Source organism: Onychomys torridus, chromosome 14, assembly GCF_903995425.1.
Source record: "Onychomys torridus chromosome 14, mOncTor1.1, whole genome shotgun sequence".
NCBI classification, from domain to species: Eukaryota; Metazoa; Chordata; class Mammalia; order Rodentia; family Cricetidae; genus Onychomys; species Onychomys torridus.
The window spans coordinates 41,321,871-41,393,959 of NC_050456.1; the positions used below are offsets into that span (position 1 = coordinate 41,321,871).

Genomic DNA, 72,089 nt, shown 5'->3' on the forward strand with positions numbered 1-72,089 from the left:
ACCACATGGTGGCTCACAACCATCTGTAATGAGATCTGGCACCCTCTCTGGCCTGCAGGGATATTGTATACGTAATAAATAAATCTTAAAAAAAAAAAGGACTGAAGGTTGTAGGCACAATGGAAATTCTATACAATAGGCCAAACTTTGCAAGCAAATTTAGACATTTGTCTATTAAAATAGTTCCATAATTACTTTGTAATTTAGTCAGAATGCCCCAGGTAGAAATAATGCTCTGTGAAAACAGATTCCTATTGTTGATATTAAAACTGTTCAGATTTGAAGATGTGGCCGGGCAGTGGTGGCGCACGCCTGTAATCCCAGCACTCAGGAGGCAGAGATCCATCTGGATCTCTGTAAGTTCAAAGCCACCCTGGGCTACATGAGATTGACTCAGTCTAGGAGAGAAACAGAGCCAGGCAGTGATGGCACACACTTTTAATCCCAGCAGTTGGGAAGCACACACGCTTTTAACTCCAGCACTAGGAAGGAAGTGATATGGCTGGGCAGAGAAAGGTACATAAGGCACAAGGAGACAGGAATTAGAGGCTTTTCAGCTAAAGGCTTTTTCAGCTGGAGAGCTTTGGGCTGAGGTCTCAGAGACATTCAGTCAGAGGATTTGTGGAGTTGGGGAGGTGAGACATGGCAGTGGCTTGTTCCTTTGTCCCTCTGATCTTCCAGCATTTACCCTAGTATCTGGCTCTGGGATTTTTACGCAAAGACCAATTTAACATTCATATTACAGGGCAATATGGCTTCCTTCTTTTGTCCTTAAAGTAGATGGTGGCTCATCCCTGAAGGAAGCTAAACTTCACAATCTGATGTGATTGGCTAATGTTGCAAGGGGAAGGGAAACACAAATGCTTGCCAGGTTGGCTGCCTTTGATAAAGAAAACAATATTGCTCACAGTAGAACATTTATATTTCTATAGCTTTGAGGGCTAAGAAGGACTCAGTGAAAGGTCAAATGTGAGTTCCTGTTTTAAGAGCTTAGAGAAGTCATTACAAATGGAAATGTCTTATAGAAGTGAGAAAATCCTGTTTTGTAAGTCAATAGTGTGCGGGGAAATTCTTTAGCAGATCTTCAGGTCCTGATGACTCAGGAAATCTCATAATCACATTTTTTTAGCCCAGTTTTTGTCAGGGAATACAGATGGTGTCGGGATCACTTTTTCCTCTAGCCTTTATTTTCACGGGCCGTATAAATGTTTTCCTCTGATGCAGAATTTGTTTCCACTTGTGGATTGCTAGAGAATCGTAGAAAGAGTGGACAGGAAAGGAGGAAGTGGTGAGGTCAGAGGACAGATGAGGATCGGATTTGAGAAAATTCAGACTCCCCATTGTTCACCGTTAGTTGTGATATAGCTTCTAAAGATTTTAATTAATAGCCTATGTTTATGTCTTTTTTTTTAAATAGTTTCCAAACTCTCACTAGCTTTTATACATTGTAATTGCATCATTTCTGTTAGGTCACAGAAACCCGGGGCCAAATGGCTAGCTCAGGTTCCTATTAACATATCAAAACGGATGCTGCCAGCTCTCCCAGCACCCAGTACCTGCGGCTCTTCCCAGCTCTTCTCATGCGGTCCCTACCCTAAACCGCTCACCCCCAGGCAGCTTCCGCTTCCCTTCCCCCAGCCTGATTCCTGTATAATCCAGCCATTTTGGGGTCGCCACTCTCTTGGGCTTTTGGCCTGGGCCACCTCTCTTGGTCAGCGGCTCCTCTCTCGCCACCATCCTCTTTCCATGGTCCAGTTTAGTCTGCCAGCCATGTTCATCCTGACCTCTTCCCTCTGCCTGCTTTCTCCTTTATGTCTACGATAAAAAAAAATCTCCGTACTTAAGAGTAAGCATGTCCTCCTTTAATTCATTTTTTCATTCAATTTCTATTTTGGGGAGTTTAAAACTTCCAGTTAAACTAGTCTGCCCAATTTGGATCTTTGGTTCTGTTGCCTAGAACTTCTAATATGTTGTTGGGGCGGGGGTGGGGGTGGGGGTGGGGGAGAGGTGGGGGTGGAGGGGGGGCTTGCTTGAGAATATTGGGTTTTCCTCATTTTTTCAGACTTTAGAGGTTGAGTTATTGTAACTTTGCTATGTGAAGTCACCTGAGTACCCAAGGAGAGATTTCTCCAAAGCTTGCTTTCTCTCAGTTTCAGCTTCCCATTTTTAGGAGGGATTTGTTGTTTGTTTGTTTCCTTTTTTCTTTTTCTTGAAAATTTCAACATTCTATGCCAGCTTCAAGGATTTGTGTTTTGGATCAGGTCATGTGCTGTTTGGGGAATAGTTCTCGTGGGTCTTACCCTGAGATCGGTTCTCCTCAACTGCATCTAGGTCTGTCCTGTGCATTTGTGGGTGGCTGAGGGATTGTCCCTTATGTGTATCTTCCTGGATAACCCAATCCAAGGATGATTTACATTGTCTTGAGGCCACTGCCCATCTTAGGTAGACCTCCTGATATCTCTTACTTGTCAGGGTGGAGGGAACAAGTGTCTCTTCTCTTCCGTGTCTTTATGACAGGTACCCAGACTCTAACTTTTATCTCCAATCAACAGGAGAGGACAAGGCCTAGATATCAAAGGGGATGGTGGGACCAAAAGTCAAATGCTATTGATCAAATTCTCTGAAAACAAGCACAAGAATCTTAAACAACCAGCTAGGAATAAACAAATGGGTGATTTCTTTAAAGGAATCCACCCCCATGTCTCACCTTCTTCAGAGCACCTCTTAACCCTTATGCTTAAGTCTATATTAATATATCAAAACTAAGCCCCAACTCTCATTCATAAAAACATGAGTAAACCAATGAACCTTCAATTGAAACCAAAGGGAGGTCCGGGTCCTATAAAGAACTCAACAACATCCCCTTGAGAAGGTTGTGTGGACCGCTTTGCACCAGTCACTACTCCAGGGAACTCCTCCAATGGAGTGGGTCGTCATCAGGGCCCACACTGGCACCACAGTTGACTCACAGTGATTCAGAGGTAGTTTATTCTGAGCCAAATGGCCTAGGAAATGTATCCAGGTTGCCCAGAATAGTACACTCCAATGCAGAAGCAGTTACTTGAAATTTCACAGCCACAGAACAAAAGAAAGCCATAAGTCAAGGGGAGATGGCTTGGTCAGCAGCATGCTTGCTGTACAAGCATGAGGACCTGAGTTCATATTCCCTGTACCTACATAAAAAGATGGGTGTGGGAGCCAGGGATGGTGGCCCACGATTTTAGTCCCAGTACTCAAGAGGCAGGGAAAAAACAAGCAGATCTCTGAGTTCCAGACCAACCTGCTCTCCATATTGAACTCCAGGCTGACTTGATCTACACATTGAGTTTCCAGCCAGCCAGGGATACATAGTGAGACCCTATTTGTTTATAAAGGAACAAAAAAGATATGGTAGCATGTTCCTGTAACTCTAAAACTGGAGAGACACTCAGAAGGATCCCTAGGGTTCATTGCCAGCCAGCCTAGTTGAATCCACGATTCAATGAGAGTTCTTATCTCAGAAAAGGGAGGAAAGCAACCAAAGAAGATACCCAATGTTGACCTCTGACCTCTGCATGCACGTGTACCCCCAGGGATATACACCAACACAAATAAGGGAAGACAAAAAAGAAGGAAGGGAGGGAGGGAGGGAGGGAGGAATAAAAAGAGAGAGAAAAGCATTTACCAAATACATCAGTGAGGACATTAAAAAGGTGGGTTACAGGGCTGGAGAGATGGCTCAGAGGTTAAGAGCCCTTGCTGTTCTTCCAGAGGTCCTGAGTTCAATTCCTGGCACCTACATGGCAGCTCACAACTTTCTTTAACTCTAGTTCCAGGAATCTGAAACCCTCCTCAGACATCCCCAGGCCTGGTTCACAGGCATACACACAGACAAAATACTCACACACATAAAATAATATATAATTTATTATATATATTAAAGCAAGGTGGGTTACAGGAAAGTAGAGAAAATTCTGCTATGGATTTCAGATGTTTTCTGGTAATATTCTTAGCTTCAGGTTAGTAGAAGCAACTGTGCTGTAAAGGTAATTTATTCCAAATGTTCTGCTTCATAGTTGAAAGTGTGTTGTTAGGTCAGACACAGAGGTAGGCAACAAATGGCTGTTGAGGGTGAACGCAGCCCAGAATTTGCCTCTGGATATGTAACATTCCAATTCTCGGCATCAAGAAGTTCTCATCATTCAATCGGCCTTGTAGAGTCTTCAATGTGGGCATCTTCCACCCCCACCCCACGTACACCCCATCAACTCTGATGTCCTAGGGACTTTCAAAACCTTTGACAACTGAATCTCAGTGCTTGTCCTTTCTGGTGCCTAACTGCCTCCTCACCCTTTGCTTCCAAACCACTGAAGGGTGATTCCCAGCCAGGATTCCAGGATTCCAGACATAGCTCCCTCCACTACAAATTCTGTTCTTCTTACACATTGCCCATCCTCCAATGGTGCACCCGCTGTGACGCTTACAAATTAGTTGAGAGAAAGGCCAACACGATAGGACTGACAAAACCAGGACTTTCTTGCCTCAAGTATCTGAATACTCTGTGGCTTTAGGAACACCTCAGAAGCTTCACAGCCTCCTCTCCTCTCACTCACTGCTAACTTTAGAATGCATTTTTTTTTTTTTTTTTTTTTTGTAATGTTGGTCATTTGCGGCACTCTTACCCTGAGAGGGAGAGAGACAGATGTGCACAGGCCTGTGGAAAGGACACGTGAGTAAAGATGGAGCCGGGGATATGGCACCAGCTTATAAAGGCTGGGCTGCGCCTGTGCACCCAGGCCTACGTGGCTATTCCATGCATGCGCATAGATCACATGGTTGTGCTGCACTTCGCGCTTTATGCAACCTGTGGCTTACTCTAACTGGTCCACTTGGGTTAGAAGCCTAGCCCTACGTTAGATTTTTGGACTCACAGCAAGGAATTTGCGGAGAGAAGAAAGGCAGAGTCTCCTGAAGGCCCTGTGGAATACTATCACCAGTGCACCAGGGAAATAGATGGTTATGAAAGTAGGTTGTTCTTCCTTGTTAGAGTTGAAGGGTCAAGCGTGAAGGGACTTGAAGGTGAACTGATCAAACATTTTTAATTCACATTTGTAGAAACTTTAAATTGTTATTTACTCACTTGCTTTACAGAGTGGCCAAGTGGCTTCTAACAAAGACTACTGGGCCTTGATAAGACCTTGATAGCCTTTTCCCCGAGTTCCAGAAGAGATGTTACCAGTGGTGGATTAATTAAGCCGAGGGATACTCGAATAAACTCCATACACGAAACTCTTTAGTCCATTCACTTTATTCTTCGGAGTCAGTTCTCTCTCTACACAGCTTCTGTTCTGCTCTCTTATTTTGCTTCTTTCTTGCCTGATTTCTCCCTATATTTTTCTGCTGTTCCATCTAAGTGCTATCTTAATTCCTTCATCTAGTTCTGCCCCGTCTAGGTTCTCATCCGTCTAGTTCTTTCCATCTCCTTCTCTCTCATCTAGTTCTTCCTCATCTTGTTCTTCCCCCACCTGGCTCTTCCTCATCTTCCATCTCATTCTTCTAGTTCTCTCTTCTAGTCCTCCAGTCAGTCCTCTCTAAATCTCTGAGGTTTACAGTTATATACCCACGCAATAGCAATGCTCTGGCTAAGGCAAGGTCACCAGGCTTGAATTCCCTCAGGGTCAAAAGGAGGGGCAATAAGATCCACGCAAAAGAGCAGTAATTGTCAGCCATCATCTGCAACCCAAAAGGGAAGTGGCTAACGCGGGAATGAATCAACTGAGGGCTAAATTTGGTTAATAGATCTAAGAAAGGGAATGTATCTGCTCAAACTATATTCTTAGAAGTGGTTTGGCAAGGTGTGAGGAGTCTATCAGTGACGAGTGAAAATAAAACTGCCTTATTTTCCTTTGGCCTCTTATCCATCCAAGCTATCTTGGCTGCTGCAGTTTTCTGGCAGGGTAGGGGAGTCCACTCAGTGGCTAGGCAACCTGAGTCACAGCTTGATGTACCTGGTAAGTAAAAACTCTTTAGTTCTGAGTTAATTGATCTAGAGCAGAGATAGCATTTGGAAGAAAGAAGGTTAAGCTTAATTAGCACATCTGCCAGGCCTTCTTAGATAGTTTGGATGCTTAAGTCTGTTCTTAGAAAGTCCGGGAAGAGTCTCAGATAAGATACTTTCCACCGGAGAAGGTCCTGGCCAGATGTTGCTAGTGATGATAAATTACAGAAAAGCCTGAAATTAGGGGTCTTGACTGTGTCTGTTGAAGTATAGTTAAGAGAGGTTGTCCAGGGGTTGGGGATTTAGCTCAGTGGTAGAGCGCTTGCCTAGCAAGCGCAAGGCCCTGGGTTCAATCCTCAGCGCCACAAAAAAAAAAAAAAAAAAAAAAAAAAAAAAAGAGAGAGAGGTTTTCCAAATATTCCAATAGTAATGGGGAAACTGTGCCCAATGAATGATCTAACTCACTGTTTTTAGGAATGGGAAAGCTGCAATAGCACACAAGAAATTCATAGCAGGAAACAGCTAATATTCAAAAGCCTATATCACCAAGACTCCTTAAGCCCTGGCTTTATCCACTGGAAAGTCCCTTGGCTTCTTCCAGGTGTAGCTTTGTCTTAGTCAGCTGAGTTCCTACTTCATATTTCTGCGGCTCCCAGCAGATTTCTGTTTCTCATCTATAAAGCATGGGTAACAGCACCTGATTTGAATGGATATTGACACAATTAAGTGAATGGTGTATAACTAAAGATTCTAAGTTCTAATAAATGGGAAGTAGTCACTAAATGGTAGGTATTATTTACATCTATTGCCATTTTAATAGGGCTTAATACTATATTTTCATTGTGTACACGGTATTTAACCTAATTCTTTCCAGAAGTGAGGGTTCATGACTTACATCATCTAGAACATTTCATTGAGGACCCACTTTATAGTCTTCAAATCTATATTAAATAGACAAAAGGATCTAACATTGCAAGGAACACATCATGGAGACATGGAGAGAGAGAGAGAGAGAGAGAGAGAGAGAGAGAGAGAGAGAGAGGACATGTACATGTGTCTGGAGATCAAAGAACAGCTTAGGGGAATTGGTTTCTCCTTCCATCATATGGATCCCAGGCATCACACTCAGTTCTCCAGACTTGTCAGCAAACACCTTTGCCCTTTGCCCTTTGCCCATGGAGCCACCACACTTACGGCTTTTAAACGCCTTCTTTTGTAACATCTTGACTGCTTGTCTGTGTATTGCTTGTGTCTCAGTTCAGGAGGCTCTGACATGTGATGATGATTTTAGTGACAACACTCTCAACAGTCTGGCTGCCCTCAACCAGTGTTCACGGGTACATAATCCAGATATGACATGCATGACTCACCAGACTGTATAAATCACTGGTGTTCTATATCAAGCCTAGCCTTCTCTTTTGGCATGGCATGTTTCAAGTACTCACATTGTTCCCTCCAGCCTCTCCAAGCTTTGTTGTGATTGACAACACAAAAGAGTTTTGTGTGTTTTGCCTACTTGGACAAAGGTCAGTTCGTGTGCTGCCCTCCCAGGCATTCGTGATACAATGTACTTCATTAAATATTCAAGAATTTGGAATTATCATAAGATAGGATTTGAACAATATATATATATATATATCAGCAATAGCAGTGTAGAGATATGAGTCTGATAAGGAGAAACACTGCAATATGTTATTTACATCTCCTCTCCTATTTAATGGTGTTTGACACATAGTAGGTGTTTTACTGGGGGGTCTTTCTAGTGGCAAGTTCTTGTTAGTGACACTACCTGATGTGTTGGCTGAGCTTAAATCCAGGATTCTATGTAACAGCTATACTGCACTGATTCTATTGTTAAATATTTCTTGGTTGATTTTAATGACTAGTTATATATATATTAAACATAAAATTAATCATAGGCCTTTCCCAAAGACCTAGTCTCGGTTTACTTTTTAAAATGTGGATGAGGGAAGGGTCTTTTGTTTTGCTCCTTGAAACAGACGCTCTCTATCAAACCTCTAACTAACCTCAAACTCAATGTGTAGCCCAGGATGACCTTGAACTTTCAACCCTCTTGTCTCAGCCTCCTGAGTACTGGGGTTACAGGCACAAGCCACTGTGCCTGGCTTTATGTAAATGGATTTTTCTTTGAGCTGCCAGCTCACAAAAAACAAACAAACAAACAAACAAACAAACAAACAAAAAATGACAGAGACTTCTTATTAATTATGAAAGCTTGGCCTACAGTTTAGGCTTGTCCCACTATCTCTTATAACTTAATCTATTTTTTTTAAATCTATGTTTTACCTCTTGGCTTTTTAACCTCTCTTCCATCTTGTACCTCCTGTTTCCTCTAGATTCATCTCCTCTTTTCTCTCTGCCTGAAAGTCCCACCCAACCTCTTCCTGCCTAGCTGTTGGCCGTTCAGCTCTTTATTAAACCAATCAGAAGGTGCCTTGGAAAAGACACATCTTCACAGTGTATGAAAAGATTATCCCACAGCAGCTTTAGGCTTACTTTGAAGATTTGCAACATCAGTCATTAAATCAGATGTGGAAACCCCGGCAGCTTGAAGAAGACAGGGCACAGGAAGCAAAGCTGTTCCTCCCAGCAGTTCCTGAGAAGGAGCTCTCCCAAGTGGCGGCTGAAATACTACCCGTCTCTGGCATTAGTGTGGTCCTCACTTCAGGTTTGTTTTGTTTGGGGCTTTAACCCATTTATTTCACCAACACACACCAAGGCAACTTGCTTCCTATGGGGGAAAGCTTGACTGTCCAAAGGATCTTGTGACTATATCCTAATATACCTAATATACACCTGCCCTGTGTGAGGACATTTTAATTATCACCCTCACTGGAGAGCATGAGTTCGAAATTAATCAGCAAACTATTCTCTCCAGTCTTCAGATTTATACTGAGAGAGAACGAAAAGTTTTGAGCAATGGGATTGTTGGAGAAAATGAAATTGAACTCCTCAAGTGTGCCTCTGCCTTCCCTACACTAAACCTGGCCTTTTCTAGGAGATGCTCATCCTTGCTAAATTCCCTAAGAAAGGTTACTTGATGAGTCATTGGCAGAAGTATCCAAATATAGTTTCCAGAAAATAGAAGCATGAGCCCCAGGAAAACAGAGCTTTCAAAAGGCTACACACTCACCTCCAAAGCACGATCACTTCCGGTTGGAAACAAATTTCACTTTCTCTTTCATGGAAAACAGAAGTGACATGAAAGGATTTTTTTCTGCTTTTACTTTTGTTTTCCTAAAAATCTGTTTCCTATGGAAACAGAAATCAGATCATGCCATCCCTCAAACAAACAAACGAAAACCCTCAAGTGGTCTTTTATGGGAAAGTTCTTCTTATTGTCTCTATGCCCTATCTATACACCACATGCTCCCTCCCTCAGGGTGCCCCAGACATCTCAGAGTGGCATTCATTCCTGGACATGCCAAATTCGTTCTCACTCTAGGGCCTTTGACCTTGTCGGACCGTCCATCCAGACATCACTTGACAGCTTTCTTTGTTCATTCAGGCCAACTCAGCTGCCAGCCTCCACTTCTGACAGACTCACTCTGACAAAGCATGTCAAGTAACCTGTCCTTCGCTTCCTCACTGACCCCACCCACTCATGGCCTACTTTGCTTGTTTATTTACAGTGTGAGTTCCTTTTGCGTTGACCTTGCTTACTTCTCTTGACCTAGGTAAACTTGAAAACCACCTGGCTTTACTGAATGACCTGCAACATCCAGAACTAGGTCTGCCATAGCCTAGGAAGGACCTGTTAGCTGAGTAGAGTGTATAGTGACTCAAGTTCTTTGACATAAAATTAAGAATGCTGCAACCTTGAAATCAGAATGGGGACTGGATCTTTCTTGCAAAGCTTTCTAAAAAATACAGTCTAGAGTTGAGACGCAAAACTAAGTGGTGACCTTTGATACAGATGGTACAGAGGAGAAAATGGGCACAAAATGGGACAGTAGTGTAGGGGAGTAGTCTATAGGACCTTCCATGGACCAGATATTTAAAACTAAAGGACCAGATATTTTAAAAGTCTTGGGGGGTTGGGAATTTAGCTCAGAGGTAGAGAGCACTTGCCTAGCAAGCGCAAGGCCCTGGGTTCAGTCTTCAGCTCTGGCAAAAAAAAAAAAAAAAAAAAGTCTTAGAAAGAATGATTTAATCCTATACCCGGCAACTCCAGTGTAACTTACAATAGAGGGTCACTTCTTTAGAATGCTATTGCTGTTATTAAAAAACATCACATTGACATATGAGCTTCAAATAATTCTATTTCCTTGCTCTTGTATCAGGCGCAATGTGGTAGGTGCATTACATGCAGGATCTTATCTGTGGCCAGGGGATTAATCTTTGTTCCAGATGAGGACATCAAGCCCAAGAGAGGTTAGACAACTTGTCCACACCCTAGACAGAGCAAAGACGGCCTCTGAACTTGAATCCACTGTGATAGACAGGAGATGGCCTTTTTGACTCCAGTTTGTTTAAAAGGTCTTGGAATGATAGTTTTAAATCCCCACCATTCTGTGGTTCATTACACCCAGCCTGATGTAACTAACACTGCTGTTTCCAGTCTGGCCCCTACCTGGGTGCTTGGGTTTACAATTTGGTTTGATTGGTTTTCTGTACTAGGAATGGATCCTGGCCTCAAGCAAGCTAAAGACTCAGCGTGAACATGGAGGAAACATGGGTGTTATGCTGGTTTGTCTTAGTATGTAAGATTTGGAATAAGTGTGTGGATAGAAAGGGGGGTATATTAGCACAAACAGGGAAAAAGTCTCCTGGGTGGAGAAAAAAGAATAGAGACCAGACAGCTGAAGACAAAATTCTAGACGTGACAATTTTACCAGGAACATGGGAGATTTTGCTGTGGAATGTGCACCTCTTCCTCTTCCCCAAGACGTGGTCAGTGAAGATACCATTGTCAAGACTGTCCCTTTTTGTGATCCTATTTGAGGAGTTGTTTTGTTGGGGAATGGGGATGGGGGGGGATGGGGACTCTGTGGTTTTGTTGTTGTTTACAAAATAATGATCTGAAAAGGGTCACAGGAAGAAAGCAAGCCATCCCAAGAAGGCCTAACCAGCTTTGCAATAGCAAATACCAAGACTAGAAAATCATGTTGCCCTGACTGCCTCCTTTGTAATCTGTATCTATACCTATCTATCTATTTATGTATATGTGTATGTATATGTATATGTATATATACACACATATATACCATGTATTACATATATCACATATACACACACAGATACATAAAGTTTTTTCTTGGCAAAGTTATGAGAATTGAATTTGATCACACTCATAAAGGGCCTAGTATGAAGTATCTTGTATTCTAGACCAAGTTCTTTCCTTTTCCTATATTGAAAGGAAATTCTCTTTGTAATGCTCATAAATTAGTTCTGGATCTACTCTGCAAAATGTAGTGATTCTGAGACCTCATCCATTGAAAAGTAGCCTTGGTCCGGGTCCTTCAAGAGAAAGCACACGCTAGTATCTCTGCATTTAGTTGTCCTAAATTTTAAATGACTTTGCAATTACCATTTCACCAGCCAATTAAAAAACAAAACAAACCACTTTTAGGAGAGAAATGAGATAAAGATTAAAAGTGGAGCTAAAGTGAGCAAAAATTCTTCAGCTATTTAGGAGGTAAGATCAGTGGCTACCCGGACTACGTCAGTTTTTCCTAAGGCAAAGGAGCCTGTTGTACAGACTAGTTCCATGAGCTGTTACCACTAGCCACAAATGAGCTGGTGTTCCTGCTGTGTGCTTGGGTTCTCAGAGTTTCGAATAACCAAATACAAAAAATAAGTGGAGTTTTATCAACAAGGATCATTTAACATCCCCTCTCCCCAAGCCAGGCATGGTGGCATACATAATACACCTTTAATCCCAGCACTCAAGAGGCAGAGACAGGCACATCTCTCTGAGTTCAAAGCCAGCCTACCTGATCTACACGGTGTGCCTGGTAAGCCAGGGCTACACAGTGGGACCCTATCTCAAAAAATTAATTAACTAATTAATTCATCCCTACTTGAATAAAAATTCCAGAAGTAGACAGTTGCAGGGGAGGCTGAATGGTTTGGTCATGTGAGTCACACAGACTGGCTATCATTCTCCTTCCCTGTGTTATTGTGGTTCACACATAGACAAAACATGGCCGCAGATGGCGTGTTTTCTTCCTGTGACTCCTTTTGTACAGAGCTTTCCAGATTCAGCTCCTCAAGATTTCTCTGAGCCTAATGGCCAGAAGTTGAGCACATACTGACACCATGTCGGTGCTGACACAACCAGATCTAGAGAATATCTGGCTGAGGTAGCTGGCAGTTAAATTGGGGATGTCTCAGGACTTCAGCATCTTAGCATCACTCCGATGTTCCAAGGGCTTAAGGGATCAATACCTGGTCACACATTTGGTCTACTCAAGACATACCAGTGCATTGTGGGTACGTAGATTGATGTATAGTTTTGTCACATAACAATACTTCAGTGACAGACCACAGATCTGGTGTTGTCTGTAAGTCCCATACATAAGGGGCCTAAAACATTCAAACCATCTAGCAACGCTACAGCTGTGATGAAACCCTTACATCACACTTGACTCCTCTTTGAGGTGAAGCTGGTACAAAGTCCCTTTTCTGTCGGCAGTATAAAAAAAGTAAAGCAATACAATCATGAGCAGTCTGTAGTACTTGAACATGATGACTGACAAACAATTCTGTTACTGGTTTATATACTTTTATTTTTTATTTATTAATTTTTGGGGCGATTTTTTTTTCAAGACAGAGTTTCTCTGTGTCGCCGTGGCTGTCCTGGAACTCACTCTGTAAACCAGGCTGGCCTTGAACTCAGAGATCCACCTGCTTCTGCCTCCCAGGTGCTGGGCCACCACCACCCAGTTTATTATTATTATTATTATTAATTTTTATTTTAATTATTATTTTTTGTTTTGTTTTGTTTTTTGAGACAGGGTTTCTCTGTAGCTTTGGAGCCTGTCCTGGACTAGCTCTGTAGACCAGGCTGGCCTCGAACTCACAGAGATCCACCTGTCTCTGCCTCCGGAGTGCTGGGATTACAGGCGTGCGCCACCTCTGCCCGGCTATTATTATTATTATTATTATTATTATTATTATTATTATTATTATTATTTTAGTGTTCACTTACATAGAAAAAAAAAGTTTCCAATGAAACTGGGATATTCTGGTGGTAACCTCAAATGTGTCCTGTTTCCCACATCTCTAGATTGCATCAAGGCATGGAGCGACTGAACTTCAGCAGTTAGGTTTCCAGAAGTACTCACACAGTGACAAATGCCTTACAGTTCCCAAAGCATCTCCCATCATTAAGAGGTGCGTGATTGTACACTGGTCTGAGACACAAGGGAGGAGAGAGCACACGTCCACATACAAAAAACTCTGGGGAGAGAAAGCGCTACTACCAGGGAGGAAGTTGTTCGTAGAGGGCGCAGCCAACAATGTCAAACATGTGTTCCAAAGTACCTGATCCCTTTCTAGCCTGGGAGGAAGCATTTTGTGGAGGAAGAAACCAACGTTAATTTAAATGATTTATTTGAGTTTGAAGAGTCGGTAATGGGGCCCACATGGTATACAGTGGCTGCAGATCCAGGGATGTGCTGGCCCATGTTTAACACGTGGCCCTCCAACTGTGGTCCCGACAGGCCTGTTGGCTAATCTGTTAGTGATATGAGGGACTTTGTGGTTGAACTGGATGTTTTTGTAAAGCATCATGTAAAAGCTATAGATATGACATGCCTAGTTTAATCTGCAGGAAACATTTTCTCGGTCCCTTTCTGAAGATGAGACTAAAAGGCACCAGTAAACCTTTATCGGCCGTGTTTGCTACTTTCCAAAGTGCTAGTTCTCTCTTTACGGCCAACTTCAAGTCACCAAAATTACGTCTCTGAATTTCCCCTGCTCAGACACAATATGCAGACATTACCTCAGAAACACAGGTCACACGAAAAATACTAAAGCAAAGTGGAGGTGATTCATTTAAATCATGTGCAATCTTTATTTAAATGGACCTAACTACATTAATAGTTAAGTTCTATGTTTATTTATTTATTTATAAATGATTTCTTTAAGAAATAATTTATTTAACTTTATGTGTATTGGTGTGAAGGTGTCAGATCCCCTGGGAACTGGAGTTACAGACAGCTGTGAGCTGCCATGTGGGTGCTGGGAATTGAACCTGGGTCCTCTGGAAGAACAGCCAGTGCTCTTAACTGTTGAGCCATCTTTCTGAGCCCCATCATTCATTCATTCATTCATTCATTCATTCATTCATTTATTTGTTTATTTATTTATTTGTTTATTTATCTACTTACTTACTTATTTATTTTGGTTTTTCAAGACAGGGTTTCTCTGTGCAACAGCCCTGGCTATTCTGGAACTCACTTTGTAGACCAGGCTGGCCTTGAACTCACAGAGATCCACCTGCCTGTGCCTCTCCAGTGCTGGGATCAAAGGTGTGTGCCACCATGCCTGATATTAGTTAATTTTTAATCATGGCTATATTTAGCAACAACTCTCAAAACTTCTAGAAGCTAACTGAGCATGCACCTTAGCTGTCCACAGCACTGCCTGACAGTAAGATAAGTGTGCTTTCATTTTCCCACTCTGCAGCCTGTATTGCTGTCACATAAAGGCTAGTGGTGACCATTATACGGAAAAAGTCCAGGGTACCAGTCCTTGCTTTCTGTGACCCTGAGTAATTGCTGCCTCTCTGGAGCTTGGTTTTCTCTTCTGTAAAGAAGGCTACCATAGTCCTTGGCCTGTCCCTACACAGGGTTTGTTGACAGGATTAAGCCAACAGGTCTCTCTGATTGTACTGATAAAAGGCTTTATTGTGATGGCCATTTATTTCACTGTTTGTTTCCAACCAACCTGTCACTGTTAAAATGTAAAACTGTTGCCATTTTACTTTCAAGGATGTGGTTTAGTTCAGGATCTCCCACAATGTCAGGAATAGTAATGCCAAGGTGAATTGTTTTTGAGGAGTCCCCTTAAAATTTGCTAGTATTTACTAATTAAAAATAGTTCCCCTGGGGCAGGGTCAATGGGTCAGTCTGTAAAGTGCTTGCTAGGAGCTGATGTGTGAGGAGCTGATGTCAGACCCCAGGCACGCATGTGAAAAGCCAGGCGTGGTGGTGTCCATCTCTGTAACCTAGTGTAGGGGAGATGGAGGTAAGAGTCTTGATAGCAAACTCCGGGTTCAGGGAGAGACCTTGTCTCAAAATAAATAAGTAAATAAAGCAGACAGTGGAAGACACTGGATGTCAACCTCTGGCTTCCACACAGGCAGGTGGATGCACACCCTCATACACCATATGTACAGAGTTTTACCTCTGCCTGAAAAATGTTCCCCCAATTCTTTACCAGGCTAACCTCTTATTCTAAACATCTAGGTTCAAGTCACCTCCTCCACTGTCCCATTTACCACCTTCATGGCACCTAATTTTATTTTTTGTTTTATTTTATTGAGATAGGCTATCTCTATGTAGCTTTGGTGCCTGTCTTGGATTTTGCTCTGTAGACCAGGCTGGCCTTGAACTCACAGAGATCCGCCTGGCTCTGCCTCCTAAGTGCTGGGATTAAAGGCGTGCACCGCCACCGCCCTGCCACCGAATTTTATTTATTCACTTCTTTGTGAATGTCCCTCATTCTAAGGCCGGTTCTGGGGGGGCAGGGATCCTTTTCATCCTTGTCATTTACCACCACATCCAGCCCAGTGCCTGGCATACAATGACTACCTGTCAGATAAGAGACGCTTGTCTGCTAAGAGGCAGTGTTAGGCCATAGCCACACGCTGGGGCTTGAGGGAAGAGGCCCTTCACTAGCGCTTGACTAGCAGCGCTTAGAGTTGTCCACATTTTTCTCGGGGACCAAGAGGAGACACAGAAAGGGCTACCCTGCCCCTCCCCCACCTCGGGGGTGATGTCACATAGGGCAGGATTCCCTAACCCTTCTCATTCCTTCACAGTCCTGTCAACAGCCATTTTTTCATTAACATGATATGGTGAGGGGGGGCGAGGGAGGGAGGGGATGGGGTGGGGCACCCCACCCCTGAATGAAATTAGTTTAGTGCTAGCTACTCATTTGTCCAAGTTCAGTAGAAAATGGCTAAGAGAAACTGCATTTTGGATTAAGCTATTCAAATCAAGGAAGAGAAAAATGAGAGCCAGGAAGGGGAATGAGATAAGAAGAGTGCAGAAGAAAGGGAGAAGAGAGACAAGAAGAAGACGTGCAAGAGGACACAAGAAGAGGCTCTGGGAGAGAGACAGGCACACACCAGGTAGTGAAGCATGCGGGTGGGCGGGCGGGCGAGCGGCAGAGGAAGGGAGGGCTGGACCTCTGGCACACTTGGTTTCCTAACTGAGGGGAGTTCTCGGCTTGTGGTGGAAGAACGGCTGGCTGGCTGGAGGGAGGGGGCTCCTCAGGCATCCTTTGGTGGTGGTGGTGGTGGTGGGGTCACTTACATGCCGGAGAAGCACTTTGAGAGGCCCAGGTGAGGCCCTCTCGTGGCTGAGTCTCTGGGTGTATCCACAATAGTTAGGGAATAAGGACTGTGGGCCACCCCGACCCCCTGCCCCTATGCTTTTTCTTTTTTTAAAATCAGGATTGTAGAAGCCGGGCGGTGATGGCGCACGTCTTTAATCCCAGCACTTGGGGAGGCAGAGGCAGGCGGATCTCTGTGAGTTCGAAGCCAGCTTGGGCTACAGAGTGAGTTCCAGGAAAGGCGCAAAGCTACACAGAGAAACCCTGTCTCGAAAAACCAAAAAAATCAGGATTGTAGAGGAAAGGGAGAGAGTACTGAGTGTAACTAGGGTTTAATTGTATGCTAATAGTTCATCTTTAATGGGAGAATATAGAGTGTGCTTGGCTTTAATTGTATATTAGTAGTTCATTTCAATATTAGGCATTAGCTTTGCTACTGTAGTCCAAGTGCTTGCCCCAAGTCTCTCAATTTCTAAGCTACTGGAGCACTCTGAAACCGACCTTTCAACTTCCTTTCTCTTTGTTAACTAAAATATAAAAATAAGATTCCCTGTGTGCAATATGATAGTGGGCTTTTTTTGGTTTTTCGAGACAGGGTTTCTCTGTGTAGCTTTGTGCCTTTCCTGGAGCTCACTTGGTAGCCCAGGCTGGCCTCGAACTCACAGAGATCTGCCTGGCTCTGCCTCCCGAGTGCTGGGATTAAAAGCATATGCCACCACCGCCTGGCGATAGTTTTATATATGTAAAAATGATCAAACTGATATTTCACCAAAACTTATTGTGAAGACTTCGAACATGTTGGAAGATGAAGTAAAGCCATAGAGCTCAAAATTGAAAAACATTTAACCCTCTTATTTCCAAAGTTCCTTTCCTCCTATATATATTTCCCCTTTCTCCTTGGTAGAAGATTTAATAAGAGAGCTGGGAGTGGTGGCACACACCTTTATCCCAGCACTGAGGAGGCTGAGGCGGGTGGATTTCTGTGTGTTCAAGGCCAGCCACTTCTATACAGTGAGTTCCAAGCAGCCAAGACTACATATAGAGAGACCTTGCTTTAAACAGCAAAGAAATTTAATAAGATAAGGGAATATCATAATCAACATTTTAGATGATATTGATATATCTTATTTCAAGTTTTTAAATGTTAGCTTTATAGCTCACAAGTTCCCTCATTCATTTGAAAATATCCGTACAAATTGTGTCTAAAATGAGACTTGGTAAGCACAGCTGACTGACTGTCTGTGACACATTGGGAAGACTCCTGAGAAATCTCCTTATGATTACATTTTGAATTTTTCTACCTCTTCTGTTACCCAGGCTTTCTTACAAAGACAGAACAGTGAGGCTTCAGGAATGTAAACCTTAACGAAGCCTGACAAAAACCTCCCAATTCTCTATAGAGTACACAGATGACTCAGCTTTTCTTTCAACATGAAAATTTATTGCTTAAGAGCGCTCTAGACAGGTGTGGTGGTGCACCCAGGAGTAGGGAGGTGGAAGCCAGAGGATGAATTAAAAGTCATCCTCAGTTTCATAGAGTTCAAGGTCAGCCTGAAATATCTAAGACTGTCCTGAACAACACACACACACACACACACACACACACACACACACACACGGCACTAGATGGTGGCTCTCACATGACTTTTGTATCTCAGAATGTTAACGAACCCACTAGCATGCTCATCATGTCCTAACTTGTTGAAGTATTCAAAGTACCAAGAATTTAGCCAGGTGTGGAGGAACACTCTCGGAATATCAGCAATCCAGAGGCAGAATCGGGAGGGTCACTGTGTGCTTGCGGCTAGCATGATCTACATAGAGAATTCTAGACCAGCTAGAGCTACATAGAGACCCTGTTTGTCTCAAAAACAAAACACAGGCACATATACATAAAAACCCACCCCCACCAAAAACCCTAACCAGGGCTGAGGACAGAGTTCAGTGGCTGAGTTCCTTGACTAACGAGCAAAGGACCCTGTTTTCAACCCCCAGCATCACCACTTAACAAGAAAACCTAAACAAATATATTACTTTAATATATATTATATATGATAATATATTCATTCCAACAAGGCAGCATTTCATTAAAAGACTTCTCAACTAATTTCGTTTATCTTCAGCACTTGGGTAGAGAATTAAACGCATCGCGAATTTTATTTTTACTTTAAATACCTGGAAATGTTACATTTTTTTCACCTTACTCCCCAAGATATCGAGCGATTTGGAGGTTCAGTGAAGATGTGGTCTGCCAGCAACCGGCAGTCATTGCCATTAGGTGTCAGGTGTAAAAGTGAAGGAAACAATCTTTTCCCAAAAGTCATGCTGAAAATATTGGAAATGGCTTTCACAACTTCCAAAGTAGAGAAATAGCTTTTTTGAATGACAGCCAGCAAAAAGCAGCTTGCATTTTATCTAACAGTCAAGACAATGTAGTAATTTTAGGAGACACAAAGTAACAGAGTACACATTGCTACAGCAAGCACCGGAGAGAAAAAAGGGAAGGCCTTAATGAAATTCATCTTCTTACTGGCCAGAGCTGATTTTGGCTAATAGTTTTAGTGTTATTTTTTAAGTACTAAGCTTATTTCAACGAAACGTTTCGTCTTTCTTTGTATTATACCAGAATCTCTCTTAAACTTCTGTTCCTGCCAATATGGTGTAAGGGTTAAACCTGTGACCGAGAAGCTGGGAAGGCACCCCAGCCAATAGGAACTCATACTGGTGATGTACTGCTTTCCAGCTCTGATTCATTGGCTGCCTAGGGTTTGTCATTCTATCCCCCGGCGTCTGCAAGCAGCGTGGGTCGGGTGTTCTGTGGTCTAGCTAGCTAAACTGGATCTTGGCCGCCTGCACGTGCAGTTTCAACCACCTTTAGCTCATCTCTTAGCTCTTGACGGAAGCGGCTGTCACGTTCCTGATTGTCCTCTGGAGTTTGAAAATACCTCGGTTCCTGGAACCTCATTGGAGGTCTTGGGAAGTGCCCGTTGAGACGGAATCACGTGACCCTGTTAACGCGCACATAAATACAATTCGGAATCCCTGGAGCGACACAGGCAGGGACCGCCTGCCAGAAGCCCTGGGCACATGTCCCAAGGCGTGAACTGGTTACACACGCGCGCACACACACACACACACACGTGCGCGGTATGGCCGCCGCCCCCGGGTGGGACTCCTGGGGTCGCAGAAGGAGGCTGACTGCCCCACGCCGGGCCCTAGCCGCGACTGCGCCAGGAGATCGGTGTCTGTAGGCAGGTGTAAAAGGCGGTGTGGACGGACGACGGCGGGTTTGGAGGGGACCCGAGCGCCCCACCGCGAAGGCCGGCCGCCTGGCTCCCACCCAGAGACCCGGCCCCCGGCGCCGGACGCCCTACAGCCACCCGCTAGGGAGCAGCGCAGGGTAGTGACGTCACCGCAGCCCCTTCCTTCCCCCCCACCCCGCCCTCGCCGCAGTTCCGGGCCTCCTACATCCGGGTCTCTCCAGCCGCTGGGCCGCGCCGCAGCTGCCGGGCGAGGGTGGGGGTGGGGTGGAGGAGCGGGCGGCGCGGGGCGGGGCGGGGCCGGGCAGGGGGAGGGGCGGCGCCGTCGAGAGCGCGCGTGCGCGGGGCCGCGCTAGAGGCGGCGGCGGCGGCGGTGGCGCGAGGGAGGGGCGGGAGCGCGCGCGGGAGCCAGAACGCCGTGGTCTCCGCGCCGGCCGGGTCCGCAGCTCGGGATCGGGTGGCTGGGGCGGGGGGGGGGGGGCCCAGGCAGGCAGGCAGGCAGGTGGGGCGGCAAGCGATGAGTCCTCGGCGCCTCCTCCGCCTCCCGCGGGCCCCGCTCTCTGCCTCCCGCTCCGACGCCCGGATGATCTGAGCCGCGAGGGCTCCGAGAGCCGGGGGCCCGGACCCAGCCCGGCTCCTCCCCTCCTTCTGCCCGGGCCCGGCCGCCGCCGCCGCTGCCGCCGCCGCCGCGGGACCCCGTGCCCGGCTGCCGTCGTCGCCGTCGCCACCCAGGTCGACCAAGGGACCCGCCCGCCCGCGGCTGCTCCGGGTAAGCGCGTCGCTCGGGCGAGGGCGGGCGGGCGGGCCTGCGCGGCGGCGGCGGCGGCGGCGGCCAGGCCTGGGGCCTGTAAACAAGCCGGGCGTTTGCCCGGGCGCTCCCGGGAGGAGACGCGACAACTCCTCCCCCTGGGCGGCCTCCTCCCGGAGCCCGCGGCGGGCGGCGAGGGGTTAACGCGCGGCGGGGGCGGGGGCAGGCTGTGCGCGGCGGCGGGGAGGGGGCGCGACCCTCGGGCGGGCGGGGCGGGCCACCAGCGGCCCCGGAACTTTCGGGGGAGCCCGAAGCGAGGCCGCCCCTTGGAGCTGACCAGCCCCGCAGTCCCCACGATTTGGAAACTCTGCCGCTGGGCCGAAAGTGAGGCCCCTAACTCGGTAGTGATGCCTCCAGTTCATTCATTATTCCGGCTTTGAGCAAAGCCATTGAAGTAAACTACAGGTTTTGCATCATTTTGGCCGTGTATACTGGAGGAAAGTTCTTTATATGTTAGAGTTTAGTTGAGGCGCGGCTCCCTTCTGCTTGTAGGTTGTAAATACACTCGGATCCTTTTTCTTGAAAGACAGCTGGCTGTGGAGAGCCTTCTGCCAACTGGAGTTTTAGATGTTTTGCAAATTTCATCATGAGTCCGAAGTTATTTTTCTCTTTTCTCAAGCACCACATGGTACTTAGAATCCACGAAGATCAGAGTCTAAGCAACCTACAGTACCACCCCCACCCCAAGTTTCCTGCTAGTTGGAGTTATGAGCCTGATGTATTTTTAAACGTGGTTAGAGTATGGGAGAATGGCATTGTTTGAGAAGAATCAATGGTTTTGACGTTATGGAAATTAGTAATCTTCAACATTTATGAGAAGAAAAAACATAAATCTTTTCAGACCCCAGGCTTTCAGATTATAAACACGACCACTTCCTTGATGGGTGAGAAGCCCTCTGAGTCGTAAAATTTAAACGGTTCTCTTCTGGGCCTTAGGGTTCCAGAGCGTTCACTCCATAGTCAAGGAGTGCTTGGTCCTCACCTCTCTTTAACCAGACAGAATTACTTCGTTTTCACACTTTTGTCTTTTCTAGGTTCTGGGCCTTTTCCAAAGATTATTTCTGTAGTTAGAGATGAGGAAACTTGAGAAAAGGAAGATAGTGAGAGACTTCACCCTCTATTTTCAAGTCTTAGATACTGCCTTTATTGGTTTAATGTCCGATTTACTATTTAATAGTTTGAAGCACAAAAATCCCATGTCTTCCCAGTGTCACAGTTCTTCTTGGGGGGTTTTACGTTGGTTTTGTTTTGCATTGTTGGGCATAGATCTAGCTCAGGGCCTCTCGAATGGTGCAAGAGTTAGACCATCAGCCCAAGTGCTTCTCAGTTGTCTACCTTGTATATATCTGATTAACATTCACCTATGTTGGAATGACTGCCTTTGACCCAGAAGCTTACAGCAGTAAGGCATTGCAGTTGTAACGAACTACATGTGCAAGTTGCTTCAAATATTTTTATTTAATACTAAACACATCTGGGAAGTAATTATGATGGTGGTATAAAGTTATTAAGACAGAGAACATTCCACATTAGTTACTTTAAAGTGTGTGTGAGAAGTAGTATAATTGGCTACTGGAGGGATCAAGTTGCTTCTTGCAGGGCTTATATTTTCACAGGATTGGATAGCTATATTTCAGTAAGAAGGGCTGAAGTGATGAGCCATAATTATAGTATAACCTGTTGAAAGGAACGCTGCTCTGCCAGAGTCATGTAGGAATGGCTGTGTTCCAAAAGATCTGTGACCCTGGTCGAGTCCTCTAACCTTTGGAGTGTCAGGTTCTGAATCAGGGAAGCTGAGGGCTAGATTATATCCTCATGTCCATTTATTGAATTTTTTTTTGTTTTTGTTCCCTTGACATCGTGTGGCTGTTACACATACCTTTAATGAATACATGCCTGATACGTGCCAGCCACTTAGTTATTTTGGCATTCTGAAGTTTATTTTTCTTTCTGGGCTCTGTTCTATTTAAGAGAACATGAAGTTTGTGGTTATACTTTAGGGAAGCTTTCTGTGGTGGCCCGCACTGGTCTTTTGCTTTTGGGAACCCTGGAAAAACTCTTGGGAGAGAGAGGAGGATGGACATCCTATGTCCTATGGAGACAGCATGTGCCGGAGATCGCAATGTTTGAAGAAGCTGGGACCCTTAGTAGTTGGATATGATGGACGTTATAAGAATATATATATTGTGTGTGTGTGTGTGTGTGTATGTCTTTTTTGTTGTTGTTGGTTCAAGCTGAGTGTTGTTAATTTTGCCTTATTAAACTTTGGTTTGGAAATGTACCTGATTACCTGCGCCCCCCCCCCCCCAATGTATAGCAACCATGTTTGTCACCCGGTAAATATTGCTATGTGGTTACTAAATGCCTTCATCTTTTTAATTTTTTCAGACCACACCTTCAGTGTTTACTGTATGATCAATAGATTGTACTGCTGATTGTGGTTTAACCAAAATTACTTACTTACTTTATAATTTTAAACTTAAAAATTTTTTAAATTTACTTTAAAATTTTAAAGACTGGATTGTCCTAAGCTTAGTCTATACTGATGCAAAAATAATTCTGATACTATTTTTGATGTTCCCTTCAGATGATCACCTATTGTCTGAGCAATGACTTTGAATACTTTCCATCCTTAATCAAATCAGAAGACAGTCTTGAGAACAGCTCCAGCAGAGTTGTGTTAAGAGTTAACACAAAGATAAAACAGTCTCGGTCTGGGGACATACATATAGGGATGGCCCTGGGGAAGGGAAAACAGACAATATGAGGTAATGAGGAAACTATTTCTTCCGTATGTGTTGTCATATTTGTCCTGGCTTTAGATAACAAACTATTTAAAAATTCAGTTGCCTCACATATTATGTTACTGTTTTAGCAGGATGTATTTATTTTCTGGCCTGTTATTTAACCATTCTCATCGAAGAAGCTTGGATTAATATATAGCAAAAGAAAAGGTGATTACAGTCTTTCTTCCTTCAAGATTTCTAGGTTTAATGTATTCTAAAATAAGTTACATTCTAAAAAATGTATTGTTTGTTTTTTGAGACAGGGTAGGGGGGCAGTGTCTCACTACATGGCCTTGGCTGGCCTGGAACTCACTATGTAGACCAGGCTGGCTGGAACTCATAGAAATCTACCTGACTCTTGGCTTCCCACAGTAACAATTTTATACTTCATTATGAGTTTTCAGAATATTTTAGTGATTTTTTTTTTAACCCTTATATTACCTGTCAATAATACTACATACACTATGGAGCTTTTGTCCTTCCAAGGCAGGTAGGAAGAGCTAGATAAAGTAGGCAGTGCAATGAGCTCTTTATAAGAAACTGGGAAGTGCAAATTTAGATGCATTGATAAATTGGACTCTGGGGCTAGAGAGATGTCTCTGGTTAAGAACATTTACTGTTTTTATAGCAAAGAACTGAGATTTGATTGTTAGCACCAACATGGCAGCTCATAACCATAACCATACCATACTCCATTTCTAGGGAATCTGATGCTTTCTGGCCTCCATCAGCTGTGGTATGCAGATACACATATAGGCAAAGCATTCACATATATAAAATAAAAATGAATAAATTGGACTTTAGATACTGGTCTGTTCATCTGCCCCCCCAGACAGGGTTTGTAGCCTTGGCTGTTCTGGAACTTGTTCTATAAACCAGGCTGGCCTTGAACTCACAGAGATCAATGCTGTGGGTTTTTTTTTTTTTTTTGTTTTGTTTTGTTTTGTTTTTTGTTTTTTGTTTTTCTTTTTGTGGAGCTGAGGATAGAACCCAGGGCCTTGCGTTTGCTAGGTTAAGTTCTCTACCACTGAGCTAAATCCCCAAGCCCCAATGCTGTGTTTTTAATGGAGATGTTTTAAGTATTCTGTGAGTGAGTGATGAAGAGGGAACTTGAGTTTTCATAATTTTTGGCTTTGTTTTGTTTGTTTTTGTTTTTTGAGACAGGGTTTCTCTGTGTAACAACTCTGGCTGTCCTGGAACTGGCTTGGTTCTCGAGCTCACGAGATCCACCTCCTCTGCCTCCTGAGTGCTGGCTGGTATTAAAAACATGCACCACCACACCCAGCTAGGTTTATAATTCTTAATGTTTTTATTTGCAACCCATTGATTCAAGTGTATATAGTATTAATATTAAGGATCTGAATTTGTGGCAGATAGTGATTTGAAAATCATGAAACTAAAATTCTTCTGGATAAATAGAAGAAAGTAAATAATGAAAACTATACTTCCCTGGCAGTGGTGGTGGTGGTGTACAACTTTAGTCCTAGCACTAGGGAGATAGAGGCAGACAGATCTACAGAACAAATTCCAGGACAGCCAAGGCTACTCAGAGAAACCCTGTCTCAAACAACAACAACAACAACAACAACCAAACTAAAACAAACAAACAAACCCCATACTTTATTGACCATTTGTTTGTATCAAGCTATCTAAAATACATGATGTGATCTGCTCTTTTTTTGACAGATAGTTCTTTACCTCTTAGTTCAAGCAACCTTGAATAAGTATTTTTAAATTACATGTGTTTCTAAACATTCATAAACTTGCCTGTAATTATTCTCTAAACAATATATATTTAATTCACATAGCATTTCCATTGTGTTTGGTATTATGTGATACAAAGGTGACTTGATGTATACAGGAGAGTGGGTATAGGTTACATGCAGATACTACACCTTTTCAAATGAGGGACATGTGGAATCCTGCAACCAATCCCTTGTTAAGTACCAGTGGATAGCTATATATGGGCGTGGTGAACCTAAGTGACATTGCAGAATTGTATCTGTAGATTTAAAAATAGTCTGAAAATGGTCCTGGGTGGATGGATTCTCTCTTTTAAAAGGGAATTCCTGGAATCAGAATTTTAAAAGCTGAAGGTTACCATTTCTGAATCGTGGTTTTCTAGTGTTAAAATGAGTACATAGTTGTCTTCCTCTGCAAGAATCTCTTCAAAAAGGATATGTGGTGATGCTTATTTTTTCATTTCCAGGGCTTTGACAGTTAAAACCAAATATGTTCTCCCCACCACTGTTGAGACTGAGTAGAGTTAGTATCTTGAATGGTTGAGGGCCTGAGTGAAGAACCTGGGGGACTGTTTCTGAGTAGACCCAGCAGAGCCTCACAAAAAGATCCAGAAGGCAGAAGAAGTAGGGCAAATCAGCCCTCAACAGCTGTAGCTTGCTGCCCTCCTTCCCACATACAGTGACTGTTCTTGGCCAGTTTACTTGATTGTAAGTCTCAGCTTTCTTTATCTGTCCAATGGAACTGTCTCTAGAAGGCTGTCCTAAAGGGTTGGTGGAATATGAGGACTTGCATTGGCCATGGTAGCTCACACCAGCACTTGGTGTGATTTCGGTGAGTTTCATATATAGGAAGCTCAATGCCTGCTAAGACTATATATATATAGCAAGACCTTCTCTCAAAAAAGGGGGTGGTGGGGTGCTTGACATTTTCTGTCATAAAGAAAGTACCAAATAAATGGTAGCTATTTTGGAATCTTATTTTTTCTTTTCTTTTTTGGTTTTTCAAGACAAGATTTCTCTGTAACAGCCCTATCTGTCCTGGAACTCAATATGTAGACCAGTTTAGCCTTGAACTCAGAGATCCACCTGCCTCTGCCTCCCAAATGCTGGGATTAAAGGTGTGCACCACCACACCAGGCTAAGTTTATAGACTATTAAAATAATTAGGGGAATATTGGTTGAGTGTGAGTAGAAAATTGAGAACATGTTGTAAAGACTGTTGGTATATAGAGTCAGGATAAAAGTCAAGTAAGTATGAAAATTGTGCTTGGCTTTCTGGAGTTGAAAAAGGTCATGCCTGCGTTTGGAGTTGGTGATTAGGCAACAGTAGATGATGAAATTGGTGATAAAGAACAGGAGTAATAAAGCAAAGGTGAGAATAATCAATAAGTAGGGAAAAGTTGAGTTGGTATTTTGAAGAGGAGGTAAAATTCATGGTTAGGAACAAGGAGAAAAGATAAACTGCATTATTCTGCTCAATTCAATTCTACCTGTTTTTAAAACTCATCTTTAATGGACATTACGACTTTGTGTCTGTTCTGGGTTGTGCTACTGCCTCAGCCCAGACCAGTACAACTGTAACTGGGCTCTCTCACACTAATCCTGGACCACCACCAGTCCAGTCTGCGAGTAGAGAATTCCTCCCCAGTACTGTCATTCATGTTGGCTCTCCACATTCTCAGGAATTCCCTCTTGCACCTTTTGTGCTTAGATCCCAGGCAAAATGTTTCCATCAAACTGGACCCTTGTCGCTGAAGTGTTCTATTACTTCCCTCTCTAGGGTCTTCCTTCCTTACACTAATTTGCAGTCTGGAATTTGCTCCAGCTCGTTTTTAATAGCACACCTGCATTATTTCTATGGCTTTTAAATTACGTATTTCCTTCTAGGTATGTGTATCTTAGTTATGCTTGATTCTGAAAGGGGAAATACAATCATTTATTCCCAGGGCCTACCGCAATGCTATATGACTAGTGGACATTGAGATATTTGGTAAGGAATAATCAAGGTCTGCCTGGCATATATGTTCCTGCTGGAGGAGGAGGAGGAGGTAGAGTGCTTATGAGCTTTCTGGTAGCAAACATTCTGACTCTTTGTGAACAGAGATGTTTAGCTTATGAGCTTAATGGTAGCAGACATTCTGACTCTTTGTGAACAGAGATGTTTAAGTGTAAAGGTTACATGCATCTGAAGCAGGACAAGATTCTTATGTTGGTGTGGAGGTTAGGTTCCTTGATGGTAGACTTGACAGCTTCTCTCCAACTTCTTATATTTGGGTTTTGGGGGTTAATAGGTCATTTGTGATCACACATTTCTTTTCAGAGTAGCTGACATTGCAAATATGATCATGTCATAGTTATCTAGTAATCACAGAGGAATTATCTCGTCACAGGACTTTGACAGTACATTGGTTAGAGAAGAGTTACCAAAAGGGTTAATTAAAACCAGATTGCTAACAGATAGTCTGTTCATATAGACCTAAGTTAAACTTTACAGTTGATCAAAGTATTTCCCTACTTCTAGGATGTAGAAAATATGTGTTCATATTCCGTTATTAGATTTTAAGTGGGTAATTTCTTGTAATTAGTGACTTCAATTCATTTATTGACTGATGCTAATGAGATCAGTCATGAATTTAATATTTATTTGCCTCTTATTTTTCTGACCTTGACATTAGCTAGTAACAGCAAGCATTTATATAACTGGTACTGTTAAAAGATATTTTTAATTATCTCTTCAAAGCTTCTCAATGTTCCTATCAGATAGTTAGTATTATTGGTTGTATCCTAACAAACGAGGAAATTGAGATAAAGCTTTAAAGCCAGATGCATGTTCTGGGACTTTTGAAGGTAACTCTAAATGTGGGTCATTACATTTTTATTGCTGCTGTTGAAAGTCTGTTAGCAGCAGTGATGTGTCAAAGTCTTTGTATATGAAGGATATGACTTCAGTTCTATTGTACCCAAAGAGTATTACTCTTGTGTTGAGTTTGAATCTAAGCTGGCTATGTATAACACACTTGAAAAGCACATCATTATGTCATATTGACTTCCCTCAGAACTTTTAACCAAGTAGAGCTCTACACATAGACACACGCGCGCGCGTGCGCGCACACACACATACACACACACACACCCCTAAGATAGGGGTACAGTACAAAAGAAAGTCCTTGAAAACTGGGGCCTGTCTTCACTCATTAGAAATAGATCCTTAGTGTGTGCTTGTTAAATCTTTTCAGTCTCTTGTGGTTTGTGATTACACAGCAAAAAAAACTGGATGTCAGCCAGAAATATGTCAGACCAAGAGAAAGCATAGGTCATGTGTAATTCAGTTTAAATTTAGGCTAGTATTTGCATTCATCTATGATATGACTGAAGTAGAGATGGAGAAAATCATTCATGCTATATGTATCTTAATTATTTTAGTGAATATGTTATTCAAGAGCTCTCTGTTCTTTTTCAAAGAATAACATAATTGATTACCAACTTTGAATGCCTAAATTTTTAGTGCTGCTTCCTTTAGTATGACTGGTAGAAAATTTAACCAGATTTTGTTTTTACATCTATAAATATAAATATGGTTTGCCTTCCTTTGTTAATGGAATTCCATAGTGAAAGATAGGTAAAGCATCACTTTGTATTTTCTCTGCAAAATCTCAAAATTTGTCAAGCTTTAGAAAAAATCTTCATAGCTTGTCATCATGCTTCAAAATGGTGTGGTGGGGAGTGGTTGTCCTGGCTTGGACCGCAGTTCCCACTGAGATGTCAGGGGCAGGTCTTGGAAGGGACTGCTTCTGTTATGTGGTCAGCCCACAGTTTACCCCATATGAGTTCAGATCTTTTATCTGTCTGTAAAGATGCTTCCTGCTGCTGGGGGTCCTTCAGCTTCTAGCCAGTCACGGGACCTCTGGAGAGCTGCTGGCCCTGTGCTGGCTGTGGGCAAATAGTGCTCCTCGGGTATAACTCCAAGGCCACGGCAGAGTGAGTGGTTCCTGCTCGCCTAAATTCGTCCTTGTCGTGTCTGAATTGCCTTGTAATTTGTAATGAACCCAACTCTAACTCTAGTTTGCTGTTTTCCTGAGATGGGGACCTCACCAGGTTGCCCAGGCTCGTCTCTCAACAACTCAACACAAGAGATATCCCCACTCATTCTCCCTCCCCCACTTCACGGGTGCAGTACCATGCCCTGCTCAATAGTTTTCCTATTTATGATGTATTACTGTTTCTGTGGTGGTGAACCAGAATGAACTGTGCGTTCTGTAGACTGAGCAAGATGGAATTGGTTAAGACACCGTTGGCAGAGCAGCTTCCATGAGACTATCTTGTGTAGAGGAGAATCATGAATCCCTGGCAAGTCAAGGTGGTCAGTGCCATTCATTCTCCTTACACATGCATCCTGTAGGTGTTAGCCTGCGCTAAGTCCTGACCAAAAAGCCATGCTCCCTTCCTTGATGACGCTGAAATACAAAAGGAGAGATTTCTCTGGCAGTAAGTACTACCAAGGGAAATACAGGCTTCTGGTGGATCTGTTTCCTGAGGCAAGGAAAATGATAGGGACTTGACATTCCTCTTGGGCCAAATATAGGTAGTAGTTGGATATAATTGTCATCTTAAATTTTTATTCTCCCTTCCTTTCCTGGTATCCTTATCCTACATAGAAAATATGTGTGTGGCAGTATATAGATTCAGTGGCTGTAGTATTTGTTTTGGAAGACATATCTACTCAGAAGTCTTTTCAGAGCAGCTGCTATTGGCTGTCTTTCCTAGAGGAGACATTTCAGATGCAAAATATTTAGAAATGTCTTCCTTTTTTATTTTTTATTTTTATTTTTTGCTCATTTCTTCCTTCTTTCAACTTAAATATACAAGGTTTTTAGCAAATGCAGAAGATGTTCAGTTGAGGGGCTTGTTTTCAGCACAAAAGTGGGGGGGGGGTGAATTGGCTCAGAAAGTCAGCTGTTGTTTTCTGGGTCAGCCGAATCTGAATTGTTATGCAAGGATTAAAAATTAGCAAACTAGGAACTAACTACATTTTAAAATCTGTAGTTGTTATTCCAAGCTGATAAATTTGAATCAGTTAACAAATGAGGCCAATTGAGATTGTATGTATCAAACATTCTTAGAAAACTTTACAGATGAAATAGAACTATGCCATTCAAATCTCTAAATGTTGGAGAAAATGAGTCAATCTCTAATTTTTATGCTCACTAGTATTTTTTCAGGCAAGTTGTTATTCAGTATACTTGTAAAAATTACTTTAAAAAATTGTGTGAGACACACCTAGGTAAATATGAGAGCTACTTTATGCAGTGTGCAATTCAAATCTCAACAGTCTAGAAGATACTGGTCTTTTTTTATTGTTATGAAACACAAGTCACAAAGCTCTATAATGTGCATCCTGAAACTGTTGCCAACATCTGTCAAACTGACTAGCTGGAACATCTGTAAATTTTTACCTAGTCTGGCAAGAACTGATTTTTTTTCTTAATAATTGGGGCTTAGAAAAATGACCTTTAGCATAGTAGACCTTTGTCTTGTTTGCTTGGTTCAGTTAGTTGATTCTAGTTGCATTTTGCATTTTTTAAAGCTTTTACTTGGGGGGCATATTTAATACAGGAGTTCATTTGCATTAGGATTAAAGCTTTTTGTTGTTGAAGGAAGGTAAATATTTAATTGAAAAAAATAAATATTTAGGGGTTGGGGATTTAGCACAGTGGTAGAGCGCTTGAGGCCCTGGGTTTAGTCCTCAGCTCTGGGAAAAAAAAAAGACAAAAAATAAATATTTAGCTGAGGCTATACCATGAAATATTGGCCAGCTGAGAAACGTCCCAGTTACTTCTTTCACTTTTAGGAAAACAAGTATAGATCCTTTCCATATTAGTATGTCTAGTCTATGGCCACTTCTTTTAGCCATTTTATGTAAAATAAAATATGAAAAAAGCTATAGTGATAGTCTTTTTTTGGGGGGGGGGGTTTCGAGACAGGGTCTCTCTGTAGTTTTGGAGCCTGTCCTAGACTAGCTCTGTAGACCAGACTGGCCTCGAACTCACAGAGATCCACCTGCCTCTGCCTCCCGAGTGCTGGGATTACAGGCGTGCGCCACCACCGCCCAGCACTGATAGTCTTAAACAGCTTTATTACTTATGTCGTAAATTTGCTCATTTAAAATTTATAGTTGAAGTTTTTTATATGTTCACAGAATTATGCAGCCATTGCTACAGTTGCTGTGTGTTTGATTTTAAACTGTTTGGGGGACAGATCTTCCCGCTGTCACTCCAACTGGTCCCCAATTCTTGGGTTTACTCAGTCCTCCTTACCTCAGCCTCAGTTCCGTGAGGAAGCCTTAAAAGCAAGATGGGTATATAGAATAACATTGCTCAGGGTGTGGAGAAGTATACTGTGAGACCCAAATTAGAATGGCTGTCCAGATCTTCATCGCACTGGATTTGTGGACAATAGGCTATAAACAAGGTCCATGAAGAGAAGAAGAAAGCTGGGCCTTAGGAGGGATACCTGTAATCCTCGAACTTGGAGGACAGAGGCAAATCAGTCTCTAATTCAAGGCCAAGCCTGCTCTACACAATAAGTTCCAGGCTAGCCAGGGCTACAGAATGAGAGCCTGAGAGAGCTGGGGAGGGAAGAGGAGGACTTCAAGCCAAAGTGTACTGTGATCAAAAGTAACACATGGGTGAGTTTAAAACATAACTGTGAGTGCTGTATGAATTCCTGTCATACTTCAGTGATGAGCAAAATTAATACCTTTCTGATACTTAATATCCTTAAGACTTTTTCTAGACCCTTGCTTAGGAATTTTGAAGATGAGCAATAAGTCTTCTTATCCAAGGTATTCAGTTTAGAACCAATGTAGCATAGTAAAATCATAGAATAACCTTGAAATAGGTTTTTGGAGGAGTTTCCCAGAGGACTCAATAGCATCCACCTAAGGTTCCATGTTTGAGGAACCTGGTCTGGATGCTGCCCATACTGGGTTGTGATGCATTTATCTAATTATTCTTTATCAATAAAAACTCGGAAGTCAGATATGGGGTAAGAACCTGAGTGATCAGAGAAGTGACCGGTGACCTCCTGTCTCTGTTATTCCTCTATCCAAAAGGGCCACAACCCTCTCTCAGCCTGCCCACTATGTCTCTCTATCTGTCCGCAGTCCTCCAAAACTTCTATGGTTAATTTTGGTCAGCTAGTAGCTAGCTAGCTCTACCCTCTGATAGCAAACTTTATTGTTAGAATTCGACCAAAATACCACACAACAGGGTTGCTTTGGAAGTCCCTCATTAACCAGCAAAATAGAGCTAATTAGAAAATGACTCAGTGTGGGAGATAAGGATTGTCTGGTTTAGTCGGAATTATTAGTGAGATTTTAGGATCAGTCAGTGAAAGTGCCCTCCAGAAATCAGAAACCCACGTAGAATTTTAAAGTCAGTAAAAGCTACTGTAAACGAATTGGAAAGTTGAGGGCAGTAGGGTATGAACTATGAGATGTCGTAGTATATGTTTGATTGGATACTATAGAGTAAACATTATATTCAGTTCTTTAGATTAGAAGAAGACAAGGGTTGGTAAATGCTGAGCCTTCTTCTAGCCCATTATACAGTTTTCAAGGAGACAGAGAAAACTGGATTTAACCCCTCCGTCATCGATTCTCATACAGAGTAATGGGTTGTATTGATCTCTGTACATGCATGTTATCACTGTACTTTGCTCCTGTAGTCATGCCTCCTTGCTACCTTCCCTCCCCTACCCCCCACCACTTTCACAGGTCCCTCTTCCCTGAAATAGTTCCTATTGGCTGTGGGGTGTGTGTGTGTGTGTGTGTGTGTGTGTGTGTGTGTGTGTGTAAAGCATGCAGTGTCAGTCTTTTAAAATTATTTCACTTAATATGTCTTCCATTTTTCCGCAAATACTTAGTTCTTTGTATTTGCCTAGAATATTTTTCTAAAGATTTATTTATTTATTATATATACAGCATGTATGACTGCAGGCCAGAAGAGGGCACCAGATCTCATTACAGATGGTTGTGAACCACTATGTGGTTGCTGGGAATTGAACTCAGGACCTCTGGAAGAGCAGTCAGTGCTCTTAACCTCTGAGCCATCCCCCCCCCCCTTTTGTTTTTTGTTTTGTTTTTTCAAGACAGGGTTTCTCTGTGTAACTGTGCGCCTTTCCTGGAAGTCACTCTGTAGCCCAGGCTGGCCTCGAACTCACAGAGATTCACCTGTCTCTGCCTCCCGAGTTCTGGGATTAAAGGCATACGCCACCACCACCCCACTGCCTAGAATTTTTTTGTTTGTTTGGTTTGGTTTTTATTTTTTGAGACAGGGTTTGGTTTCTCTGTGTAACCTTGGCTGTCCTGGAACTCACAGATAATCACCTGCCTCTGCTTCCTGAGTACTGGGATTAAAGGCGTGTGCCACCATCTGGCATGCCTAGAGTATTTGGTATATAGTTCTTTTTTTTTTCTTTTTTTTTTTTTTTTTGGTTTTTCAAGACAGGGTTTCTCTGTGTAGCTTTGCGTACACCACCACCGCCCAGTGGCACATAGTTTTTTAAAGATGAAGTGATAGAAATGTGTTGTAGGGTTCTTCTTCTTCATCATCTTCATATTTGGTTTTTATTTTTTCAAGGCAGGGTTTCACTGTAGGTCAGGCTGGCTTGGAACTCACGAGATCCCCCTGCCTCTGCCTCCCCAGTGCTAGGAATAAGTTGTGTTTCCCGCTCCCCTCATCACCTAATGAGGTTCTTTATTTTAACAAAGTTACCTATTTTATATTGAGCTTGTAATGGAGACAGGTTTAGAATGTATTATTTGTTTTAATAATAAGGATACTTTGTAAAAGACTTATAATATAATAATATATAAAAATCTGGCCAGGCGGAGGTGGCGCACGCCTTTAATCCCAGCATTCGAGAGGCAGAGCCAGGCGGATCTCTCTGAGTTCGAGGCCAGCCTGGTCTCCAAAGTGAGTTCCAGGAAAGGCACAAAGCTACGCTGAGAAACCCTGTCTCAACAAAACAAAACAAAACAAAAAATCTGTATTAACTTTTATAAATTACTCCTATTAAAAACTTTTATAAATTATAGGAGAAACAAGAATATTTATTGGTTTTTTTTTTTTTGTAAGACGAATTGCTGAACGGTCTTATTAATTAAAAACCCAAAGCTAGATATTGGGGAGAAAAACTGAGAGATCAGAGAATAGGACAAGCACAGCCAACCTCACCTCACCAACTCCTCAGTCTCCAAAGAGACCTACTTCCTGTATCCCCACCCATACTTATATGCCTTTCTGTTCTGCCATCTCACTTCCTCTCTCCACCCAGCTACATCACTTCCTGTCTTCTGTACAGACCTCCAGACCTTTATGGTTAACTAGTGTTGGAATTTAAGGCATGTGCCACCATGCCTGGCTCTGTTCCCAGAGTGTCCTTGAACTCACAGAAATCCATGCAGACCCCTGCCTCCCAAGTGATAGGATTAATGGCATGTGCCACCATTGCCTGACCTCTGTGTTTACTATTGTGGCTGGCATTTTCTTCTGACCCTCAGATAAACTTTATTGGGGTGCACAAAGAAAATATCACAATTTTTAGCTAGTTAACCTACAGATTACATTGATTTCTTTTTCTTTCTTTTTTTTAAAAAATAATACTTGAATCAAGAGAAGTCTGAAAAAATATTTATAATCCCAAGAGGGAAATTAATGAGACATTCTAAAGATGTTGGCTTTGTAAACTACCACCCAATAGACCTGTAAGAAAACCTGTGCCACTAATAGAAGTGTGCCCAACATGCACACGGTGGCCCACAGTCATCTGTTCACTCCAGTCCAGGGGATCTGGTGGCATGAGCTGGCAGAACGTTTGCTAAACAAGATTTGGCTCGCTGTGATGAGGTGCTGCCACTGTGCTGGTTTTCAATGTCTGTAATAGATGACACTAGAGAACCTGCTTCACCTTAAGCCAGGTGCCACAGTGCCTGAATCCTGCGTCCCTTAGATAGCGCCTATGTCTGTGTGTTACTCCTGATTCGAACAGATCTGCTATCCTTCAGAATGACGCCAATCTATCTGTAGGCAATACTCTTTTAAAACTGCTTTGCCAGGAGCGGTAAGTAGGAATGGCCTTCAAGAAGGCTGGAGAAACGGCTCACGTACTGCGTGGGGCGGCCTCAGCCAAAAGCTCATGCAGGGTCCTTGACACCCTCAGACCTCTGAGAGCACCACGCGCATAAATGGTGTGCATGTGTACCCTCAGGCAGAACACCTGTGCATCAAGAAATGCATACACCTGTAAAATACAGCAGCAAGACTAGTCAGGGTGGTGGGTCTGTGTATTTATTGGCCGTTTGTTTTTTATTTATTCACTTAATCGCCTGTTGATACCTTTTTCCATTTTATTTCTCTTGAAGTGTTTGTTCTTCTCAGCAGTTGAAGCTGGAGGATTCAGACTTAAAGCTGTCTTAGGCCTCAGCCAGCTCCAGGCCCCTGGTTACAGGAGACTCAAATCTCAAAATGATACATCAGTAGTTCTTGTCCTAACCTTCTACATATTTAGGAATACACATATTGCAGACACTTGAAATTGCTTGCCTTTCCGAATTTTTTGTTGATGTTGCTATTGTGTTGTTTTGTTTTTGAGATGGATAGAGTCTTGATGTCTTCAAATATGTGACCCTCCTGTCCAGAAGTGTGCCTCACTAAACACTCCCCCTACAGGGTAATGAACTTGGTTCTGAGTAGAAGAGTTTATCAGCTGCAGCTTTTTGCTCTTGTGGAGTTAGTATTTCCCGCTGTACCAGGCCTGCCATTCTTAGAGAGCCTTCCCAGGTGTGCTGGTGTGGCTTGTTAGGAAATTCAAGATAGAAGTCTATTTACTCTAGGGCTATTTGTAAGGTCGGAGGTAGCCCCCCACTACAGGGGTGACAAGGCCCGCTGCTCTCACCATTGCCGCACCTGTGCCCATATTTGCTCTGAAATCGCAGGTCTGTTGCCCTTAGCAAGTTTGTTTCAACACCCTTCTTACATACCTTGATCGTGCGCATTCTCATCATACTTGAGAATGTGTCGGCCATTCAGTTGTTTGGTGTTTGTTTGTTTGTTTGTTTGTTTTTCAGTTTATTTTGAAATTTGACCAAGGTCTGGGAACCAAAAGGGCTACTTGTGATTATATTGAGTTTGTAGCCCACTAAAGTGAGATGATAGCCATCTTTATAATGAGGCTGTCTGGTAAAGTCTCTTACTCCAATGCTGCCTTAAAGTCCTAGTCCTTTCTGAACATTGGCCACAGGCAGGGCCTTGCTGCGTGGGCTTTGGCTAGCCTTGAACTTGATATTCTCCCTCAGACTCTCAGATGCTGGGGCAATGGACACATACTGCCAGATCCAGTTGGAAAGTTTCTTGTTTGTATGGCCATTTCTCTTGATTTTCTAAGTGACAATTGTTAATAGTTTTCTTGTGGTTTTTCTATATCCCTATGACCTCACAGTTTTTTATGTAAATGTTAGGTTTTGAATAGTTGCTGGTAACACAATTTGATCTCTTATCATTTTGCATCTCTTTATCTTACTTACTCCACTGTATTGACTAATCTTGAGAGACATTGTTAAATAACAGGAATAATACTTGTTCTTGTTTTTTTCCTAGGAATTGTTCTAATCACAGTGTTTCATCTTTGACTTTAAATTTCTTTTAGGGTATAATAAATATAGTTACGCTTTTTTTCTTTGAACTTTTTAGGTTTTTTTGTTTTGTTTTTGAGGTGGCCTAACTGTTTTAAACCTAGCCTAGAACTTACTGTGTAGACCAGGCTAGCCTCAAATTCAAAGAGAGCCACCTGCCTCTGCTTCCTGAGTGCTAGGATTAAAGGCATCTGTCACAACATGTGACTCCTTTGAACTTTTAAAGAAATAATATATTGATAACAATCTTTAATACAGGTCCATAGCTATGTTTCTAAAATGAGCACTTGTGATTTAAAATCACATTTAATTTGTTTTTTTGGTGTTTTTTTTGGTGTTTTTTTTTTTTTTTTGGGTATCTGTTAATGAGCATGTTTGCACAATAATATATAATTGTTGGAATGTACTTCCTTAGCCACAGAATATATAGACATCATTTCATCGTTGCCTATTTGATATTCTAAAGAAGTGCAGCCAGGCTGATTTGTCTCTTTTTGAGAAGAAGGGGACATGTTAAGTTTGTGTGAACCATTATATTCTTGAAATACGCTTTGGTGCTGGCCAGTTTCTACTAAATTTACATTGATTTCATGATTAATGAAACCTTCCAGGTATATGTCCCCAAATAGGGATGAGTACAGCCCGATATAAAATCATAAACCTAAAACATCCTTAGATTTCCGCCCAGCGCTGGATTGGGCTGCTCCTGAGCATGACTTTGTAGAGGGCAGTTGGGCTGCACTCAGAAGCACACTTGTTTTTTTCCCTCTCTGGCTTGTTCCTTCTGAGGAGGTTAGTCTGTCCGTGCTGTTTGGTTTCCTTACAGTGTGCTGGGAGAGCTGCCTCTGCACGGCCTGCACCCTTTCCCCGGCTGCTCATTCATTTGTCTCTGCTCACTGACGCTATGGCCTTGACATCTCCTAAGTCTTCTTAAGCCGGCTAAATGGTGCAGGTTTTTTTGTGGTTTTTTTTGTTTGTTTGTTTTTTAAGACATTCTTAAGGATTTATTTATTTATTTATTATGTATACAGGAAGAGGGCGCCAGATCTCATTGCAGATGGTTGTGAGCCACCATGTGGGTGCTGGGAATTGAACTCAGGACCTCTGGAAGAGCAGTTGGTGCTCTTAACCTCTGAGCCATCTCTCCCGCCCAATGGTGCAGGTTTTTAATATCCTAAATTTATATTCTTACCTTTTTAACGACATTTTTTTCATGTTTCACAAGCCAGGTTTTTAAATTTTTTTTATGTGTAAGTGGTTTAGTGTTCTAGAGTAAATCAAAGTCAGCACATTGCTGAGTATCTCTAGAATTTATTTTGGTTCCATACTTTTTGGGGATATTTTTTATTCTTTTGACAATTTCATACATACATACAGTGTGTCTTGATCCTATCTAATCCAAATCCCTCTCCCCCCAGACACCTCTCCCACCTTAATACTCTGTCATCTTTTTAATTTTTTAACAACTCACGGAGTCCAGTTCGTGTTACCTGTGTGCACATTTATGTGAGGCCATCTGCCTGCCATGGGCAGCCTACCAGCAGCCGTCAATTGTCCTCAGCTGGGAACTGGATGCTCATATGCTGCTCCTTCTATGCTAGAAAGTTCCCTGGCTTGGTCTTGTGCAGGTAACCATAGCTGCTATTGAGTTTACAGCACTTCACACACTCCCCCCACCCTGCTTCCTCTGTGTCCCCTGAGCCTTGGCAGCGGCTGGGGAGGGAGCGGGCATGGTAAAATACTCCAGTAAGGGCTGAGCACTCTGCTGTTCTCAGTACTTTGATTGGTTATGTCTTGACTGCTGCTCACTACAAACAGAAGCGTCTCTGACCCAGACCCAGACCCAGACCAAGAGCAAGCAGCACTAGCCTGTGGATAGAAATATTTAAAGGTAGTTCGACAGGAGAATTCAGCAAAATTACAGTAGTAAGCTTCCCACTAGGGTAGTGGTTCTCAACCTTCCTAATGCTGCGACCCCTTAATTTAATACAGTTTGTGGTAGCCCCCAACTATAGAGTTACCTCATTGCTACTTTTCACAACTGTAATTTTGTTATTGTTATAAATCACAATTAAATATTTATGTTGTCCAGTGGTCTGAGGCGACCCCTGTGTATGGGTTGTTTGACTCCCATTGCGTCTCCACTTGCAGGTTCTCGAGGTTGAGAACTGCTGCAGCCATCGTGCCTATGACTTCAGCCCTGGGCTTTTGACCAGGCTCCCTCCAGTGGAGCAAGCCTCACATCCAGTCAGAAGTAGCTGATTGCCCCCTGCCCAGTCCTGCATTATTGCACTAGTGGGCACATCTTGTCTGAGAGGTTGGTTTTTGAACTTGCAGGCTCCACCACAGTGTAAGTCTGTTGATGACTTTTCTCTACTCATGGCACGCATAGCACCTTCCAACACTGTAGGAAAGATAGGAAATTTCCAGATTGGTTCTAGCTTGATGGGTCCACAAATTTGCTTCTGTTCTCTATTTAAAGATTACTATTTTTCTCTGTTGTTTGCCCCAGAATAGTATAATTAGCTAACTTGCTTGTCAGACTATCTGGACATCATTCATGTCTTCCCCTTGGAATTGAAGCTGGCATACTGAATATATGTAATATTAGGATCAGTCTTTGGAGGGGGTGAGTCCTTTTCTAGCTAGTCCTTAGTTTGGGACAGGTAAGGAACTTGCTCCCCATTGGTTTTCTCCTGTTGCAGTTACTGCAGAGTACCATCTCTTCCACTAAAAGGACTTGACTGTTAGCATGATGTCAGTTTTCACAGCCAACTTCATAAAGTATCATAAACTTGGTGGTTTAAAGGCCTTTTGACTAATTGTGTCCTCTTCCAGTTCTAGGGGAGAGTGGGTTTCCCTAGTCAATGTGTCATGGGAATGTGCTCACTCCAGAGACTTTGGGTTGCTCTTCCCGCCTTCTGTGGCTATTAGCATTCCATCCCTTGCTTTGCACATCACCCCAAACATCAAGGTGACCATCTCCAGATTTCTCTGTTCTATCAGATGACTTCTGTGTGCCAGGTGTGTTCTGACTCTTATAAGGACATGTGGCTGCATTTGTAGACCTGGATCATCCAGGATTACTTTCCCATCTCAAATTCACAATTTAATTGTATCTGCAAACACCATCTTTCCCTGACATCCAAAATTAGGTAGCATATGATTAAGGCCTGGTAATTTCAGGAGCCACTATTCAGCCCACAAACAGGTATCATTTTGTTTTGCTGCTTTGGAACGAGACAGCCATGTGGACTCAAAAGTAAACGAAAGCCTGAGGTTTATGCTGCTAATTAGAATCTAGTGGTATTCCCCTTCTAAAACAATGGTACTCAGACACTGGTGAGAAGTGGGATGAGCTCAGCCTAGCTCCTGGGAGCTGCAGAGACTCCAGGGGATTTGTGCTCGGGGAGGGGCTAACAAATGGGATGGTCAAATTCTATTAGTGTTGGTGTGGTAGTGTTGGCAGTCTGCATTTTTAGCTACCCTCCCCTCTTTTTTTTTTTTTTTTTTTTTTTTTACACATTGATCTTTCTGTAGTAAAATAATATAACAATTTTAAGAATAACAGGTTTTTGTTTGTTTTTTGAGACAGGGTTTCTCTGTATAGCTCTGGCTGTCCTAGAACTCACTCTGTAGACCAGGTAGCCTTGAACTCAAGAGATTCACCTGTCTGCATTCTGAGTGCTGGGATTGAAGCCATGCATAAGCACCGACTGGCTTGTTTTGGTGTTTTGAGAAAGGTCTCTCTTTGTATTCCTTGCTGTCCTGGGGCTTGCTCTGTAGACCAGGCTGGCTTCCATCTCACTTGAGAGATCTTCTTGCCTCTGCCTCCTGAGTGCTGGGATCAAAGGCGTGTGCTACCAAGCCTGGATAATCTTCTGATAGTACCTGCTGTTGATATGCCAAATCCTAAAGATAGAAGCTATTTCCCTGGTACTTTAAAACAATTGGGCAATATCTTAATGCTTTTTAAATTATGACTTTGGTTTTCTGGGTGTATTAACAGTTCAGGGGCTGAAGAGGTGGCTCAGCAGTTAAGAGCACTGGCTGCTCTTGCAGAGGACCCGGGTTGATTCCAGCACCCACAAGGCAGTTTTCACATGGTGCAGAGACAAACATGCAGGCAGAGCACTCAACACAAAATGAAAATAAGTGTGATAAGTATTTTAATTTAAAAAGTGCAGTTTGGAGTAGTACTAGGATGCATGCAAAGGGACAAAATCAGAAGTTGATGTCATGCACTGATGAGAGTGGTTAACTTGGAGATTGAGATTTGCTAGAAAACACTAGGTTAAAGTTTCCATATTGAAGGAGCACAATCCATGAGACTTGATGGAAAAGCTTAGGGAGCTCTTGCAGCATGTGGAAGAAGAAGAAGCCTGAAGACTGCCAGTACTTAATGGCTGAGGAGAAGAGGGGAAGCCTCCCAAGGAGACAAGGATGGGGAACCTGGAGTAGTATGGAAATCGGGGCAGGAAGACTGGTTCAGGAGGATCATAGTGTTGAAGGGTAGTGTGGGCACTTGGATAGATAGGGACCGTAAGATGGGAGAGCACGGGCTGCCCTTCCAGAGGACCCAGGGTCAGTGTCCAGTGCCCCCACATGGCAGCTCACAGCTGTCGTAAATCCACTTCTAGGGGATCCTACGCCCTCTTCTAGCTTCTGTGAGTACCCAGCAGGCCTGTGGTGCACAGACGTGCATCAGGCAGAACACCCATACAGGAAATAAAAACATGAATAACCCCCTTCCAAAACACCACCACCACAAAACCCCTGCACAACTCAAGATTGGTTGGATAAAGTGTCTTGAAGGACCCTGGCCAGGCCCCACTTCGGAGTATCAGTGTTCTTCAGAAAGGCCAACTGTAAAGGAGGCGGGTGCCTAGCTAGAGGAGTGGACCCCAAGGTTTCGGTGAGCGGTATGAGTAGCACCTGAGTGTCCAGGCGGCACGCTTCAAGGCCTGGTGTAGTGGCACACTTTGAACCTCAGCACCCCTGAAACTGTGAGTTCAAGACTCTTATTCACATAGCAAGCAAGTCCCAGGCCAGGCAGAGCAACTTTGTAGAAACCCTGTCTCAAAAAAAACTCAGTCTGTCACACTATTTGAGAGATGTTGATGTGAAGGAGCCAAGGAAGATAATGGTGTGGGAGCCCAGAAAGGTAGTTATCAAAATTAAATTTATAAATATGTTACAAAATTTTTTGGTTTTCCCTTCTTATTATTAGCTCTTCCCTCCCAATTTGTTGTAGTTTGTATGCGCTTCTTTCTCATTGCTGTAGATAACCTTGAGGTAGCTGCCTTAATTAGTAGTGGCTTGGGAAATTAAAAGTGCTTTGTATGGTCTAAATTATCCTTTGCAGGGATGGGACTGTAAGCAACATGTGTTGCTTTCCTCAACTGCAGCTGTTCATGTGTTGCCTCATACTACTATTCGGTGTCCACTTCAGGAGGCAGCCAACTCCTTGAGGACCAGGTTTGTCGGTCCATAAGTGCTGACGAACTGTGTCGAATGCGGAGTTGATGGTACTCGTGTGTTCCTGTTCGGCATCCCCTGATAGAACTCCCATATACCTCCCGTGTTGTTCCTGAGCTCTTAGCCAGTGCCCCACCATTCCCCTTTCCCTGGGAAGCTTCTTGTCTCGTACTCTTTGCACTCCTCTTTCTCTGTGGCTTTCCTTCCCATCTTTAGATTCCCATCTCTTAGGCAGATCTATTCCACATAGTCCCATTTTTATAACTAAATCTATTTTAATGCTCGTCAAAGGCCCTCTAGTTCCCAGCATCCTTCCTGTTGGAATGCCAGCTTAGCCTTAGCAGTGCTTTGTTATTTGAGTCTACCCTTGAATCTTACCAGCCCCCGTCGTAAATATCCACATTCAGTATTCTCAGCATGGAGAGCTCCATACGAGATAATGCAGTATCAGTTGCTAAGAGAGTATCATTTTTCCCACATTGTTGACATGTGTCTGTTTGACATAAAAGCTTTGGGGACTGTTTTATTAGACTGTGTTCATAGGCAAACAAATACTTGTAGAGTTTGATTCAATTTTTTTAAGACTGCCCAAAATAGATGATTTATTATTTAAGGCTAATATGGGGTTGCATAGGGATGTGTAGTATAGCATAGTATAAATAATATCCCCTTATTTATCTATTCTGCCTTCTAAAGAGTAGTCAAGTTGTTTTCATGTTTGCTGTTACAGTTCTCAGGGTCAATGGTAAAATATGTAAAGCTTGTTAACTGCTATTCAGTGTGCTGCTTAGTGGATTAAACCTCATGACCAGTAGACTGTTACATTAGCTTTGCTTAGTGAGAGGCACCAGCTGCTGAGGGGTTAAGGATGTCATTTTGCTATAGACTGTGTCATACACCAGGTCCTGGGCTTGGTTCCTAGCATTACAGGAAAAAGCAGGCAATGGTTGACCTTTAATGAGTGGATTTTTCAGTTTAGAGGTTGGTTTCATCTTAAAGGACTCAAAATGTTTACCATAACACTTTGCTTGTGTTTTTTGTTTGGTTGGTTGGTTGGTTTTTTGTTTTTTTTGTTTTTTGTTTTGGTTTGGTTTGGTTTGGTTTGGTTTTCCCAGACAGGGTTTCTCTGTGTAGCTTTGGAGCGTTTCCTGGAACTCGTCTCTTTAGAGACCAGGCTGGCCTCAAACTCACAGATCCTCCTGCCTCTGCCTCCAGAGTGGTGGGATTAAAGGCCTGCGCCACCACCGCCCAGAGAGCACTTTTCTTTGAAATTCAGATCACCTGCTACTACTTGTGATGAGACCCAGTCTGTACTCAAGTAGGTGTAAGACTCAGAAAACTGAATAGAACTTTTTTCATGGAGACACACACACACACACACCTGTTCATTTAATAATTGGACCAAGTAAAATACTGTTTAGTCAACCAGGTATGCAAGAGGTCTATGTAAACAATATTTATATTAGTAAAGACCTTCTGACATTACAGTTCCATAATCAGCATTGTTTTTTATGTAGTTTATAGTTGGCTACTTCACTAGGTTTCTATAAGTTATTCAGAGTCTAAGTAGGTAAGATTTGTGAATCACCTACTTTAGTTTGGAGGAATTAATTTATTTGGTAATTCCATATGCATACATGGTAAATAAGTCCTGGACTTGTTTCTAAAGGGGAGAGCAAGGTTTCTTGTTATGCAAAGTGAAAATCTAGATTTGCTGTTTGTAGGAATATAGTAGTCAGTGCCTCCTTTCTTACCAAGCTGTCTATGACTGATTTGCAGTGTCGTTCAGAAGGTTAGCATTAATAGGTCCACTTACAGTGGGAAAATTGCAGAATGATAGTCTAGATCGGCATCAGATGTCCTAATCACAATTCACACATATACCCAGCTGGCTAGTCAGCCTAGCTAAGGCAATTCACACCCAAATGAGGCAACTTGCTGTTAAGCCTTTAGTAGGTAACTTAATGGCTCAGTTTCTTCATTGGTAAGGTAGGGGTGTAATAATGCCAATATTGGCATAACAATTTAAAGATGTTAATACATTCATAAAACTTGTGAATAGTGCTTGGCTGGTACTTCTTCCCTACATGCACCCAAACAATGTGAGATGTCGGTAATCATTCATTAATGTCTTCTCGTTGTTGAGAGGTGTGTGTGTGGGCTATAGGTTGGTTTTTAAGAGAACATCCTGTGCTTTGAAAACACATCTTGGTTTAGTTTTCTTTGGACTTCTCGGTAGAGGTAACTGTTGGAAGAGTTAGGACACTGTAGAGGAGGCAGTGTTCTCTAATCCTCTTTGTCCCTTCAGTACAGCCAGACTGTCTGGTTTCTCCCATAGAGAAGCTAGTAGTGTGATGTGCTGTTGCACTTCTGCCATTAGGCTCTGAGTGCTGAGGTCACAGCAGTGCTCATGGAGTTTGCAGCCATTGTCCTTGAGCTGGCTGCTGCCCTCACTGTATGTGCTGTACCGTGTGTGTGTGTGTGTGTGTGTGTGTGTGTGTGTGTGTGTGTGTGTAGAATGACTCTGCTGTATTACTAAAGATACTGCCTTTTGTTGAGAACGATGTGTGATAGAATTAAATGTCTGTTGTTAAATGCTGTCTATCGTACCTTCTAATAAGCAGGTTATTTCCAGTGGTTGCCATTTGTAGCTCTTAGTAATAGTCACACACATTTTCTTTGGCAGATGGGGCAGTTAGTTTCTTTAAGATGACATAGTTCAAGTTCTTTAACTGACGACAGAAGCATGGTGTACTTGAGCTTGTTAACACAAGTGTACATCTGGAACAGCAACTTGGAGGAATAGTATTATTACCTTACCTTTGCTGCCTTGCTCCTACTTTATAAGATGCAGCTCAGACACAACCACAGAGGTGACATGAATGCCATTGCCTGGGCATTGATAGCATACTGCTCTGGAGTGGTCATTAGGGTCACTGTGTTGATGTGTATTGTATCTTCCAGCTTTTGCTATTAGTGAGATCACTGGAGTTTCTGGTTTACTCACACTCTTCCCAACTTCTGATATTGTCTGGTGGGCAAGAAGTGACATTTTTAGTTGCCTCCTCCATTTACTAATTTCTTTAAAGTTTGGGGGTTTTTTTGGGTTTTTTTGGTTTTTGTTTTTTTTTTAGCTGAGGATCGAACCCAGGGCCTTGTACGTGCTAGGCAAGCGCTCTACCACTGAGCTAAATCCCCAACCCCTAAAGTATATTATACAAGGGATAAATGTGTACTTATTAGTAGACTACTTAACCTAGCTAAGTGAGGTTTCTGAGTTCAATCTCTGCCACTCCCCAAATGTATAATATATACAAGTTTTTTTACTAAAGGGTGACAAACTGGTGTCCAGGAGAAACATTATTATAGCTGACTCTTGCTCTCGTAGAAAAATAGTACCATAAGTATTGCATAATAATAAACGGCTTTACTATATTATGTGTATACTATGCTAGACATGATGCTAAGTGCATTGTACATTTATCCCTTGTAAGAATCCCACAAGATCCAGGTGGTAGTGGCACACGCCTTTAATCCCACCACTCAGGAGGCAGAGTCAGGTGGATCTCTGTGAATTTGAGGCCAGCCTAGTCTACAGAGTGAGATCCAGGACAGCTCTGAGTTCAAGGCCAGCCTGGTCTATAAAATGTGTTCTAGGACAGCCAGGGCTACACAGAGAAACCCTGTCTTGGTGGGGGTTGTGGGGGGATCAGCACCTTATTACACAGATGAAGAAACCCATTCAGAAAAGCTAGTAGTCTCACACTCGCTGTGGTCACACTGTTAAAGAGTAGAGCAAGAATTTAAACCCAGCAGGTCTGACTTCATAACTTGTACCTGCTGTTGTTGGGAAGGTCTTAGAAGACTATGTGTTCCTATGTGTATCTCATCTGATTTTGCCCCTATGATTTGCAACTTTGGTAGGCCTTATAATGACATGGGAATTTGTTTGTTTGTTTGTTTGTTTTTTCTGGAGCTGAGGACTGAACCCAGGGCCTTGTGCTTGCTAGGCGCTCTACCACTAGCTAAATCCCCAACCCCAACATGGGAATTTTAAAAATGTCATTTTTGGAGTGTGTGTGTGTGTGTGTGTGTAAGTGAGAGAACTTGGAGGAGTTGGTTTAGTTTTCTCTCCCTGGGCATCAGTTGTTCAGCATAAGAAAGTGGTGTTGGGGGGATTGCTGTGAAGCAAAATTCTTTTCTAAAGGGTTTATCATTACTGGGTCTTTAGTCCTCTAGTTTCAAAACTTCATCTGGACAGCATCCATCACCCTCATTATACACATCTCCTCTACCCCCTTTCTCTCTTCAGCACAGTATTCTATTCTACTTGAAGATTTTCTTTAGTTTGAGACTCATTTGATTACTTTGGACTGCATTATTAAATGCGTTATTAAAATGTTGAAATGTATCTGTGTGGGTCCATTCCAGATCGAGGAGCTGGCTGTTAAGTATTGGCAAAGGGTTAGATGAGCCGAACTAGACCCTTTGAATCTCTTTTATGATTTATACCTAATGGTCATAAAGCATGTAATAATGATACATATTATTACTATTAGCTTTATTATCAGATTAATTCTGTTACCTTTTTTTCTATAATAAAATTTGTCATTAAATGCGGTGCGGCTTGAAAATTGAAGCTGACCTCTTTAGAAATTGACTGGTTTCATCAAAGACTGCAGAGTCTGATGAAGGGTAGAATCTGAACTGGACTTGAAGGATAGGTCCAGGTGGTTTTTCTGTTAGTAAAGAGGTGAGTGAGGTAGGGATTCCAGCTAAGGAGAATGACCTGCACAAGGACTTAAAGAAAGGCACTGAAAATTGGGACCAGTGTGAGTTTTTGTTGACACACACCATAATTACACAATTGCACGTGATGAGTACACCCTGAAATCTTGCCTTATTCATGTAAGTTAATGGTCACTGCTGGGTCTCCTGGGTATCACAGAGAGGCAGACAAGCTTCCCTTTTCCTGGGGACTTAGTTCCCTCTGCTGCTGCTTGTCTGGTTGAGCTGTACTTGACCCGCCTTCTCTTTCTTGTTAGTCTCCACATTCCAAGTCAGCAGTGCAGTGCTTATGGCTGGCACCCAGAGTTGTCGTCACAGCTTCCTGTATCTGGGAGGCACTTTCAAAAGACTATTGCATATGTTTTGTTTCAGTTACTGACTTTCTTATCTCTCTTCCTTTACAGACCTAGAGGATCAAGTCATAATGGGAGCATTTTTAGACAAGCCAAAGATGGAAAAGCATAATGCCCAGGGGCAGGGGAATGGGTTACGCTATGGCCTAAGCAGCATGCAAGGTTGGCGAGTTGAAATGGAGGATGCACATACAGCTGTGATCGGTTTGCCAAGTGGACTTGAGACATGGTCATTCTTTGCTGTGTATGATGGGCATGCTGGTTCTCAGGTTGCCAAATACTGCTGTGAGCATTTGTTAGATCACATCACCAATAACCAGGATTTTAAAGGCTCTGCAGGAGCACCTTCTGTGGAGAATGTAAAGAATGGAATCAGAACAGGTTTTCTGGAGATTGATGAACACATGAGAGTTATGTCAGAGAAGAAACATGGTGCAGATAGAAGTGGGTCGACAGCTGTGGGGGTCTTAATTTCTCCGCAGCACACCTATTTCATTAACTGTGGAGACTCGAGAGGGTTACTTTGTAGGAACAGGAAAGTTCACTTCTTCACACAAGACCACAAACCAAGCAATCCGCTGGAAAAAGAACGAATTCAGAATGCAGGGGGCTCTGTGATGATTCAGCGTGTGAACGGCTCTCTGGCTGTGTCAAGGGCCCTTGGGGATTTCGATTACAAGTGTGTCCATGGAAAAGGCCCCACGGAGCAGCTTGTCTCACCCGAGCCAGAAGTCCATGATATTGAGAGGTCTGAAGAGGATGATCAGTTCATCATTCTTGCATGTGATGGTATCTGGGACGTCATGGGAAACGAAGAGCTCTGTGACTTCGTGAGATCCAGACTTGAAGTCACTGATGACCTTGAGAAAGTTTGCAATGAAGTAGTCGACACCTGTTTGTACAAGGTAGACTTCTTTTTTTTTTCTTCCCACTCAACTTTATGCCATTAATTACTGTTCCCTTTAATCGTTGAGGAGCCTGTAGACATCAAAAATAAATTTTTGGCACAATTACATTATATTCTTTACCAACTGTGAAAGTATAGGGATACTTTAGGAGTTAGCCAGTTACCATCTGGGCAAGGGTTGTGTCTGAATGTTTGGTCTCTAACCATGAGCATTTAAACTTTTGGTACTATAGAAGAATAAGAGATAAAAGATTCTATGTGAGTGCCTGGGAAAAGGGAGGGAAGGTTTTGAGCTCTATCTGAAGTTCTGGAAATGCTTTGGAACACTAGCTGACCAGCAGAGTTGAGTGAGGGTTGGGTATGGCACAATACAGATAGCCTCGGACGTGGAGTCAGAGGACTCGGGGTGAGACCCTGCAACTTGAGGTAAGCTTTTATTGAATTGTTACATAAAAGAACAGAGATTACCCTGCCTAGTGGGGCTTTTGGGAGGATCAAATGGGATCATGTACATAGATAAGCTAGCTGAGTCCCTTTATTTTACAGATGAGGAGGCTGAAGCCAGAGAAGGTTCTGCAGAATTAAGAGTCAAACAGACCTGGGAGCAAGGCTTACCTCTATTACTTTTGTACTCTTCAGACCTAAATAAATTGTTCAACCTCTCTCAGCTATAAAATATAAATAAATAATATCTAACTTATAGGACTATTAAAGATTTACATTAGTGAGTCAGTGTGTGTGTGCGCACATGCGCGCACACACTGTAGTCTGATAGGTAATACATAGCCGATACATGCCGCTCGCTTTCCTGAGAATTCAGAACTCATTTCTACAGAATTACACAACTTCAGTCGCAGCATCTAGACAAGAAACTTTGGGTCCTTGGCTCAGCATCAGCGTTGCCTGTACAGTAATGTTTCACCGATAACGCTTGTTGACTTAGGCTTTAAAAACAGACGTTTACGTATCCACACACTTAGCTCAGTGTAAAATCCCAGCTCTGCTAGGACAGTTTTTGTAACACCTGCACGTGTGTTTTTAAAGGGCGTGGGGGCCATGTGACGTCAGTTTCTGAACAGAGAGAACAGCAGTAAGGCGTACGTGCTTTGTCCCACTCAGCAGCCTTTTGCTAGGTTTGCTCTGTAGTGCTGGAGAATAAAGTGGTGTTAGCTAAATAAAGACCGAATTGTTAGACTCGAATTTTAGTAAATTACTCAAAGTAGACTTTATTTTTCTGTGTTCTGCTTTAATTCAGTACCTTAGCATTTGCCACATTTTATGATTTTCCTCGTAAGAGTCTATCTTTGCTATTAAGCTAATTGAATTATTTGTTTTATGTGTATAAGATCAATTTTTCTAAATATTAAATATTAAAAGTAAGGAAAGTGTAGGAAAGCTGTCAATTCAAAATTATTCAAAAGGCAGTTTGAATAATTTGAATGTGCTTCCTAAGTTAAGTCAGTACTTTATCATATAAGTTAAATATAATATGTCTTATAAAAGTATAAACGTCATCTAGTTTTCCTGCTGATAGCATAGTTCTACTTCAGAAACAAACTGCATTAACCCCACAATGTGCCATGACAACAGTGTAGAGACTAGCGTAGGCAAGCTCTGCCGTGTGAGATGGCATGTACGTCTGTGTGCTGTTGACATGGCAGGTGACTCCCAGCAAAGTGGCTACCAGAGAATAATTGGGAAAAGTTTTGTTTTATAGGCTCTTCTCACAAAGGATGTAGCCCGTAATGATTGTTTCTCCTGGAATGCTGCTTATAATACTTAATATATTGTGTGGAGGCAACTTTCTCCCCACATACATGTCTACTTTTTTCTCCTTAAAAATAACATTTTTTTTTCAAACCAGAAATGATGTAGTTATAATTGGCATAGTTAAAGATTCTCAGGGTTTTAAAAAGTAGAAGGAAAACCAAATATTTTCTTGCCCTTTTTCTTCCCAGGGAAGTCGAGACAACATGAGTGTGATTTTGATCTGTTTTCCCAATGCACCTAAAGTCTCAGCAGAAGCTGTGAAGAAGGAGGCGGAGCTGGACAAGTACCTGGAATGCAGAGTAGAAGGTGGATCATTTCACAAAAATAAGTAGCTTTATTTCACAAACAAAGCCTTGAACACAGAGTCTAATGTTTAGAGTTTTTAGTTCTTTACATGCCTTTAACATCTAGTACTTAGCGTGTAAACGTGGAAAGGACATTGTGTAGTAAACATTTAGATGTGTGCCCCAGGAGTCTGTCAGAGCAGTAGGAACTAGCATGCCCTTGTGCGTTATGATTAGAGAACTCTGTTCTGAATGATTGAAGCATGAATCTAAAATGATTGCTGAACTCACTGGCGTGAGTAATTTTATGCTAGGAAAACCCGATTTAATTTGTCCTGTGTTGGAGTATGTCATCTTCCTGTGAAAAGTTGTGTGCATTAACTTAAATCTCTGGAATATTTCATTTATTTACCTGTGTTTGGTTGGTTGTTGGTTTGGGGGTGGTTTTGTTTGGTGTGGTTTGTTTGTTTGTTTGTTTTTGTTTTTGATGACTTGAAGATCAGCTGGTTGTTAACAACTGTCACACCCCACAGCTTTTAAATTTAGCTTCGGCTCTGACAGCTCCCTCCTAAGCCGTAAGCTCTTTCACATTACCACACAGAGCTGGCATGAATCAACTCTCCAGTGAGATCAAGAACTGTAGGAATGTGCTTCTTACATTTCGGCAGATTATTTAGAACAAGTATTTATACCTCAAAAAAAAAAAAGTGACAGTTTTAAATATTGGAGAAATCAATCTTTTGTTGGTGGGGTGGGTAGGTTGGTTGTGGAACTAGGGACCAAGTCTAAGGTCTCTTGCACAGTAGGCAAGTGTTTTCCTCTGAGCCACGCCCCAGTGCTTACATGATCTTTGGTGAAGCTGCTAAGTAGAAGCATAAGCATTATCTCCCCAGACACTAGGTTCACTGTGTGGATATGTACAATAAGCGTGTAGAGAACGCAGGCCCTATAAACAAACACTTGAGTGTAAAAAGTCCATTTTGGTCTCCTGATACCATAATTGGCATGCAAGCATTGACCTACCGCACTATTGCATCCCATTGTGTCTTCATTATTAAAATTAGTGTGCATCTTAATTTTATTTTCTCCCTTTTTATTGCTTGATATCATTTGTAATCTGTCTATTAGAATCATGCTTGGCTTGGGTTGTCGGTGTACCTAGAGGCTTGAGGTTTATTACTTTTCCTCCCCTGTGGTAACGTATGTTTGTACTGTTTAATATTTCATTCATGGAGTGTACTAGTCATGCATTTTTCCTCACTATTTTCAAGGGTCTTGTAATTTTTTACATCTTAAGTTATTTTAATATGTTATTTGTAGATAAAACAGTAAAGTTAAAAATACTTAGAATGTTACAGAGTGATTAGTCTAAATTGCTGATTAGTAGAAATATATGGAACCAAAAAAAAATGTATGGGGTAAGTTGATGTTGATATTTGGAACCTTAACCTGGGCATACATTTTATTGATATAAAGAAATAATAAGTACTTTAGTATTTTTATTATGGAATGGAATCCAGTTTTAGAAATGAATTGCTATTTTCCTCTTCAGTGTGCTTTATTTTTAAAGTAAGTTTTTTGGTGGAATTATCAGATATTCACTACATATAATTTTATTATAGTAAGTTTTATATTTCATACTATCAAGTGACAGTTGCCACCTGGGCAGAGTTTACATTAAAAGCCAGTATTTTGCTATGTTCAAGTGTTGTACCATGCAGTTGGAGGTAATGTGTCATAAATTAAGTATGATATTTTTAGATATGATGAGATGCAACTAGAGAGAAAATCATGTTAGTTAAAGCTGCTGCTATTTAAAGGCATAGAAGAAATGTATCTTTGCACTGTAAAAGATGTATGTCTTAACTGAAGAGGTACACAGCTTCTAAAACAGGCACCAAATACCTTTTTCTTTCTTTAAATACATGCCTTGACTCAATTGCTGTGACCTACTAAGCCTCATGTGATTTGCTTTCAACATTTTTGGCATCTGTGTCTACAACATTGGAAGGACAAAGCTCCTCAGAGCCTCCCTTCTCCTTTACTGAGGGGAGGTGATGAAAAGCCCGTTGCCTTACATAACCAGATGCTGTTGCACTTGTGGTCCTTAGGCGATTTAAGATTATCCTCACCTATATGTGACTGTCCTATCGCTGCTATTGGCCTGACTCCCTGAACAGTTGCTAATATGGAGGGAACTGAGAATTCCTTAAGTTCATTGAGGAAAGTGGGGAGGATCAGAGTGTGGTTGTGTCTTGTGTTTATGAAACAGAGAATTCTTGACATTTAGATTCTTTAGGAAAGCACCAAGTCTTTGTGCAGTCTAATTAAAATATGTAGTCCAAGAACAATTAAAAGAAGTTTCTTAACATTCAGGACTTTTCTAGAAGCTGAAGGAAGCAGGGATAGTGTAATTGTTCAATTTAAATGATTGTCCCACATCAAATAAGAGATTCTAATGGTTTCTAAAGCTTTTATTATCTTAAAAGAATTTATTTTCCTGTATTCTTCACAATTAAAATATCATAACTTATATTTTGATGAAGATGTAAGCTACATCAAATACAGTGGGTTTTTACATTTAGAACCGAAGCCATCCTTGGTTGCGTTTATCATCAGTGTTCATTTCTCCTGTATCCAGAGCTTTCACCGAATGATTGTATTGGCCTAGTAGACACTGTGTTGTGTGTTATGCTTTTAGATTGTGAACTTGTGTAGCATAGGCAAGCACCAAATCCCTTTATTTTTGTATAGTAGATTTTCAGCATTAGAACCATGTAGAAAATTAATATGCCAAAATGTTAAAGATCATACAATAAAGGAACTTGGCAAACCAAATCTGAGATCCTTGCTTTCTGTTCAGATTTAAGACTCTTTTATTTTGTTAATTGTTTGAAGAAAAGAAGGCATGATATAATAGATGTAAAGTTTGGCCTTTATTTTAGAAGGATAATTCTGAGCCATTTAAAGAGATTTTATGGGTAGCGATGTCTGTCTTAATGTGTGCCTTTAATGGTGAAGTAACATTTTTGAGACTTGATAGTGAATGAAGATTTTATATATGTTATTTTCAGAGGAATTTACAGATGGAGAACTAGAATGAAAATTTCTTGCTCTGATGGCAAAGAAAATACCATTTCTTACTATAAATATTGAGAAACAAAAATAAATGTTCAAGTGCCTTGGACGGGAATTTGCCCGGAGAGTAAATATGCGGAGTTTCCAAATGACATCTTGTACTTAGTTTAGAGTTGGGGTAAGGGTGTCTGTTCACAGCTTGGGATGTCTCTGATAAGAATAACAGCAACTGCCTGATAATGCTGCAGATTCCTCTCTGTACCCTCAGGCCAACCTGATGCTGTGAAACTGTTTTCAATGCAGCCGGACAGTTCCTAAGTCTATTTTTCATCTTTTTGTCATAAAATTTGAACCTTTTAATTTGAAGCCTTGCTTACGTAACAAATGAAGGGGGCTGTGTTTATCTGTATATCATTTAAAGGTGTCTTAGAGGGGAAATTGATATACAGAGTGATACTCAAGAATATAATTAATTTATCTACTTAGGTCATGTTGCCACTATAAAAATATAGGTTAGAATGATAGGATCTAGTATATCTCAATAAATTGCCCTATATTTAAAGGTACTTTTTCAAGTCTTGAGTTTTTTATTTATTTATTTATTTTTGTATGTGCAATGTATTTTACAGGGTAAAGTACAGAAAACTTGTATCCAGTGTAAGGACGGGAGTTGATCTCCTCAACAGTAACTAAACAGCATCCTAAAGGAAGTCATTTGTACACACCTTGATCGGTTAACACATCAAGTTAACACAAAGTATTTTTTTTCCTTTCACATTTTTATCTTGTTTCCATTCATTGAAGTTGATATTTTGTGTCTTCTTCTGCATTCCCTGGCCTTAAATTTTTTAAGAACATTGATGATTTTTATACAAGTTTGGTGTAGTAAATACTGTCTGTGATAACCTAAGATACCTTTGTTTCAGTGTTTTAAAAATTGAGTTTTGACAACATTTACAAAAAAAGTACTTCTGATTCCCAGAAATCATAAAGAAGCAGGGGGAAGGCGTCCCTGACCTAGTCCATGTGATGCGGACATTAGCAAGTGAGAGCATCCCCAGCCTCCCACCAGGGGGTGAATTGGCAAGCAAGTGAGTATGTTCTGCAGCTGCAGCCTTTGTCTGTAGATGACGATGGTTTACTCTAGTGTTCGCCTTCTGTCTTCACTGTTAGGAAATGCAGTCCTTGTTTGGAATCAGTACTTAATTGTCACTGTTTATAATTGTACTGAGGGTTGTTCTTGGTGGAAGCTTGCGTAACACTGATTTCCTCAAAGGATAAATAATACAGTGAAAGATTATTTTAAATGACATGATACACAGAAGTGTAAGTGGCAATGGCAATAGTGGTGGGGTATTTTTGTGCTGTCAATCCTTGTGTAAGTTAACACTCACGATTGTCTTCAGTCTGGGCAGTGTTTCTACATGTCTGTATTTTCCAGTGTTTGGTTGTTTATTATTGATTGATGTTTGGTGTCAGAAAGGGTAGATACTTCTTTGCCTTTTTCCCCTTTCCTATCGCTTCATAGAACCATACTAATTTGTGTTAGATATTAAGCTTACACCTGTAGTTAACAATGTGCATTGCACAATTCAAGTGGTTTGTTGTTGTTTGGGTTTTTGTTTCTTTCTTTCTTTTGTTTTTTGAGACAGGGTTTCTCTGTGTAGTTTTGGAGCCTGTCCTGGATCTCACTTTGTAGACCAGGCTGGCCTCGAACTCACAGAGATCCACCTGCCTCTGCCTCCCGAGTACTGGGATTAAAGGCATGTGCCACCACTGCCAGGCTTCAAGTGTTTTGGTTGTTTTGTTTTAATTCAGTGCCTGGCACATAGAAGGATATTGTGACCATTTCTTTACATTTCTGTAGTTTGCACATGTTGCTAATCTTTACTCTTTGTGATCACTTCACCAGGGATTCTAAAAGCTCCTGTTGAAACTTGTATTTTTTGAAAACTTTTGATGTGACTGACTGTCCATTAAATTGCTTCCAGTCAGTTTTAGAAGTGTGAAGACTATACTTTAAAAGCACCATTACATTGGGGGTGGGGGGGAGAAATGTGTGTGTAGTTTGTGATACTGAAGAATAAATTCAAAGTCTCTCACTTGCCCTGCTATTAAGGAATAAAGAGGTCTGCTGACTCAAGTAATCTTTCTTAGCTGTTGCGTGCTGGGTGAGGCCTGTACCACCACACATGGACAGACTTGAAAATAAAATAGTATTCAAAAACAAAGTCCTATATTTGTCATGGAAATATTCAGCATTTTAGTTTTTGTAGAAGTTTTTTTGAAGGGGTATTAAGAAAAGCAGAGCCAGTAATATGCTGGATTATTCTACTATAGCATGTTAAAGTTGCTTCTCCTTGGAAACTATGGTACCATCCTTAATTACTATGTCTTAAGATTGGTATTGCTGTTGCTCACATGTAGCCATTTAAGTCAGCCAGGTAGAAGGGTGTAAGGCCATATAGACTCCTTAGTGTGTGTGTGTGTGTGTACATGTATTTGTGTACATGCACATGCATGTGCCTGGAGGCCAGAGGTTACTAACGTAGGGCTGATGACAGACGACATCTCTCTCTGTTGCTGTCCATCTTATCTTTGAGAGTGGGTCTCATTACACCCAGAGCTCACTAGCTAGCTGGCTATTATTTTGCCCATCACAGACATGGCACTGTAGGTCCTGACGCAGGTCTGCTGTGCAGGAGACGCTTACCAGCCCTGCTGCCAAACCCCTAGGCTGGACTTCCCGGGAGGTTGCTTTTGGCATTTTGTTGTTTTGTTTTAATTTTTTTAAAGGCACCTGCCCCAAGCCTAGTGGCTTGCTTTTGATCCGCAGAACCCATGTGGTAGAAATAGAGATCAGACTCCTGCAAACTGACCTCTGCCCTCCATGTGTATGTGCTCACAGTAAATAAGTTTTTAAAAAAACCAAAAAACAAAAACCACTGGTCGATTTGTTAAATAAATAAACTGACTTTTGCTCTAGTGTTATCTGAACCAGTGGAATGCTATACTCATTCCATTTTAGAGAAGCCATACTTTAACACGAGGACACAGCTATCTTAAAGACGGGCTTGGTGTTAACAGCAGGAGCTGGAACGGAATCTATTTGAAGTATAAGATGGTTTTTGAAGCTTTGATGAGCACTAGACTGGGGCTATTAACCGCAGTTTACTTTGTGAAGGATTAACTGCTTTCTGCATTTTTTAACATCTAGGAGGAATGTAATTGAAGCCGTTTACAATAGACTGAACCCTTACAAAAACGACGACACTGTGAGTAGTGGTTTTACTTCCTCCCCCCTGCTCCTCCTCTCCATGTCCGTCCTCCCTCACACAGCCGGGGAGCACTTACCGAGTCCCAGTGACTGGGGACATAATCATGGTGAGTGGCTGCTTCTCTCTCCCAAAAGAAGGTCTCTTTTTAGGCCTCTACAGTCAACTTCAGAAGACCTGCCTTCAACGTTTTTGTTTGTTTGTTTGTTTGTTTTTTATTAAGTTAGGGATCTCTTTCCTCGGAATCTTGGATTATTCTGAGTTTTACAAGGAGCAGCTGCAGAATTCCGAATATTCATCATGAAGTGTTTTTATGCTTTCAGATCTCTGACACAGTCCTGAGGCCGAGCCTGCACTAAGACACTAGAGAAGTGCCTTTCTTTCTGCAGTGACCCTTAACTCGGCGGCGTCACTGAGTGCAGCTCCCACGCACTGTGCTGCTGCATAAGAAGCCCTCTTACACCTTCCTCCCTCCACCTTCCTCCCACAGTGCAGTCAACTTCATGAAAATGGAGTTGTAAAATAAGTTAGGTCAAGCTTTTTAGTAATTTTGTTGGTTTAATTTGTTCATCCTCGTAGTAAAATCATTCAAATATTTTTCCAAACCAAAGGATTTATTTGTTTGTTTATGGAATTTTTTAGTGAGTGAGACCAGGCCAAAGGATTTCTTACTTTTTAACAAAGCAGATTAAATGTTAGTATTTCATATATAGACATACATACTTTTAAAACCAGCTAAGTCCTAGAAGTCAGTTTATTACAAAACCTTGTCTTTCTGCATTATCCAGAAAGTAGGAGATTGTGGTATCTTGCATCTTTGATTAAAATGCCTTGTTTTGTTTGTTTTCCTGTACAGGATTCTACATCAACTGATGATATGTGGTAACGCTGCTCATCTAGCCATGGATTCACCTTCGCCTCCAAAGGAGAGTACAGCTCAACTTTGCCGAACCTTTTAACATCCGTCATCAACTTTAAGGAAGGGTACGACGTGGGGGAGGGACTACACCAGAGAGCGTCAGCGGCGGAACAGCTAGCCCAGAGTGGATTTTTTTTTTAATTGTAAATTTGAGACTTATGTAAACGTGATTTCAAACGTAATTCATGTTGTAAATCAGACTCCAGCAATTTTTGTTGTATGATTTTGGGTTTTTGTAAAGTGTAATTGTCCTTGTACAAAGTGCTCATATTTAATTATGAACTGCTTTAAAATCACTATCAATGATAAAGGAAATGTTTGGCTTGTTGTGTGACACAACAGGTACAGTCAGTCATGCTGTGTTTGGACTTGGGGTTCGGATAGGGAAAGCAGCAGCCACATAGCTAGATGTTCATGTACACACGGCAATGAAGACTTCCAAAATCTTACAGAGCTCACCATCCAGGGAGTTAGGGAAAGCTGTCTGTGTTCTGGCAAGGGACTGGCTTGTTAATACGGCCATCCTTCTTACCTGTCTCTAGGATGTCCTCTCCTTGCAGCCGAGAGTATTGCAGGTGAGACCATATATTCATGAGAGTATCAAGTTGGGGCTAAAATGCCTAGATTCTTTGCACCTCTTTATGAGTCCTTACATTCAGTTACTAATTGGTAAGCAGCAGCTTCCTACACAGTAGGAGACTGCCACATTTTTTTTCCTATCATGATTGGTTGGGCCTGCTGCTGTTCCTAGTAAGATATTCTGAATTCCATTTTATCAATAAAGCTTGGTTTAACAAACAAGAAATTTAATCATGTGCGCGTAGTTCCTCTCAGCCCGGCTTTCCAGACCCCATGCTGTTGTAAATGGGACATCCTCCTAGGGAAAGGTGTTAGTCTCCTTAAATTGGATGATGGTGTTACCCCAGGTGCAGATGGATCGAAAGATCGAAGTCTGTGTTGTCCTAACCTGTTTTTAAAATGAGTTTCTTTTAGGCTGCTTACTTCTCAGTAAGATGTGTGTCAGCTTGAATTTACCTACTGTTAATTAAAGAATTGTCAACGTTTGACAATCTTAACACTATGATAGATGTGTGTGTGTTGAATGTGTGTTTGCCTGTGACTTTTCATTGACCCACGTCTTTAGAATCTAAGAGGTTAAGATGTATTTGTGATTTGAAATATAGCATGTTGATAATATTTAGCTGTTGGCCTTTAAAAATAAATTTCAAAGCTTAAGGAATTGTAGATATAAAATACCTAATTTAATTTAGGCTTAAACTCCTCTGATTAAGCATGTAAGAGTAAGTTTTACAGTCTGTCACATTATAAAGACTACTGTTCTGTACCCGTCTGTATTTCCGTCTCTTCAGGTTGATTGCTGTATTTATCAACATGCGATTGACTCGGTTAGTAGTCAGATGCCCCACTAGGAAACAATTAAAATATGTTTAGTACAAAGTCACAACTTTGTGTACAAAAGTTAGTGTAATTCATTTGTTCTATTTGTTTTTCCCAAACTTGGAAATAGACGTGTTTGTATATATGGCCTTAAAACCACTGTCCCGTAAGGGTCTCATAGGAAAGCACTGAGAAGTGCCGCAGACTTCAGTAGCTACAGTACCAGCGGACTCTCCATTCCCCCTCTCGTGGGGTGATTCGTGTGACTTCATTGTGTTTAATTTATATCTTAGTCCAGCATGAATGAAGAAAAGCTGAAATATTACTTATATTTAGAAATTCATAGCAGCCGGAATTAGAGAGCCAATTCCAAACTTAATAAATGCCTAATGTCTAAATCTGTGGGAGATTGGAAGTATGGTAATGTTCTAAGCTGTGGCTTGCAAAGATGTCCATGTGCATTTCATGAAAGCCAGTGCTTCTGGCACAGGCTGGGCTCTAGGCTGACAGCTGAAGCTGAGATCCTGACGGACTGACTACCTGGGTCCTTCGTTTTTAGAAGTAACCTGGAAACCTTTAGTTTTAGAAATATCAAAACCTTGAGCCAGTTTGCTTGCGGCAGCTTTGAAATTGAAACTTAGGTGATGGAAAGCTGTATTTCAAACGACAGCACTTAGTTAAGTAAACCTTGTTTGAGATTGTCTCAACAAAAAAAGGAAATTGGAATGCTCTTCTATTGAGGTTGTCAATTCTGAAGGCTGGAGTAAGAAGTGCTGTGATGATCTGAGAACACTCACTCAGTCTTTCCACATGAGTCAGCACTATACTAGCAACCATTCTGCATTATAGAACTACAGGCAGGAGGTATGCATTGTAAAGGCAGATTTTGACTACCTCCTGGAAAGATGGCTGAGGTAGAAGCCAGCACCACTTTTGGAGGGAATGTTCATGCCTGCATGGTACACTTCAGTCTTGATCCCCATCCCCTTTCCTGCTAATTAACATCTCAGGACAAATGCCTCAAAAAACCTGGATGTGTGAGTTTTTGTTTTGTTTTATGTGGAGGGGGAAAATTCTTCTGTGATGGTAACATAAAACATAGAGTATACTTTCATGTCAGTGAAAAATTCAGTTCTGCATAACAGACTTTTGCTAATTTACATTAAAAAATTCTGAGTAAGCCAGTGCACGCCTTTCATCCCCGTATTTGGGAGGCAAAGGCAGGTAAATTTCTGAGTTCAAGGCCAGCATGCTCTATATAGATCGAGTTCCAGGATAGATAAGGTACACAGAGAAACCCTATCTCAACCCCCCCCAACCCTATTTTTCATATCTCTTACTGTTTTAACAAGTGATCATAAAAATAAAATAAGTGAGGCATGGTGGTAGCACATGCCTCTAATCCCAGCACTCTAAAGGCTGTGGCAGGTGGATCTCTGTGAGTTCGAGACTAGTGTGGGTTGGTCTACAGAGTTCCAGGATAGTCAGGGCTACACAGTGAGACCCTGTCATCTGATTTTTCACTTTCTGGTGGGATATCCTTCTGCTGATAGCGAAAGTGTCTTTGGTCTGACACTCCACATAAACTTTATAAAAACCAAAGTGGTCACTCTTGGCTTCAGAACACTTCTCAAACATCTTCAGTTACTGTGTGTTCACTTGACTAGATAGCTGAGCAGTTCTTTCTATACCACAGAGTGTCAGGAACTTGGGGTGTAAAAGCCAATGGGGGAGGGGTTTCTGCTTCGGTCTTGGCACTTGGGGAGCTGAAGCAGGAGGGTCACAGATTTGAGACTAACTGTCCAACAAAGTGACTGACATTCCGAAAAAAATCTTTTTGAGAAATGAAAGAATAATGAGTTTCATGATACAAGTAGTTTGAATTGCAGAACTGCTTGCAGTGACTGTTTGAGCATGTTAAACCTGCTAAGCTCAGCTTTCCACAAAGCGTTAAATGTTACCAAAATACTGTTCTAGGTTAAGTCCCCGGGGACCAGAAAGAGATGAAGTAGGTCCTTGTTCTCAGGGAGTTCACGATTGGGCAGAATTTAGAATCTAGTGTATGTATTATAAGTGGATCGTTCATATAAAGAAAAACCGCATTGCCCACCCCTCCTTACCTAGGACTTCCTTCAACAAAGTAGGTCACCACCTGCAAGAATAGTTGCTATTCCTTTATTCCCCAAAATTGTTTCTTCTCCCCCAAAGTTGAAATTATTCAATAGATTATGCTCGGCGTAAGAGCTCATTGGACTGCTGAGGTGTGTTTAGCATCTGGACAGAGTACTTGGTAATCTGTAAGAAATGGCCTTGACTTTCCCTGCCGACAGCAGCAAGTCACAAGGAATGGATGCATGTCCTAGAGTTCTCCAACCCCCAGAATACAGGTGGGGTCTCAGTTTAGAGTCTCCTGCAGGTTCTACCTGAAGTAAAACTGTCTTTGTGCTACAGCACCAGAGTTCATAGGAAATGGTGGTACTATCTCGTGTATTAGTATTTTAGAGTAGCCATACTTACTGCCTGTTCTTACTGAACAAAAGACTGATTAATTGGTTTTGTTTTCATTTTTAATTTCATGTTATACTTCTAGTTCAAAGTTTGCTGGTTTTACAGTATAGAATTTGGTATCCTAAAAGATGTAAATATTTTAGCATGTAAATGTTTCTCATTTGAGGTTTTTTGTTTGGAAGGACCTTCAAGGATGTTATATATTCTCACATATTCTGGTGATGAGATAATGAGATGACCATTTTAAACTTGTTAGTCTTCTAATTAGATTTTCTTCCAGACATTTGGAAGTCTTTAATTTTAGAAGCCTTATTTTTCTTTATATCCTCCAATAATGTGCTATGTGTTTTGGTTTGCAGTTGTCTTAAATTATATGTTATTTCAGAATATGCTTGAAATATTTAAGAACATGTTTTCCTAAATGTATAATACTATGTTAGTCAGTAACTCAGCTCAACATTATTACTGGTAGAATGCAGTGTGACGGGCATTGGTTCTGCTGTATGGTCAAATGAGCATTTTCCATTTAGAGTCAACTCAGCATAAATTCTTTCTTTTTTATGTGCTCTGTATTCAGCTACTGGCTTCTGCTTTCTTCCTATCCATTGAAACAGCATGGTGGAGTGTCAGAAAAGTCCAGATGGAGCAAGGCATGGTGGCACACAGCTTTAATCCCAGCACTTGGGAGGCAGAGGCAGGCAGATCTTTTTGAGTTTGAGGCCAGCCTGGTCTACAGAGCAAGTTCCAGAGAAGCCAAGGCTACCCAGAGAAACCCTGTCTCACCCCCTAAGAAAAACTCAAATGGTATTCAAATTGCAGTTGCTTTATAAGACGGGAAAGTTGTTTAAGTTGGAATACCAGTAAATGACCGGTTTTCTTCATATTATTCATGAACTATCACCCCCTGCTTCCATTTCCTCCCCTCTCACCCCCGCCCCCCACTTAAATAGGCCAATTCTATTCTCTTGAACAAGAAAAGCCATTTATTACCTCATCAAGGCCAATTAATACTTCATTATACTGGGTTGAAAGCAAGAAAACTCAGGATGTGGAATAGTGGGGAAGGGGCACTATGATTGCTTTGGACCTGGCTGACATTGTTCCAGAACTGAGTGTCACAGAAGTCAGCCAAGGGCAATTGAGTTTGCTCTTCTGATCTGCTGATCAGAATCGTTACTGATTCGACACAAGCAGCTGAGAAACAGATTGAGTGTTTATTCACCCAAACCCACCCTCTGCTCTTCATTGCTCCAAACCCCACTTTCTCCTGGCTGCCTTCTCATTAAACTAAATGTTTAGGATAGTTGTTCATTTTACCTAGTCCTGACTAATGAAAGGCTGCTGAGCACTCTGTGTGTCCGTATGGTCCTGTCTGAAGTGAGCTAGTGTGTGTTGAGACTGGAGAGCTATAGGACAAAATTAGATCTGTATTGCATACATTGAATAGCACGGGTTTGTTCTTGAGGGGCTTCTTAAACTTTTGGAGGTCACAACCCTTTGAATCTGAGGGCTGACTGCACCTGGGAAAGTGCAGATGGTGTATATAACTCCCCAAGAATGTCTCCTTGGCCTGGTCAAGACCCTCCATTGTAACAGGTCACTGTCCTCCTCCAGCATAGCCCCAGATATTCCAAGACATCAAAATCCATCAGAAGGAATTGTTTGTTACTTTGAAATGAGTAAGGAGGCGAGTGGGCACCTGGCTGGAATCTGGTGTGAAGGGGTTTGGGTTTGGGTTTTGGTTGGTTGGTTTTTCTTTTTCTTTCCTGAGGTCCTGTGTTGTGGGAACCTATATGTAAAGGTGGAAGAATGGTGATCAGGCCAGTTTGGGAGGTTGATGTCTGTTAAGGTTTGCTACTCCTGAAACTCAACAACAAAAAGTGAAATGGAAATTGAATGTGTTTGGCATGCTCCTGACCCTCCAGAGTGTAGCTTAATATGATAACAATATGTTACCAACACATTAGCTGTCAGGTCTCACTCAGGTTTTAAGATTTTCATTAAATACTAACTTAATTTCAGATCCTAAGGAATTAAGTACTTTAAAAAGAATGTTTAAAATAAGGTCTTACATAGCAATGTAGAAGATTGATGATATTACTGCAAAAGATATCAATTACATTGAAAAATGGTTGTTAAATTTGTTGCCAAAATTTCATGTTCAGTTCTAGCTTGATTTGTGTTTGTGGAAGTAGAAACAGAATTCATTATCTTACCTGGCTAGCCCTGAAATAACGCCATAGCATATCTGCAGGAGAATACTGTGTAGCAGTGATACCCAGCATTGATTAGTTTTATAATTGTAATTATTTCACTTCATTTATATGAGTGTTTTGAGTGGGGAGACATGTACATGTTAAAAGCATGTTGCATTATACATAAATTCAGTTTTTTAAACTTAATCAATGTAAGAACTGCAGAAATATTTTTCTTAAACATAATATGTAACAGAATTCTCCACTTTGCAGTTTATGTGACCCACAGTTTTAAAGAAATTCCATAAATGTATATTTTGTATTATGTACCATTTCCTGGTCCAAAGAAAATATGTGAATTTAGTTCTAATTTTAAGAATGTACTTTTGTTTTCTAGTTCTTTGAAAAACTGCATTCAGCCTGTGAATGGTTACAGATTGTATGTGAGATGGAACGTAGAAATTTCTAGTTTGCAAAATCGGTGCCACTAAATAAAACAGGCAATTGCATAATGTGTGTGTTTATGATTGTTTGCTGCAGGAGTGTGTGTGTTGTATTGAGGAATCTAGAAATCTGGGAATTAGTTATTGAGTGATCTTAAGAGAATCTTCCTAGTGGAACTTGGTGAATTGGCTGATCAGATTAATAAAATCATAATTTGAACTAGAATTGCCCTTAATTTTAGGGAGATGATTGATAGCCACAAAGACTTGGGTTGGTGGCTATTGTTATAAAGACTCCAGAAATAAGGAAGCCAGTTAGTTGTTGTTCCTCTTGGACAAGAAGAGTGGAGCCTGGGGATTGGAAGTGGTCTGGAGGACTGTCAGCTAGTAGTAGCCCTAGTGTGTATGTGTTGGGGAGGAGGATGCAGAAGGGAGGTGCTTGCTCGGCTCCTCCTAATGATTGGCTATAGTGGATATCTCAGATGTTCACTCATGTCTCAAAATGACCTCAGGATTTCCAAGTCTGGTCTTCACTTCCACAATTAGAAGTTTGAAAACAGAGCAGGTAATTAAATGGAAGTTCTGTAAGTTGCAAGCTACTTTTACCCCATGCTTGCTGACATCTAGTATTTTAAAATGTTCCTTTCCTTGTTAGCTCTTAATAACTCAGATTGGACTTGCTGTCAAATCCAGTGGGATTCTAATTGAAGATGATATTCTTGAACTGTGTTAGAGAACAGAAAGTTTGCCACAAATACTCCCCACGTGGCCAGATAGAAGATTTTGCTCCACTGATTGCCTGGAGTCAGCCTGAGGTTTACATTGTGTGTTTATGTTCTAAGGGCTTTTTATAAAATTCTGTTTTATGATAATAGTTGCATTGTTGCCTCAACTTGACTAGCTACTCCAGGAGTGTCATGGCTATAGTTTTTAGGCACAGGCTTGCATCTTGACCAAAGAGCTCCATCTACAGCCGTCTTTACAACCACATACAAAGTGTTTTCCAGAAGTTAATTTGAACCAGCGGATTTCCAGTATTTGACCACTACCGATCTACAAAAGAATAAACTCTTGGATTTGACACCCTTTGAAATGAGTTGTTGTCAACCAACCAGAGTGTCAGTAGCTGGTATTTCTCATTGTATTTTATATGTGTGTCCTTGGAATGGGTGAGAGGTTTTAAAGAGAAAACTACATGTATGTATCCATATAGAGGTACATACCTGAGCAAATTTGCAAGTATGGAGTTTAATAACAGGCAATTCCTAGTATGTCGATTTGTGAGATGTGTTTTTCCAGTAACGATGAGGGAAGGAGACAGTGCCATGCTGAAATGTTCAGAGCAGTATTCTGTCATGGACAGTAGACTGAAGAGGGTAAGAGAATCTTATGTTGTGATCTCCAAGATCACTCTTCTGGTACGCTGGCAATGTGAGTTCAATACTTGGGAGCCGTGGAGAGAGCTAACTCCACAGAGTTCACCTCTGACCTCCACACACATATGAATGCAACATGTGCACCCTCACACACACACATACACAAAGGATTTGTTTTGAAAAGCACAATTGAGATGAGTAGAAAGTTTTTTGTAATGTTTTATTAGAGTTTTGGTGTTGGGGGTCCAACTCAGTTTTTGAAAATTTCTGTGACAATAACTGTTCATTAAATTCAGCTTTCCTTCTGGATGTGAAACTAGATTGGCCATTCGATTGACTTTCTAAAAATCTTTTTTTTTTTTAACTTGTATTTTACTATTATGTTTGTCTTGGTAATGACTGGCAAAATTGTATAGAATTAAAAAAATTCCAGGGCTTGCCAGTTTGTGGCTGCACATGCCTGATATTAGACTGTTCCAGGGTATCCTTGTCCTCAGTAAAACAGTCTTGACTGTGATCTGATTCTGTGTAACAAAAGATTTTTTTTAAAACAGCTACTGTTTATTATGCGAAGAACATAGTTATTATCAATTATTTAACTTTTAACTACTTAGAACCGTGGAAACCTTTTCACACTAACATTTTAAGAGCATTTCTACGCCAGGTATTGGTGGCGAACGCCTTTAATCCCAGCACTCTGTGAGTTCAAGGCCAGCCTGGGCTACCAAGTGAGTTCCAGGAAAGGTGCAAAGCTACAAAGAGAAACCCTGTCTCGAAAAACCAAAAAACAAAACAAAAAAATGTTCTAAAAAGATTACACATTTTTGTTATTGAAGTGTATTACGCAGGCTCATGTCCCTATTCAGAGTCAATTCCATAGTCACCTTGACCTTGAGAGAGGCCTGTGGGCTTGGAGAGCAGATCTCTCTGAGAAGTTCAGTCCAGGAGGAACGAGGCTTCACAAAGGGAGATCAGGTCTCCATAGTGAGCTAAGAATGGAGTGTTAGGTTTTGAAGATTACAGGGTTGGCTCTGTTGGAACTGCTTGTTATTCTGATTTCCTGGGCTGAATGTCAAATATTTTTGTTTAAAGATCTTTTGTTCAAGTATAAAAATTGGGGGTTCTCATGGGGAAATGATTGTACTCTGCGACTTGAAATTATTTAATGAAGTTCAATAGTGAACTTGACATTTTCCTGTGCCTGACAGAGAAGAAACAAAGGGAATGTGGAGGAAAGGATAGAAAGCCTCAGGCTGGAAGACGGTGGTTTTAAAGCTCCAAACAAGGTTACAATTCTTTTTAAATTGAGAAAATGCCACTTTTCTGATATGAAAGTGAAATTAGGCACCATAAATCATCTAAATGCTTTATAGTAGAGTGATGGTTATCGTCGTCACTTGGTACATTGATCTCCTCAGCCTCCACTGTACTTTTACTAGCTCCTCCGGGGGGTTGAGTGAGGGGAAGGAACATTGATCTCCTCAGCCTCCACTGTACTTTTACTAGCTCCTCCGGGGGGTTGAGTGAGGGGAAGGAACATTGATCTCCTCAGCCTCCACTGTACTTTTACTAGCTCCTCCGGGGGGTTGGAGGGGGGTTGAGTGAGGGGAAGGAAGGGATGAACAAGCTCAGTTGTCATCCGTCACTGTGGGTTCCACTGTGGAAGCAACAACTTTAAGATTACCGCTGTCCCTCAATTACTAACCCCCCCCCCCCCCCCCCAAGCTCTGGTCTGCACCTAACCAACAAGATGGAATGACCTGGAAGCTTAAAGAAAATAACACTTTGCAGTGACTCTTATATTGAGAAGTTCCCATTGAAAGTTCAGCTCCTCCCCAGGGAAGCTTGTACCCTCTCTTGTCTCCCCTGGGCACACAGTCAACCTCCTCTCAAAGCCCTATGCTGCGACTTGGCCTGCAGCTTTGTAGAGTACTTGCCCAGCACAACTTGACAACCTGGGCTGAGGGCACACCCATAACCTTAGCACTTGGGACAGGGAGGCAAGAGGGTCAGAAAGTTAAGGTCCTCTGATATATACCAAGTCTGAGGCCACCTAGGTCACCAGTGACCCTGTCTCAAAAGACATCCCTGTCTACAAAGCTTCTAATGTCTGGTTCCTCTGGCTGCCTAGACTCAGCTCCCTTTCTCTTCTGCCTTGGCCACACATCTGGCTATCCCCAGAATGTACCTTTCTCATTCAAACCCTAGACTTTGAGGTATTTACTCTTGATATTACCCCTGCCTGGACTGTTTCATTGGCCAAAGCAAGTCACATGAGAGTTCAAGGAAACCTGAAAGAACAAACACGGGTCTTTCCTGAGGGCTCCCGTTTGCATTTCATTGAACAGAGTTACATGTGTGTCTATGCAAAACAAGAGATTGGTCTTGTATGTGGCAAGGCTAGTCTTGTCTCCTACTGTGCCATTTCACTTGTGTGGTTTTTGGTGTTTTATGTAGTCCTGGCCGGCCCAGAACTATGTAAATCAGGCTGGCCTTGAACTCACTGAGCTCCACTGACCTCCATCTTCCGAGTGCTGAATCTAATACACCACCATAGCAGTGATGATACAGCCATGTTAAATGGTGTCATGCTGTAAATGCTCACTGTGATGGTTTGAATAGCTTATGGCCCCCATAGACTCGTGTGTTTGAACGTTTGACCCATAGGGATTGGCACTGTTAGGAGGTGTGGCCTTGTTAGAGGATGTGTGTCACTGTAAGGACAGGCTTTCAGGTCTCATATGCTCAAGCTACGCCCAGTTTTTTCTTCTCTTGCCTGGGGATCAAGATGTAGGACTCTTAGCTCCTTCTCCAGCACCATATCTGCCTGCACACTGCCATGTTCTGCCATGATGATGATGGACCAAACCTCTGAAACTGTAAGCCAGCCTCAAGTAAATGTTTTCCTGTATCAGAGTTTCCTGTATAAGAGTCATGGTGTCTCTTCACAGCAATAAAATCCCAAATAAGACACTCATAACGAGGGGCCCGTGTTCTGCATCTGGGAGAAAGAGGTTAAGTGCAGTGAAATTGCATAAGCCCAGCTGACCAGGGTTCTATGCAAGAGCAACAGCTGAGCAAAGGAGTGTGGTGGTACTGTGTTCCCTGAGATATCGTGTGTTCCCCAAAATAAATTTATCTGGGGTCAGAGAACAGACAGCCACTAGAACAGAGCCAGAAATGGTGGCTAGAAAACGGGTTAGAGCAAGCCATAGCAGAAGTTGGGCGGTGGTGGTGCACGCCTTTAATCCCAGCACTTGGGAGGCAGAGCTAGCTGGATCTCTGAGTTCAATTCCTCTTTAGAAACAGCTAGGCATGGTGACACACGCCTTTAATCCCACGGAGTCGGGGCAGAAAGAGAAAGATATATAAGACGTGAAAACCAGGCACCAGAGTTAGTTAAGCATTTTGGCTGGTTAAGCTTTTAGGCTTTGGAGCAGCACAGTTCAGCTGAGAGCCATTCAGTTTGAGGAAACAGACCAGCTGAGGAATTGGCAAGGTGAGGTAGCTGTGGTTTGTTCTGTGTCTCTGATCTTCCAGCATTCACCCCAATAACTGGCCTCAAGTTTGTTTTTATTTAATAAGGAGAATATGGCAGCAGAGGGCAATGAAGATGTTAGTCTCAACAGGAACTTTCGACCTGCAAACCCTCGGAGGAGAGGTTTACACTGAAGCACAGGCCCTGTGAAAAGTCCTTTTATGTCTTTTGCTTCTTGAAAAGAATTTTGACTCCTGTTTATCAAAAGCTTGCTTTCCCCTCAGACTCAGTGGTATTTTACTGTAGTCAGACATTCCTCTCCTGCCTGCCTATTCCCAAAAACCTGGCAGCCTGGCAGCCGCTTCCCAAATCATTGACTCAGAAGCATAATATTACTTATAAATGCTCAGCCAATAGCTCAATCTTGTTACTAGCTTTTACACTTAACGGGTATTTCTTGTCTATACTTTGCCATGTGGCTCATGGCTTGTTACCTCATTTCCTATATGGCCTGCCTGCTCAGAGGGTGGCTGGCATGTCTCCTGACTCATCCCTTCCTCTTCCCAGCATCCTCTGTGTCTGGCTGTCCCCCCTATACTTCCTGCCTGGCTACCGGCCTGTCAGCTTTTTATTAGCCAATGAGAGTAATACATATTCACAGTATACAGAAGGATTATTCCACAGTATGTCCCCCTTTTGTCTAATTAAAAAGGAAGGTTTTTTTTAACATAGTAAAACTATATATATAAAACAACAGTTATTAAGAATTACAGTTACAATATCCAGTCCATTTATATTTGACAAAAGTAGAGAAGATACTCTATCATTTATCTTATCTTTGTGAGTCTAAAGCTTTGTATCTAATTTACCTTTTATCTTTCAACTCCATCAAAGATCCCAGAAGGGTGAAATGTCACCTAATGACAGGAACATCTAGCTGCCTGGACAGTCACCCAGAGTTCTTCTGTAATGTTGGGGCATCCAACTCTGGCCTACAGTCCTAGCATATCTGACAGCTGTGAAGCAGGGAATTCTGAAGGACTGTCCTACCTTGTCTTGGCAAAGTTTGCCAATTACCTTTCTTGTGTCTTACTTATCCAGTTTGGACGGTATAATATCAGCAGTTCAGGCAAGGACAGCAGTTTCTTACCCTAATAGCTAGCTTATTCCACAAAGAAAGTAAACTCCATATGGAGGGTTTTTTTGTTTTTTGGGGTTTTTTGTTTTGTTTTGTTTTTTTATACCTTTATCTTGTCAGAAGTAGATCGGGGCTGCCAAGAGCAGATGTGTCTCACTGTCATGAAAAGTCTTAGGTTTTTAAACATATTAAATGCTATATTCTGTAGGTCTTTAAAATGTTTGAAGACCATCTATCTACCTAAATATATCTGTGTATGATCTTGAAAACACACCTAATATAACTGTAAGTTTGACTGTTATAGAATGACTACTAGCCTGTATTTCTTAACTATACATTAATTTTTAAATGAGTTGCTAAGCACAATATCCCAAATAAGAATAGAAACACACATACAGCACTACAGAAATAACTTAAATTTGTATCAATAAACTAAAATCTATACCAATGTAAAATATTTTGAGAGTAACAGTTATATTTTTTGGATTAAAATTGATTCAATAATCTGCCCTTTTGTCCCATCATTTCTATAGCCTAACCCCATTTTTTTTTACAAAGAGATTTTTGAATTTAACTCCTTTGTTAAGCTTTTTTCCTGACTGACCAATAACAATTTGTAACCAAACCCCCTAAAGAGTGACAAATACTCATAATTTATTTTGGGGGGATGTGGGCATCATTCTCCAGAGTACTTCCTGTTATCTTTGAGGGACTCTGAGAAAATCTAAGACAATGGTTAAATCTTGGCTGGAGTAGTCTGTGGGATTGGACCATCTTAGCCAGCTGCCTTGAAGCTGTTCTGGATGCAGAACTCAGAAGAAACTGCAACAGAGGCACTCTGAGATGTTGGATCATCTGGGCCATCCATTCCCATTGGAGATTTTTTTTTTAGGGGGTCTTCTTCAATCAAACTTGATTTTTCTTAACCTGGAATGAATCCATAGCCTCTCATTTTCTGTGGAAACAAAAGCATAACCTCTTCCCCAAAGTAACATATCTTTTGACTTAAATTTTGAAGTCAAGATATTTTTTAAATATATAGGTTGGTTTAATATAGCAGTTTCTATAACCTAGTGTCTCTTAGCAGCCAAAAAATTTAAAGACAACACAATAACACAACAGAATTTAGACTCTCTATTTCCCATCTTAATGTGGCTTTAATAATATTTTTATTACTCTATTTTTAAAGGACTTTATTATTTTATTCTTAAACTATTTTTATATACTCTTTTTCTTTTTTTCTTCCAAGCCTATCTGTATTTTTAAATACACTGTAACCTGTTTAGAGGGTTTTTTTTTTTTTTTTTCTGTCTGAATCTGTCCTTACTGTGTGTCTGTAACCTTTCTGTTGGCGTGAGCAAAACCCCAAATCTGTCATGCAATGAGCTGGTGCTCAAAGCTCAAATCTAAAGGTAACAGCTGAGAAACAACCTCTATACTGTGTCCCATGTGAGAGACTGCAGAAACCCACCACACTGCTTAGCTCATGGCAATTATTGGTTGGTTCCACCTTGTGGGTAGTTGTCAGGATATGCATCTCTGCACCACCACTGGCATGAGAGACTAGGAAGCCCAGTGTGGCTCTGTTTCTGTGCGTTTAGAAACTTTTTTAAGCTTTCTCGGGTCTTAAATGGATTCACACCCTACATTGGGTGCCATATATAGTCAGATGTTCCTGTCCTGCTTGCCTGTTCCCAAATACCTGGCAGCAGCTTCCCAAATAATTGAGTTGGAGGCTTAATATTACTTATAAATGCTTGGCCAATAGTTCAAGCTTGTTACTAGCTAGCTCATGTACTTAAATTAACCCATATTTCTATCTATGTTTCACATGGCTCATGGCTTTTTATCTCATTTTCTATATGGCCTGCCTGCTTGGCGGCTGACTGGCATCTCTCCTGATTCTGCC

The 72,089-nt window shown here is 41.8% G+C and overlaps 2 protein-coding genes across 2 annotated transcripts; both read left to right on the forward strand.

The window, feature by feature from the left end:
- The first annotated feature begins 17,299 nt into the window (after positions 1–17,299).
- On the forward strand, positions 17,300–20,952 carry LOC118595259 (translation initiation factor IF-2-like). The gene is made up of 3 exons (XM_036205634.1): positions 17,300–17,314; positions 19,692–19,904; positions 20,251–20,952. The coding sequence occupies exons 1-3, from the start codon at positions 17,300–17,302 to the stop codon at positions 20,950–20,952; spliced, it is 930 nt and encodes a 309-aa protein (XP_036061527.1).
- Positions 20,078–59,440, forward strand: Ppm1a (protein phosphatase, Mg2+/Mn2+ dependent 1A). Its single transcript, XM_036205862.1, has 6 exons — positions 20,078–20,533; positions 47,463–48,316; positions 50,277–50,394; positions 54,433–54,541; positions 56,668–56,725; positions 57,582–59,440. Exons 2-6 carry the CDS (start codon positions 47,483–47,485, stop codon positions 57,609–57,611), a joined length of 1,149 nt encoding a protein of 382 aa, XP_036061755.1. The 5' UTR covers positions 20,078–20,533; positions 47,463–47,482; the 3' UTR covers positions 57,612–59,440.
- The last annotated feature ends 12,649 nt before the right edge of the window (positions 59,441–72,089 follow it).

Excerpts from the sequence above, each read along its gene's own strand:
- Ppm1a (XM_036205862.1), top strand. The coding sequence starts at position 47,483 with ATGGGAGCATTTTTAGACAAGCCAAAGATGGAAAAGCATAATGCCCAG. Across the intron at positions 48,317-50,276 it reads TCGACACCTGTTTGTACAAG|GGAAGTCGAGACAACATGAG; the intron begins GTAGACTTCTTT and ends TTTTCTTCCCAG. Across the intron at positions 56,726-57,581 it reads CTTACAAAAACGACGACACT|GATTCTACATCAACTGATGA; the intron begins GTGAGTAGTGGT and ends TTTCCTGTACAG.
- LOC118595259 (XM_036205634.1), top strand. Across the intron at positions 19,905-20,250 it reads CCGCTAGGGAGCAGCGCAGG|GCAGGCAGGCAGGCAGGTGG; the intron begins GTAGTGACGTCA and ends GGGGGGGCCCAG.